The sequence below is a fragment of the Ovis canadensis genome, chromosome 12, assembly GCF_042477335.2.
Source record: "Ovis canadensis isolate MfBH-ARS-UI-01 breed Bighorn chromosome 12, ARS-UI_OviCan_v2, whole genome shotgun sequence".
NCBI classification, from domain to species: domain Eukaryota; kingdom Metazoa; phylum Chordata; class Mammalia; order Artiodactyla; family Bovidae; genus Ovis; species Ovis canadensis.
In genome coordinates this window covers 11,215,938-11,287,094 of record NC_091256.1, presented here as the reverse complement: position 1 = coordinate 11,287,094, position 71,157 = coordinate 11,215,938, and the positions used below count along the sequence as shown (strand labels likewise).

Sequence of the window (71,157 nt, the reverse complement as noted above, 5' to 3'; positions counted from 1 at the left end):
AGGCTTCCTTTCGAGTTGACATAGGGATATGTGGCTTTCTCTCGAGATGCCACAGCACTGTCACACCTTCCATTGTGTTTTGAGTCGATCCTCGGGGTGACAGTCGAGTCAGTGGAGGGGAATACGGTGTATCTGGAGTAGATTTGGACATTGGGGTCTTTGCGAATGGTGGCACGACACCTGGAGTTCCTCTCGACTTTCAAGTTGAGACCGCCTCCTTTTGAGGTGCAACGGGAATGCCGGGATTCCTTTCCAAGCGAAGCAGGGAAAGGGACCCTCATCTCGAGATGAGAAAGGAAAAACGAGGCTCTTCTTGAGTTTTGGTGGGACTCTCAATGTTCCTCTCGAGTGGAGACGGGCATGTCGGGGAACTTCTTGAGTTGCATCTAGGGTGTCAAGGACCCTTTCAAGGTTCAAGAGGGAAGGAGGGATTTCTCTCAAGACGCCACAGTGGAAAAGGGCCTCATTTCACGTTGAGGGGAGAATTTCCTGTTTTTTCTCGAGTTGCGGCAGGAATCTTGGGGTTCCTCTAGAATTAGGATTGGGACCTCAGGGACCCGATCGTGTGGCTTCAGGAAAGTCCAGTCTCCATGCGAGTTGCGAGGGGCCTCTCGGTATTCCTCTCCAGTCTTTGCCAGGGCCTATGTCCTCATTGGAGATGAGGCTGGAACGTCAGGGTTCCTCTCAAAGGCTGACATGTATTTCGAGGTTCCTATGGAGTTTCAACAGGGTATTCAGGCATCGTCTCGTGTGGAGACATGCTAGTCCGCTTTCCTATCAAGTTGTCAAAATAGTGTCAGGCTTCCTGTCGAGGTGACATGCAGATCTGTGACTTTCTCTCGAGGTGCCACAGGGCTGTCACACCTGCCATCGTGTTTGCAGTCGATACGCGGGGTGACAGTTGAGTCAGAGCAGGGGAATCAGGTGTATCTGGATTGGATTGGGACATCAGGTTCTGTTGGAATTGTGGCAGGACCCCTGGAGTTCCTCTCGAGTTTCAAGTTGAGACCGCCTCCTCTTGAGGTGTGAAAGGAATGCCGGGATTCCTTTCCCGAAGAAGCAGGGAAATGGACCCTCATCTCTAGATGAGGAGGGAGAAACGGGGCTCTTCTTGAATTGTGGCGGGACCCTCGGTGTTCCTCTCGAGTGGAGACGTGTATGTCGGGGAACTTCTTGAGTTGCATTAAGGGTGTCAAGGACCCTTGCGAGGCTAAACACGGAAGGTGGGATTTCTCTTGAGACGGCGCAGCGGAAAAGAGCCTCATCTCAAGTTGAGGGGAGAAACTCCTGTTTTTTCTCCAGTTGTGAAATTATCCTCGGTGTTCCTCTAGAGTTACATCAGGGAAGTCAGGGACCCGTTCGTGTTGCCCCAGGAAAGTCCAGTCTCCATGCGAGTTTCGAGGGGCCTTTCGGGATTCCTCTCCAGTTGATGCCGGGTGCTAGGTCCTCATCTGGAGCTGAGGCCGCAACCTCAGTTTTCCTCTCCAGGACTGAAATGGATCTCGGGGTTCCTAAGGAGTTTCAATAGGAGAGTCAGGCCTTGTCTCGTCATGCAAGTCTGCTCTCCTCTCGAGCTGTCAAAGAAGTGTCAGGCTTCCTGTCGAGTTGACAAAGTAATCTGTGGCTTTCTATCAAGGAGCCACAGGGCTGTCACTCCTGCCATCGTGTTTTGACTCAATACTCCAGGTGGCAGTCGAGTCAGTGCAGGGAATCTGGTTGATCTGGAGTGGATTGGGGCATCGGGTTCTTTTTGATTTGTGGCATGACCCCTGGAGTTCATCTCGAGTTTCAAGTAGAGATCGCCTTCTCTTGAGTTGCAAGGGGAACACTGGGATTCCTTTCTCGACGAAGCAAGGAAATGGACCTGTGTCTCAAGAAAAGGAGGGAAAAATGTGGTTCTTCTTAACTTGTGGCAGAACCCTCGGTGTTCCTCTTGAGTGTAGATGGATGTGTTGGGGAAGTTCTTGGGTTGCCTCAAAGCTGTCAAGGACCCTCTCGAGGCTCAAGAGAGAAGATGGGATTTCTCTTCTATGCCCAGCAGGAAAGGGCCTCATCTCGTGTTGAGGGGAGAATCTCCTGGTTTTTCTCGAGTTGCACCAGAAACCTTGGGGTTCCTCTCGAGTTACTACTTGGACTTCAGGGACCCGCTCGTGTTGCCTCAGGAAGGTCAAGTCTCCAGGCAAGTTGCGAGGGGCCTCTTGGGATTCCTCTCCAGTCAGTGCCGGGTCCTAGGTCCTCATCTGGAGCTGAGGCCACAACCTCAGGTTTCCTCTCTAGTGATGGCATGGATCTCGGGGTTCCTATCGAGTTTTAAAAGGGGAGTCAGGCCTTGTCTCTGAGATTCGACTTCAACTCGAGATAAGGACCTAGGACCGGGCACCAACTGGAGAGTACCCTAAGAGGCCCCTCACAACTCGCATGAAGAAGTGACTTTCCTGAGGCAACACCAGAGGGTCCCTGAAGTCCCTGTCATAACTTGAGAGGAACACCATTTTTCCTGCGGCAACTACAGAAAAAGCAGGAGATTCTCCCCTCATTGCGAGATGAGGCCCTTTCCCCCTGTGGTGTCTGGAGAGGAATCCCACCTTCCCTCTTGAGCCTCGAAATGGTCCTTGATAGCCTGGATTCAACTCAAGAATTTCCCCGAAATACCCTCCCCCACTCGAGAGTAACACTTCAGATCCCGCCTCAACTCCAGAAGAGCCCCATTTTTCACTCTTCATCTCGAGATGAGGGTCCTTTCCCAGCTTCATAGGGAAAGGAATCCCCGCATTCCTGTGGCACTTCAAGAGAAGGCAGTCTCGACTTGAAACTCGAGAGGAACTCCAGCGATTTTCCCACAATTCAAAAAGAGCCTGATGTCCCAATCCACTCCAGATAAACCTGATTCCCCTGCACTGACTCGACTGTCACGCCGAAAATCAACTCAAAACACCTTGGCACGTGTGACAGCCCTGTGGCCCCTCAAGAGAGAGCCACAGATCCCTATGTCAACTCAGCCGGGACCCTGACACTACTTTTACAGCTCAAGAGGAAAGCGGACTTGCATGTCTCCATACAAGACGAGGCCTGACTCCCCTGTGGAAACTCCATAGGAATCCTGAGATCCATGTCAGTACTGGAGAGAAATCTTACGTTCTGACCTCAAAAGTAACAGAGACCATTGGCCCCTGCGCTGACTGGAGAGGAATCCCGAGAGGCCCCTCACAACTCACATGGAGACTTGACTTTCCTGAGGAAACATGATCGGGTACCTGACATCTCTGTCGTAACTCAAGAGGAACCCCAAGTTTCCTGCCGCAACTCGAGAAAAACCAGGAGATTCTCCCATCTATGCGAGATGAGGCCCTTTTCGGCTGCAGCATCTTGAGAGAAATCCCACATTCTCTATTGAGCCTTGAAAGTGTCTTTGACACCCTTGATGCAACTCAAGCAGTTTTCCTACATCCCCTTCTCCAATCGTGAGTAACACCAAGAGTGTCCTGGCACAACTCAAGAAGAGCCCTGTTTTTCCCTCCTCATCTCGACATGAGGGTCTGCCTTGAGCCAGCAGAGGAGATCCCAACCATGACAAAGGTCATGAGGACGAGTCCTTACAGGTAAAGACGACTCAGTACTTGAGGGATCCTCTGGATTTGCTCGAGCATCTACCCCCAAACCAGAATCTGCCTATCTTGCTATTTTTCACTAACTCCTCTGTTACCAACAGGGGACTCTCCCCGACCATCTTTCTCTGAAGAAAATTAACTTATAGCTCTAGTTTATAAGTCTCCTGGGCATTTAATTGGAGTGTTTCCATTCAAACCCCTCTGATAGATTTCTAACTTGCCTGACAGGTTTATCTGTACTTTTTCAACTAAGCATGTTATTGTTTACAGCCTCAAAACCACAAGAGGCACAGGAAGCTTAAAACATTGTAGGAATGTAGAACCTTTTCAGGAGTTAGAAATCATTAGAATAGAACTGGTTAAGGGTTTCATTGTTGAGCCAATGCTTACTGCCAAGTTTTCATATCTTTTATTTGTTGATATAGTTGGTATACTGAAAAAAAAAAAAAAAAACACCAGTTAGTAACCCCGGCATCAGCAACATTAGATCTGTGGGTTAACTACATTGTTGTAACCAACTGCACCTTTGTTCTATAGGAATGTAACTTAACTTTATTTAGTGCTTTGAGGGTGAAGCAGATTAAAGAAAAAAAAATTTCAAGGGAAAATGAGTTTTTTGGCTGATTAACATTTATCAAAGGAAAGAGCCATAAAATGTTAACAAGCCTCTTGGCCAGAAGATAATGTAAATAACCTGAGACCTTTTGAATATGGAAAAGTATACAGAAAGAAAGCCTAGTATCGATAAGGGTCAGGACTGCTGACCCTGCATGACTCTGCATCTTCCATTATGTAAAACTTAGGCTATACAAGCTCCTTTTGCAAATTAAACTACGGGTCTTGCACAAGCTTGGCCTCCCTGTGTCATACATTCTTTCTATCTTAGCTTTCTTTTCAGGCTGATCCCTTGGGGTGCAGGTTTCCTCCGTGTTCACTTCTCTGCCAGGGCTTCTAAGACCCATGAGAGATGGAGCACAAAGCGGGGCACCATCCACTATTCAAGCTCCGGCCGGTGGCCTACGTGAATCGTGTAAGTCCCTTGTCTTGGGAATTTATTGACTTTCCGTGCAAACCAAGGAATATCAGCCTATGTTCTCTCCTCTATTCTCTAAACTGCAAATTATTTCCTTAACTCTCTTTATATCTATACATCTCTGTTTCCTCGCTGTCCACATTTCGGATACTCTGGAATCAACTGGGGCTGGACCCCAATAAGGGTCCATTTCCCTGCTTCATCAGGAAAGGAATCCCGGCATTCCTGTCACAACTCAAGAGAAGGCAGTCTCAACATGAAACACGAGAGGAACTCCAGGGCTTGTATCACAATTAAAAAAGACCCCGAAGTCCCAATCCACTCCAGAAACACTTGATTCCCGTTCACTGACTCGACTGTCACCCCAAGGATTGATTCACAACACGAGGGCTGGTGTGACAGCACTGTAGCACTCGAGAGAAGCCATGGATCCCTATGTCAACAAGATAAGAAGTCTGACACTGCTTTGAGAGCTCGAGAGGAAAGCGAACTTGCATGACTCCTCACGAGATAAGGCCTGCGTCCCCTGTAGAAACTCAATAGGAACCTCAAGATCCATGTCAGCACTGGAGAGGCACCCTGAGGTTCCGGCCTCAACTCCAGGTAAGTACCTAGGACCCGGCATCTATTGGAGAGGAATTACAGGAGGCCCTTCACAACTCGCATGGAGACTGGACTTTCCTTAGGCAACACAAGCAGGTCCCTGAGGTCCCTGTCATAAGACGAGAGGAACCCCAAGTTTCCTGCTGCAACTCAAGAAAAACCAGGAGATTCTTGCCTCAACGAGAGATGAGGTTCCTTTCTGCTGTGGCATCTCAAAAGAAATCCCACGTTCCCTCTTGAGCCTCTCAAGGGTCCTTGACACCCTTGATGCAACTCAAGAAACTCCCTGACATACCTGTCTCCACTCGAGAGGAACACCGAGTGTCCCGCCACAACTCAGGAAGATCCCCGTTTTCCCTCCTCATCTTGAGATGAGGGGTCACTTCCATGCTTCGTCGGGAAAGGAATCCCTTTGTTCCCATCGCACCTCAAGAGGAGGCGGTCTCAACTTGAAAGTCGAGAGGAATTACAGGGATTGTGCCACCATTCCAAAAGATCCTGATGTCCCAATCCACTCCAGAAACAGCTGATTCCCCTTCACTGACTCGACTGTCACCCCACGTAACGACTCAAAACACGATGGCATAGGTGACAGCCCTGGTGGCACCTCGAGAGAAAGCCGCAGATCCCTATGTCAACTCGACAGGAAACCTGACACTATTTTTACAGCTCTAGAGGAAACCGGACTAGCATGTCTCCAAACGAGACGAGGCCTGACTCCCCTGTGGAAACTTCATAGGAACCCCGAGATCCATGTCAGCACTGGAGAGGAAACCTAAGGTTCCGGCCGCAACTCCAGATGAGGACCTAGGACCCAGCACCCACAGGAGAGGAATCCTGAGAAGCCCCTCGCAACTCATATGGAGACTGGAATTTCTTGAGGCCACACGAGTGGGTTCCTCAGGTTCCAGTCGCAACTCAAGAGGTACGCCAAGTTTCCAACCGCAACTCGAGAAAATCCAAGAGATTCTCCCCTCAACGCGAGATGAGGCCCTTTTCTACTGCAGCATCTCAAGAGAAATCCCACTTTCCCTCTTCACCCTCGAAATGATCCTTGACACCATTGATGCCACTCAAGATGTTCCCCGACATAATCGTCTCCACTCGAGAGGAACACTGAGGGTCCTGCCACAACTCAAGAAGAGCCCCATTTTTCCCTCCTCATCTCGAGATGATTGTCTATTTCCCTAATTCGTTTGGAAAGATATCCCTGCGTTCCGTCGCACCTCAAAACGAGCGGGTCTCAACTTGAAACTCGAGAGCAACTCAGGTGTCGTGCTACCGGGGTCAGGCCCGGTTGATTCCAGGGTATCTGAAGCATGGACGGCTAGGCCAGAGAGGTATATAGATATAGACTTATAGACTTAGAATTATAGAGGGAGGTAAGACAGCCGTTAAGAAATTAGAGGAAAGAATGAGGCTGATATTCCTTGGTTTACACAAACAGCTAATAAAGTCTCAAGACAAGACACTTGCTCTGTTCTTGTAGGCCATAGGCGCCTGCTTGAATAGTGGCGTTTACCCCACCTTGGACTCCCTCTCGCGTGGGTCTTAGAAGCCCTGGCATAACAGTGAACGCGTAGAACCTCTGTCGTCCAAAGATCAGCCTGAAAATGAGAGGGAGTGAGAGGGAGAAAGAGAGAAAGAATTGACATGAGGGAGGTCAAGCTTATGCAGAAACCCCATAACTTTATTTTCAAAAGGTGCTTATATACCCTAAGTTTTACATAACGGAAGATGCAGAGACATGAAGGGTCAGCAGTCCTGACCTTATAGATATCAGGCTTTCTTACTGCATACCTTTCCGAAAACAAAAAGGTCCCAGGTGATTTACATTATCTTCTGGCCAGGAGGCATGTTAACATTTTATTGTATTTTTCCTTGATAGATGTTAATCAACCAAAAAACTCATTTTCCCTTGAAATGTTTTTCTTTAATCTGCATCACCCTCAAAGTACTAAATAAAGTTACATCCTTATAGAACAAATGTGCAGCAGGTTACAACAAACAAAGTACTTAACTCAAAGATCTAATGTTGCTACTTATTTTTTCTATATACCAACTATATTAATTAATGCACTCCTGGGTACACAACAACTAAAGCATATGAAAACTTGGCAGCAAGTAATGGTTCAAATAGGAAACCCTTAACCTTAAAAAATCTAATGATTTTTTAACTCCTCAAAAGGCTCAAGATGAGGAGGGGAAAAACAGGGCTCTTCTTGAGTTGTGGAGGGATATTTGGTATTCCTCTCCAGTGGAGATGAGTATTTAGGGGAACTTCTTGAGTTGCATCCAGGGTGTCAAGGACCCTATCGAGGCTAAAGAGGGAAGGTGGGAGTTCTCTCGAGACACTGCAGCGGAAAAGGGCCTCATCTCGCGTTGAGGGGAGAATCTCCTGGTTTTTCTCGAGTTGCAGCAGGAAACTTCGGCTTTCTCTCGAGTTACGACGGGGACCTCAGGGACCTGCTCTTGTGGCCTCAGGAAAGTCCAGTCTCCATGTGAGTTGAGAGGGGCCTCTCGGGATTCCTCTCCAGTCAGTGCCAGATCCTAGGTCCTCATCTGGAGCTGAGGCCGCAGCCTCAGATTTCCTCTTCAGGGCTGCCATGGTTCTCGGGGTTCCTATGGAGTTTCCACAGGGAGTCATGCCTTGTCCTGGGTGGAGACATACAAGTCCGCTTTCCTCCCGAGCTGTAACAGTAGTGTCAGGCTTCTGTCGAGTTGACATAGGGATCTTTGGCTTTCTCTCAAGGTGCAACAGGGCTGTTACACCTGCCATCGTGTTGTGAGTCGATACTCGAGGTGACAGTCGAGTCAGTGCAGGGGTATCAGGTGTATCTGGAGTGGACTGGGACATAGGGGTCTTTTGGAATGGTGGCACGACCCCTGGAGTTCCTCTTGACGTTCAAGTTGAGACTTCCTCATCTTGAGGTGCGACGGCAACGCTGGGATTTCTTTCCCGACGAAGCAGGGAAAGGGACTCTCATCTCAAGATGAAGAGCGATAAAAGGGACTCTTCTTGAATTGTGGCGGGACCCTTGGTGTTCCTCTCGAGTGGAGACAGGTATGTTGGGGAACTTCCTGAGTTGCATCAGGTGTGTCAAGAACCCTTTCGAGGCCCAAGAGGGAAGGTGGGATTTCACTAGAGACGTTGCAGTGAAAAAAATCCTCATCTCTCATTGAGGGGAGAATCTCATGGTTATTCTCGAGTTGTAGCAAGAAACTTGGGGTTCCTCTCCAGTTACGATGGGGACCTCAAGGACCCGCTCTTGTTTCTCAGGAAAGTCCAGTCTGCATGCGAGTTACGAGGGGTCTCTAGGGATTCCTCTCCCGTCAGAGCCGGGGCCTAGGTCCTCATCGAACTGAGGCCACTACCTCAGGCTTCCTCTCCAGGTCTGACATGGATCTCGGGGTTCCTATGGAGTTTCCACAGGGGAGTCTGTCCTCGTCTTGTGTGGAGACATGCAAGTACACTTTCCTCCTGAGCTGTAACAATGGTGTCAAGCTTCCTGTCTTGTTGACATAGGGATCTGTGGTCTTCTCTTGAGGTGCCACAGGGCTGTTGCTGGGGTCCATTCTGGGTGGTTCCAGGGAATTGGAAACGGGGAAAGAGTTGGAGTCTTGGAAAGGACTATTTAGTTAGAAATATAAGAGAGATTAGGAAAAAATTGTGTAGTAGGAAAATTTAATGGAGAAAAAAGGCTGAGTAACTTGGTTTACGCGGAAAACTAATAAAACCTTGAAACAAGAGATTTCCACCATCTTCATTAGGCCACGTGCGTCCAGTTGAATAGGGGAAGGTGCCCCACCTTGGGCTTGCTCTTGCGTGGGTCTTAGAAGCCTGGCAAGTAAGTAGACGTGGTGAGACATCACGCTCCAGATGGGAATTCTGCCTGAGAAGGAGAGGGACAGAGAGGAAGAAAGAGAGAGAGAGGAAGTCGATACAGGGGCAGCCAGATTTCCAAGAAACCAGTTCCAGAAGCTGGTCTGAGAAACTGGTCCATCATTTACTGCCCGAAAAATCTTTTTAAACCTTTGGTTGTACATAGAGTTCAATGGATAATACAAAATTATGCAGCATCAGCAGCCCTGACTCTTATCATGATCAGGCTTTCTCTCTGTATACCTAGCTGTATACACAAGTCTTAGGTGATTTACAACATCTTCTAGCCAGAGGGCCAATTAACATTTTACGGTCCTTTTCTGATAAGGGTCTGTCAACTAGAAAACCTTAAAAGTGTTGTTCTTCCCAAAGTCTGGTGCCACTCTCAGAAAGCATTAAATAAAATAACATTCTTACATAGCAAGGACACAACAATTTGTAACAAAAAAGAGGAGTGCAGTGATTTATAACAAAGAGAAAATAAACTCAAAATTCTAGTGTTGCTGACAACAAAACTACTATATTCCTTTTTCTATATGCCAATTACATGGATTAATATCCTTCAGGTGCCTAAAAGATAAAGAATATGGAGGCCTGGCAGCAGTCATTGACTCAACAGTGAAACCCATCACCAAATATAATTTTTAGCATTTTAGAAAAGGCTCTGTATCTTTCAGATGCCTTAAACTTTGTTCCTCTCGCAGTAGGGGAGCTGTAACAGTCACAAATTGTAAAAGTGTGGGGAACCCGTCAGGCAAGTTAGAGAGCCATCAGAGGGATTTGAGCTGAAACCTTCCTTTCATATGCAGGAGATGTGTTGGAGCTCTAAGTTAACATTTTCCAGAAAAAGGTGGTACAGGACAGCCCCTGTTAATGTCAGAAGAGTGGAAAGCAGAGTACAATAAGGCAGGCCAACTCTAGTTTTGGGGGGTAGATGCTCAGGAAATTCCAGGAGAAACTCCTGAAGCCATATCTGCCTTTGTGTATGTTAGGCTCCTTCCTCGTGACCTTTGAAATGGGCAGGATTACTCACGCTGGCTCCCGGGAGGCTGTCACACGTGACATTGTGTTGTGAGTCGATACTCGGGGTGACAGTCGAGTCAGTGCAGGGGTATCAGGTGTCCCTGGAGTGTACTGGGACATCGGGGTCTTTTGGAATAGTGGCACGACTCCTGGAATTCCTCTCGACTTTCGAGTTGAGACCACCTCCACTTGAGGTGCAAAGGGAACGCCGGGATTCCTTTACCAACGAAGCAGGGAAAGGGACCCTCATCTCGAGATGAGGAGGGAAAAATGGGGCTCTTCTTGAGTTGTGGCAGGACCTGCGGTGTTCCACTTGAGTGGAGACGGGTATGTTGGGGAACTTCTTGAGTTGCATCAAGGGTTCCACGGACCCTTTCGAGGTACAAGAGGGAAGGTGAGATTTTTTTCGAGAAGCTGCAGTGGAAAAGGGCCGCATGTCGCATTGAGATGAGAATCTCCTGGTTTTTTTCGAGTTGTGGCAGGAAACTTGGGGTTCTTCTCTAGTTACGATGGCGACCTCAGGGACCCGCTCTTATTTCCTCAGGAGAGTCCAGTCTCCATAAGAGTTGCGAGGGGCCTCCCGATATTCCTCTCCAGTCGGTGCTGGGTCCTAGGTCCTCATCTGGAGCTGAGGCAGAAACCTCAGGGATCCTCTCCAGTGCTGACGTGGATCTCGAGGTTCCTATGGAGCTTCCACAGGGGAGTCAGGCCTCATCTCGTGTGGAGACATGCAAGTCTGCTTTCATCTTGAGCTGTAACAGTAGTTTCAGGATTCCTGTCGAGTTGCCATAGGGATCTGTGGCTTTCTCTCGAGATGCCACAAGGCTGTCACACGTGCCATCGTGTTTGAGTCAATACTGGTGGTGACAGTCGAGTCAGGGCGGGGAATCCTGTGTACCTGCAGAGGATTGGGACATCCGGGTATGCTGGAATGGTGGAACGACCACTGGAGTTCCTTTAGCCTTTCAATTTGAGACCGCCTCCTCTTGAGGTGCGACTGGAACGCCGGGATTCCTTTCCCAACGAAGCAGTGAAAGGGACCCTCATCTCGAGATGAGGAGGGAAAAACGGAACTCTTCTTGAATTGTGGCAGGACCCTCGGTGTTCCTCTCGACTGGAAACGAGTATGTTGGGAACGTCTTGGGTTGTGTCAAGGGTGTGAAGGACCCTTTCGAGGCTCAAGAGGGAAGGTGCAATTTCTCTCGAGATGTCACTGTGGAATAGGCCTCATTTCGCGTTAAGGGGAGAATCTCCTGGTTTTTCTCGAGTTGTGGCAGGAAACTTGGGGTTCCTCTCGAGTTACGATGGGGACCTCAGGGACCCGCTCGTATTGCCTTAGGACAGTCCAGTCTCCATGCGTCTTATGAGGAGACTCGGGACTTCTCTCCAGTCGGTGCTGGATCCTAGGTCCTCACCTGGAGATGAGGACAGAACGTCAGGCTTCCACTCCAGTGCTGACATGGATCTCAGTGTTCCTATGGAGTTTCAACAGGGTAGTCAGGCCTCGTCTCCTGTGGAGACATGCAAGTCCACATTCCTCTCGAGCTGTAACAGTAGTGTCAGGCTTCCTGTCGAGTTGGCATAGAGATCTGTGGCTTTTTCACTAGGTGCCAGAGGGCTGTCATAAGTGCCATCCCGTTGTGAGTCAATACTCGGGGTGACAGCCGACTCAGTGCACGGGAATCAGGAGGGTCTGGAGTGGATTGGAACCTAGGGGTGTTTTGGAATGGTGGCATGACCCCTGGAGTTCCTCTCGACTTACACTTTGAGACCGCCTCCCCTTGAGTTTCGAAGGGAATGCTGGGATTCCTTTCCCCCTAAGCAGGAAAATGGACCTTACTCTTGAAATGAGGAGGGAAAAACAGGGTTCTACTTGAGTTGCGGCGGGACCCTCGGTGTTCTTCTCGAGTGGAGACGTGTATGTCGGGGAACTTCTTAAGTTCCATCAAGGATGTCAAGGACCCTTTCAAGGCTCAAGAGGGAAGGTTGGATTCCTCTCGAGATGCCACAGCGGAAAAAGGCCTCATCACTCATTGAGGAGAGAATCTCCTGGTTTTTCTCGAGTTGCAGCAGAAATCTTGGGGTTCCTCTAGAGTTACGACGGGGACCTCCGGGACCCACTTGTGTTGCCTCAGGAAAGTGAATTCTCCACGCGAGTAGCAAGGGGCCTCTTGGGATTCCTCTCCATTCGGTGCCCGGTCCTAGGTCCTCATGTGGAGCTGAGGCCGGAACCTCAGGTTTCTTCTCCAGTGCTGACATGGATCTCGGGGTTCCTATGGGGAGTCAGGCCTCGTCTCGTGTGGAGATATGCAAGTCCCCATTCCTCTCGAGCTTTAACAGTAGTGTCAGGCTTCCTGTCGAGTTGACATAGGGATCTATGTCTTTCTCTCAAGGTGCCACAGGGGTGTCACACCAGCAATGGTGTTTTGAATCTATCCTCCGGGTGACAGTTGAGTCAGTGCAGTGGAATCAGTTTTATCAGGGGTGGACTGGGACATGGGGTTCTTTTGAAATGGTGAAACGACCCTTGGAGTTCCTCTCGACTTTCAAGTGGAGACCGCTTCCTCTTGAGTTGCCACAAAAACGTCGGGATTCTTTTCCCAACGAAGCAGGGAATAGGACTCTCATCACGAGATGAGGAGGGAAAAATTGAGCTCTTTTTGAGTCGTGGCGGGACACTTGGTGTTCCCCTCAAGTGGAGACGGGTATGTCGGGGAACTTCTTGAGTTGCATCAAGGGTGTCAAGGACCCTTTCGAGGCTCAAGAGTAAGGTGAGATCTCTCTCGATGCCACAGCAGAAAAGGGACTCATCTCGCGTTGAGGGGAGAATCTCCTGATTTTTCACGAGTTGTGGCAGGAAATTTGGGGTTCCTATCGAGTTACTTTGGGGGTCTAAGGGACCTGCTCGTGTAGCCTCAGGAGAGTCCAGTCTCCATGAGATTTTTGAGGGGCCTCTCAGGATTCCTCTCCAGTCGGTGCTGGGTCCTATGTCCTCATCTGGGCTGAGGTCAGAACCTGAGGGTTCCTATCCAGTGCTGACATGGATCTCAGGGTTCCTATGGAGTTTCAACAGGGGAGTCAGGCCTCGTCTCATGTGGAGACATGCAAGGCCGCTTTCATCTCGAGCTGTAACACTAGTGTTAGGCATCCTGTTGAGTTGACATAGGGATCTGTGGCTTTCTCTCGAGGTGCCACTGGGATATCACACGTGCCATCGTGTTGTGAGTCGATACGCGGGGTGACTGTTGCGTCAGTGCAGGGGAATCAGGTGTACCTGAAGTGGATTGAGACATTGGGGTGTTATGGAATGGTGGCACGACCCCTGGATTTCCTCTCAAGGTTGAAGTTGAGACCACCTTCTCTTGAGGTGTGACGGGAACACCTAGAATCCTTTCCCGACTAATCAGGGAAAAGGATCCTAATTTTGAAATGAGGAGGAAAAAGCGAGTTCTTCTTGAGTTGCTGTGGGACACTCCGTGTTCCTCTCGAGTGTAGAGGAGTATGTCGGGGAACTTCTTGAGTTGCTTCAAAGGTATCAAGGACCCTTTCGAGGCTCAAGAGGGAAAGTGGGACTTTTCTCGAGACCCTGCAGTGGAAAAGAGCCTCATCTCGCATTGCGGGGAGAATCTCCTAGTTTTTCTCAAGTTGCATCAGGAAAGTTGGGTTCCTCTCGAGTTACGATGGTGAACTCAGGGAACCACTCGTTTTGCCTCAGGAAAGTCAGGTCTCCATGCGAGTTGCCAGGGGCCTCTCAGGATTCCTCTCCAGTCGGTGCTGGGTCCTAAGTCCTCATCTGCAGCTGAGGAAGCAAACCTCAGTGTTCCTCTTCATGCTAACATGGATCTTGGGTTCCTATGGAGTTTCAGGAGGGGAGTTAGGCTTCATCTCGTGTGGAGACACGCAAATCCTCTTTCCTCTCGAGCTCTAACAGTAGTGTCAGGCTTCTTGTCGAGTTGACATAGGGATCTGTGGTTTTCTCTCGAGGTGCCACAAGGCTGTCCCAAGTGCCATCCTGTTTTGTGTCGATACGCTGACAGTCGAGTCAGTGCAGGGGAATCAGATTTATCTGGAGTGGATTTGGACATCGGGGTGGATTTTGTCCCAATTTGGATAGTGGCAGGACCCCTGGTGTTCCTCTCGACTTTCCAGTTGAGACCGCCTCCTCTTGAGGTGCAACGGGAACGCTGGTATTTGCTGGGAGCCAGCATGGGAATACCACCTGTGGCAAAGGTCTTGAAGATATGGGGCCCTACAGGCAAAGGTGAGTCAGGCCTTAAGGGAGCCTCACTGAATTTCCTCGAACATCTACCCCAAAACCAGCCTGCCTTACTTCATTATGCTTTCCACCTCTTCTTCTGACATTACAGGGTAGCTATCCCCAACCACCTTTCTCTGGAAAAAGTTAACTTAGAGCTCCAGTTAACAGTCTCCTGCATAAAGAAGGTGTGTTTCAGCTCAAACTCTCTGATGGCTCTCTCACTTGCCTTACCCGGACATTTACAACTATGCATGTGATTGTTTACAGCCCCCATCTATGAGAGGCACAGGAAGCTTAAAACATAGAGCCTTTCGAAGAGTTAAAAGTTATTAGAGTAGTGCAGGTGTAGGATTTCATTATTGGGCCAATGATTGTTGCTAAGTTCCCATATATCTTAGACACTGAGCACCTAGAAGTACATTTGCTAACATAGTTAGAATGTAAGAAAAAACAAAAGTAGCCTTGAAACTAACCACATCAGACCTTTGAGTTAATTGGTTCTTTCTTTGCTGTGACTCGCTGGATCATTGCTTCATGAAAATGGAATTTTGTTTGATACTTTCTGAGGCTGACATAGATTAGAAATATAAAGAAAAAACACTTCAAGGGAAAATAAGTTTTCTCGTTGAGCAGTCTTTATCAAAAGAGGGCCTTAAAATGTTCACAGGCCCCCAAGGCCAGAAGATAATGTACACATCATTTGTGGAAAACGTATAAAAGTCCTTTTGAAAATAAAGTTATTGGGCCTCGCTCATCGAAGCAGCTTGGTCTCCCAGTGTCAATCATTCTTTCTTTCTCCATCCCACTCTCTTTTTCAGGCTGATACCTTGGAGCATAGGGGCTCCCTGCGTTCACTTACCTGCCTGGTTTTCTAAGAACTGAACAGGAAGACGTTCTGTGTCTTCACTACCTGGGGAGACTGGGAAGGCATCTGTGGCTTCTGTGAACAGGGGAAATTTCTAGTCTCAAGGTTTTATTGGTTCTCTATGTAAATCAAGGAATATCAGCCTCTTTCGCTCCTCTATTTTCTTATCTACAACATTCTTTCCTTATCGCTGTCTAAATAAATCGCCTAATCCATCCCCACTTCGAATTATGGACCCAGCAGGGATTCCTTTCCCAAGGGTGCAGGGAAATGGACCCTCAGCTCGAGATGAGGAGGCAAAAATGGGGCTCTTTTTGAGTTGTGGTGGGACCCTCGGTGTTCCTCTCGAGTGCAGACGGGGATGTCGGGGAACTTCTTGAGTTGCATCAAGGGTGTCAAGGACCCTATCAAGGCTCAAAAGGGAAGGTAGGATTTCTCTCGAGACGCGACAGCGGAAAAGGGCCTCCTCTCGCATAGATGGGAGAATCTCCTGGTTTTTCTCGAGTTGCGGCAGGGAACTTGGGGTTCCTCTCGAGTTACGACAGGGGCCTAAGGAACCCGCTCGTGTGGCCTCAGGAAAGTCCAGTCTCCATGAGAGTTGCGAGGGCCCTCTCAGGATTCCTTTCCAGTTGGTACCGGGTCCTAAGTCCTCATCTGGAGCTGAGTCTGGATCCTCAGGTTTCCTCTCTAGTGCTGACATGGCTCTCGGGGTTCCTATGGAGTTTCCACAGGAGAGTCAGGCCTCATCTCGTGTGGAGACATGCAAGTCCGCTTTCCTCTTGAACTGTAACAGTAGTGTCAGGCTTCCTGTTGAGTTGATATAGGCATCTGTGGCTTTCTCTCAAGGGGCCACAGAGCTGTCACACGTGCCATCGTGTTCTGAGTCGATACTAAGGGTGACAATCGAGTCAGTACAGGGGAATCAGGTGTTTCTGGAGAGGACTGGGACGTTTTGGTCTTTTGGAATGTTGGCACGACCCCTGGAGTTCCTCTCGTCATTCAAGTTGAGACCCCCCCCCTTATTGAGGTGCAACAGGAATGCCTGGATTCCGTTCCCAACGAAGCAGAAAAATAGACCCTCATCTCGAGATGAGGAGGCAAAAACGGGACTCTTCTTGAGTTGTGGCGAGACCCTCGGTTTTCCTCTCAAGTGGAGACGGGTATGTCGGGGAACTTCTTGAGTTGCCTCAAGGGTGTCAAGGACCCTTTCGAGGCTCAGGAGGGAAGGTGGTATTTCTCTCGTGATGCCACAGCAGAAAAATGCCTCATCTCGCATTGAGGGGAGAATCTCCTGGTTTTTCTCGAGTTGCAGCAGGAATATTGGGGTTCCTCTCGAGTTATGATGAGGACTTCAGGGAGCTTCTCTTGTTGCCTAGGGAAATTCCAGTCTCCATGCAAGTTGTGAGGTGCTTCTCGGGACTCCTCTCCACTTGGTGCCGGGTCCTAGGTCCTCATCTGGAGGTGAGACCAGAACACAGGGTTCCTCTTCAGTGCTTTCATGGATCTTGGGGTTCCTATGGAGTTTCCACAAGGGAGTCAGGCCATGTCTCGTGTGGAGACATGAGAGTCTGCTTTTCTCTTTAGCTGTAATAGTAGTGTCAGGCTTTCTGTCGAGTTGACATAGGGATCTGTGGCTTTCTCTTGAGGTGCCACAGGGTTTGTTGCCGGGGACCAGTGCCAGTGGATCCAGGGACTTCGTAGCGGGGATGGAGTTGATGTCTGGGAAGGGACTATTTAATCAGAAATATAAGAGAGATTAGAAAAAATAGTGTAGTAGGAAAATTTAATGGAGAATTGAGGCTGAATAACTTGGTTTGTGCAGAAAACTAATAAAACCTCGAGACAAGAGGTTTCCACCATTTACATTTGGCCACCGGTACCTGCTTGAATAGCAGAGGATTCCCTGCCTTGGGCTCCCTCTCACGTGGGTCTTAAAAGACACTGCAAATAAATAGACGTGGTGAGCCACCACGCTCCAGATGGGAATTCTGCCTGAGAAGGAGAGTGAGGGAGAGGGAGAAAGAGAGAGAGAGGAAGTCAATACGGGGGAGCCAGATTTCCAAGAAACCAGTTTGAGAAGCTGCTCTGAGAAACTGGTCCATCCATTATTTTCTGGAAAATCTTTTTAAACCTTTGGTTGTACATAGAGATCAATGGATAATACAAAATTGTGCAGCGTCAGCAGCCCTGACTCTTATCGAGACCAGGCTTTCTCTCTGCATACTTAGCTGTATGCACAAGTCTTAGGTGATTTACATAATCTTTTGGTCAGAGGGCCAATTAAAATTTTATGGCCATTTTCTGATAAGGGTCTGTCAACAAGAAAACCTTATAAGTATTGTTCTTCCCACAGCCTGGTGCCACTGTCAGAAAGCACTAAATAAAGTTACATTCTTACAGAGAAAGGACACAACAATTTATAACAAAGAAAGAAGAGTACAGTGACTTATAGCAAAGATATAATTAATTAACTCAAAACTCTAGTGATGCTAACATCAAAACTGCTATATTCCTTTTTCTATATCCGAATTACATTGATTAATATACTTCAGGTGCCTAAAAGATAAAGAATATGGATGCCTGGCAGCAGTCAGGGACTCAAGAGTGAAACCCATCACCAATATAATTTTTAGCTTTTTGGAAAAGGCTCTGTATCTTTAAGATGCTTAAGGTTCGTGCCTCTCGCGGTTGGAGGTCTGTAAACAATCACAAGTTGTAAAAGTCCGGTGGAACCTGTCAATCAAGTTAGAGAACGATCAGAGGGATTTGAACTGAAACATTCCTTTCATATGCAGGAGACCGGCTGGAGCTCTAAGTTAACATTTTCCAGAGAAAGGTACTGGGGGGACAGCCCCTGTTAATGTCAGAAGAGTGTAAAGCAGAGTACAATAAGGCAGGCAGACTATGGTTTCTGGAGGTAGATGCTCGGGAAAATCCAAGGGGAACCCCTGAAGCCAGATCACGTCTTTAGGTATGTCAGACTTCCTTTCTCATGACCTTTGTCACAGGCAGAATTCCTCACGCTGGCTCCTGGCAGGCTTTCACACGTGCTGTCCTGTTGTGAGTCGATTCTCAGGCTGACCATTGAGTCAGTGCAGAGGAAGCAGGTGTATCTCAGTGGATTGGGACATCGGGGTCTTTTGGAATGCTGGCAGGACCCCTGGAGTTCCTCTCGACTTTCAAGTTGAGACCGTCTGCTCTTGAGATGTGATGGGAAAGCCATCATTCCTTTCCCGACGAAGCAGGGAAATGGACCCTCAACTCAAGATGAGAAGGCAAAAACAGGACTCTTCTTGAGTTGTGGCGGGACCCTCGATGTTCCTCTTGAGTAGAGACGGTAATGTTGGGGAACTTCTTGAGTTGCATCAAGGATGTCAAGGACCCTTTCAAGCCGCAAGAGGGAAGGTGGGATTTCTCTCGAGACACTGCAGCAGAAAAGGGCCTCATCTTGCGTTGAGGGGAGAATCTCCTGGTTTTTCTCGAGTTGCCGCAGGAAACTCGGGGTTACACTTGAGTTAAGACGGGGACCTCAGGGACCCGCTTGTGTTGCCTAAGGAAAGTCCACTCTCCATGCCAATTCCTCAGGGCCTATCGGGGCACCTCTCCAGTCGGTGCTGGGTCCTAGGTCCTCATCTGGATCTCAGGCCATAACATAAGGGTTCCTCTCCAGTGCTGACATGGATCTCGCAGTTCTTAGGGAGTTTCCACAGGGGAGTCAGGCCTGGTCTTCTGTGGAGACATGCAAGTCCTCTTTCCTCTCGAGCTGTAACAGTAGTGTCAAGCTTCCTGTCGAGTTGACATAGGAATCTGTGGCTGTCTCTTGAGGGGCCACAGGGCTGTCACACGTGCCATCGTGTTTTGAGTCATATCTCGAGGTGAAAGTCGAGTCTGTGCAGGGGAATCAGGTATATCTGGAGTGGATTGGGACATCGGGGTCTTTTGGAATTGTGGCACAACCCTTGGTGTTCCGCTCGACTTTCTATTGGAGATCGCCTCATCTTGAGGTGGGACAGGAATGCTGGGATTCCTTTCCCTGCGAAGCAGGGAAATGGACCCTCCTCTCGAGATGAGGAGGGAAAAACGGGGCTCTTCTTGAGTTGTGGTGGGACCCTCGGTGTTCCTCTCGAGTGGAGACTGTTATGTTGGGGACTTCTTGACTTACATCAAGGGTTTCAAGGACCCTTTCAAGGCTTAAGAGAGAAGGTGGATTTCTCTCAAGATGCTGCAGCCGAAAAGGGCCTCATCTCACGTTGAGGGAAAAATCACCTAGCTTTTTTCTAGTTGTGGCAGGAAACTTAGGGTTTTTCTCGAGTTACTACAGGGACTTCAGGAACCCGCTCGTGTTGCTTCAGGAAAGCCCAGTCTCCATGTGAGTTGCAAGGGGCCTCTCTGGATTCCTCTCCAGTCAGTACAGGTTCTAGGTCCTCACCTGGAGTTGAGGCCAGAACCTCAGGATTCCTCTCCTGTGCTGCCAGGGATCTTGGTGTTCCTATGGAGTTTCAACAAGGGACTCAGGCCTCGTCTTGTGTGGAGACAATGCAAGTCCGCTTTCCTCTCTAGTTGTAATAGTAGTGTCAGGCTTCTTGACGAGTTGACATATGGATCTGTGGCTTTCTTTCAAGGTGCCACAGGGCTATCACACCTGCCATCATGTTCTGAGTCAATCCTCGGGATGACCGTCGAGTCAGTGCAGGGGAGTCAGGTGTATCTGGAGCAGATTGAGACATCGGGGTCTTTTGGAATTGTGGCACGACCCCTGGATGCCCCTCAAGGTTCAAGTTGAGACCGCCTCCTCTTGAGTTGCAACAGGAACGCCGGGATTCCTTTCCCGACGAAGCAGGGAAATGGACCCACATCTCAAGATGAGGAGGAAAAACCGGGGCTCTTCTTGAGTTGTGGCAGGACCTTCGGTGTTCCTCTCGAGTGGAGACGGGTATGTTGGGGAACTTCTTGTGTTGCCTCAAGGGTGTCAAGAACCCTTTAAAGGCTCAAGAGGGAAGGTGGAATTTCTCTCGAGACACCGCAGGGGAAAGAGGCCTCATCTCGCATTGAGGGGAGAATCTCCTGGTTTTACTCAAGTTGGAACAAGGAAATAGGGGTCCCATTCGAGTTACAACGGGGACCTCTTGGGACCCACTCGTGTTGCCTCAGAAAGGCCAGTCTCCATGTAAACTGTGAGGGTCCTCATACCACGCTCTCTGGAATCAACGTACAGTTAAGGCACGGCCCCTCTGCAGAAGGCACTGCTCCAGCCCCACGCCATCCAAGCTCGACGAGCCTCCTAGACGACCTCTTGGTGGCCACGGGTATGCTGGCCTTACTGGGCCCTTCCCCGGGGGCCAATGCCTTCCAAGGGGTGGACCCTGCCCTCCCAGGCGCACCCAGCCTCCTCGACGAGCTCTTGGCCGCTTCGGGCATCCCAGACACGAAGGTGCCTTCCCCAGGAGCCGCTGCCGACCAAGGGGTGGACCCTCCCTTCCCAAGCGCACCCAGCCTCCCAGAAGAGCTCTTGGCGGCCACGGGTGTCCCAGACACGAAGGCGCTTTCCCAGGAGCCGCTGCCGTCCACAGGTTGGACCCTGCCCTCCCAGGTGCACCCAGCTTCCTAGATGAGCTCATCGCCGACACGGGCATCACGGACATGAAGGTGCCTTCCCCGGGAGCCGCTGCTGACCAAGGGGTGGACCCTGCCCTCCCAAGCACATCGAGCCTCCTACACGAGCTCTTGGCAGCCAGGGGTGTGCCAGCCTCGTCAGAGCTTTCCCTGGAGGCCTTGACAGTTGTAGCGCAACAACCAGCTCTCGCTGGCACACCCAGCCTCTTAGAGGAAATCTTGGCTGCCACTGGCATCCACGCCACCCCGGGGCCTTTCCTGGGGCCCTGTGCCGATGAACAGGCACACCTCGCCCTCCCAGGCTCACCAAGACTCCAAGACGCGCTCCTGGCTGCCCCGGGCATCCCAGGTTCACCGGGTCCTTTTCCGGGGTCCTCTCCTGTCGTCACAGGGGCCCACCCAGCCTTCCCCGGGTCACCCAGCCTCCTAGAGGAAATCTTGGCTGCCATGGCCACGCGGGACACGCCCTGGTCTCCTCTGGGGGCCCCTGTGGGGGACGAGGGAGTTGAGGCCATCCTGGAAGCACCCCTCAGTCAGAAGGACTACGAGGCCCTCCTCAACATGCTGCCAGGCTCCCCAGGTCCTCGGGCTTAGAGGGAGAGGAAGGGAGGGGCACCTTCTCCCCCTGTCCACGTTCAGGTCTCCTTGCCTGGGATGCTCGGGGAAGGGGGGGGGGCGGTTTTGTGTGTGGGAAGAGGAGAGAATACCGACAGGATGTCTACCAACAACTCTGGGGACAAACCCGAGAGCTGGACCTTTGGGAAGCTGGGCCCCACCCCGAAACAGGGACACCCTACTTGAAGCCTCAAGTAATTCCTGCATGGCAATGACCAAGAGGGTGCCAAAGAGGGAACATTCCATGGACACAAGACAGAAACCCCGTGCCCCACACAGGTGCTTTGGGTCTGGCTCTTCTGACTTCTGGTCCCATCCTTCCAGCAGTCCACCCAGGAGAACTCCTTCCCTACACCAGGAGCAGCAGAGGGAGGGGGAGCAGGAGACAATGGAGTGAAAAGGTGGAAAGGTTGGGAGATGCAAGGTGGGAGTGGGTGGGGGTGAAGGGAGAGAGTGGGGGTGAAGGGAGAGAGGGAGAGAGAGGGTGGGAGGCAGGGAGAGTTGGGTACAGTGGGAGGGAGAGGCGGTAGGGGAGAGGAGGGGGGCGCATCCCGAGCCTGGGACTCAGCGTCAAGCACCTGGCAAACCCTGCAGGTATCACTAAAATGCTGCGTCAGGGACACGTTGCCCTCAGTTTGAGGGTGCCTGCTGTGGCCGGGTGTTCGGAAGTCAGAGCCTCCGAGCCAGCAGTAGGGACCTACTACCCACACAACCGCTGTCTCGACCAGACTCAACCATGTCCATGTGTACACCGATGCCAGGCATATCAGGAAAGGCCAGTCATCTCCTTGTCTCTCTCTGACCCTCCCAGTATGGAATGACTGAGCTCGCCCTGCCACCAGCATCCTCCCGTCACCTGCAGACATACAGATGGTCTTTACTTGCAAACCCGTTCCTGAATTCATGGACCCAATGGTTTTGAAGTCCGTACAAACCCCTGCCTGTTCCCATGTGAACCCCCGTGGTGGGTTTAGAAACCTGGGTGTCCAAAGAATACACTACCCAAGACGGTTGGGGTGTGTGCTGTTGTGGTTTGTCCATTTCTCTTCAACTCACTCTTTTCACCTTGTTCACAGTGAAAAAAGAAGTGTCTCTCATCGTCCATCCCCCATGTTGTTTCAGGCAGCCTTCCTCCTTCTTTGTCTGCTCTGGCCTCCTGATTCCTTCCTCGTCCTCCTCCTTCTCCTCCTCCTCCTGCTCGCTTCGCTCTGTCTCTCTGAGAAAGCACACACTCTTTCATGTCCCGTTGTTGGAACAGGTCAGGGCTTTGCTCTGTCCAGAACGTCCATGCTGCCTTCCTTGGCTTAGGGGAACCTCCTTCACAACAGTAGGGGGTACACTGTCCCCTTGGGCGGGTATCTCCAGGGCACTTATGCTGGGGGGTTGCCTGGGGAGGCGTGGGCCTCAGGGTCCACATGAGAAAAGCCCCAAATGGTGAGAGCTGCCGTTCCAGATACTGGCCCTTCAGGTCTCTGGCCAGAGCCTTGAGCTCCAGGCAACTCAAAGCCTTCGGGGGTGGTGGTCTGGGACTGCTGTAGGGAAAGGACGCCAAGAGGGCAAGGAAGAGTTTGGGAGGGGCATGGGGAACGGAGGCAAGGACAGCAAAGAATCTAGGTGGAGGCACTGGAGAGAGAAAGTCCAGTGTCCCAGAATGCCTCCGAGGAGCTGGCAGGGGGCAATCGAGGCCAAAGGACTTGTGGAATGTGAAAAGGCAGGAAACCCCAGAGCGGTTTTGAAGGCAAGGCAGGCTGGGAAAGGGGGTGTGGGCGGCCACTTCACAGGGCCCTAGGGGCGTTCCCGGGCAGTTAGCTCTCTTGGTACTGCTGAGAGTCCCTGAGCCCGGGGTTGATCCCACTCCCTGCTGCGCGGGAGGACCACAAACCAAAGACCCCGAACTGCCCGCCCACCCAGACCGGGACCTTGGCGGTCTGAGGCACAGGCCGTGCCTGCCCAGGAAAGCCCACTCTCTCCACCAGACTCCGTCCAGGGTCTCTGCTTGGAAAGAGGCCAGGGTCGTCCCCTTCATCTACGCACCGAAACCCTATTTACATCAATGTGGGCGGAGCCTCCTCCCGCTCTCCAAAGTCCTGAGCTGCTGGGTCCCGGCCCACTAGGCCAGCAGTCTTCAGCGTCTGTGTGGCTCTCCCACCATGGCTTCCTGCAGGTCCTCCAGCACCTCAAGCGTAACGTTTGCCCTTCGTCCCTGGGATCGGATCACATCTCAGGGAACTTGCAGGTCACCCAGCCAAGGGTTCTCAGCAACCTTGTCCACCCACCACCAAGAATGGTGGGGACCGATCGGCCGGGCCCATGTTTCCCAGGTGTCAGATGTGCCCAAGGGGGGTATTGTTCGTTCGTCTTACTGCTTTGGCACACATATGGCTTTTCTGTTCTCTTTTCTGGGAAGATGGTGTAGTGTCGGGGGCGGGGTGCAGGGTGCGGGGTGCGGGATGTGGGGCCTGGAGGTGTTCGGGAGGGGGTGCTGTGCTGGGATGAGGCCCTTTATCCTCACATCTTCCTGTGGGAATGGCTTTCTGGGAGCTTTGTGGCTTTGCCGCCTTCAGTGGCTTCCTCTCCCCAGTGGCCTAGTGCCTTCTGCCTTCCCTCGGGCATTGCGGGTTTGGGCTTCGCTTTGGCTTCCTTCCCTTTCCTTTTCCACTAGTAACGGCAAACATGGCCCTTGCTCATGTCAGCCCCGGAAGGCCAGGTTCCCTCCCACTAGCAACGTGATGGAGGGAAATCTGGGAGCAGCCCCATCGAGAAGTCTCCCCGGCATCTCCCCCAGTCGGGTGGAAACATATGGCGGGATACTGTGGTGGTCTTCGGTGGGTGGGATTTCTTGCTGCCTTTGTTTTGGGGCTGGGTTTGGTTTCCTGCCTGCCTGCTGGTGTTTCTTGCATTCCGGCATGGGGTGGGGGTGGTGGATGTCCCCACCGCCCTTGCCTCTCAGCCTGGCTGTATGGGTGTAGCCAAGTGACTTCCAAAGGCACACCCGCCCCCAGGCTCCCAGTTTTGCTCAGGCACAGGGACAAGTCCTCTGGGCAGGGAGCATGCTTGGGCTCCTCCGTCCAGTCGTCCCGCATGTGCTCTGAGACTTTGCCCTTCCTGCTCTTCTTCCACAGGGCCCGTCACCACAGGATCTCAAAGGAGGAAGCTCCTTCTGAAGCTGAGCCAGAAGACGCCCTGCAAGCGCTCTTTCAAGCGAAACCCTACCCTCGGATCGCGACCAGAGAACGGCTGCCCTGGGAGCTTGGCATTGCCCAAAGCAGAGTTCAGGTAGGCCCCCGTCTCTGCCCCCGTTCTCCCTTTCAGGCTCTCCATGCCGATCCGAGTCAGCTGAAAGCACCTGGCAGCCTTTCTCCTGAGAAGGAATTCTCTCTGTTTGCCCCTAAGTCTGGTTTCAAAATCAACGCAGAAGACAGTTAAAGCAGAGCCGATCGCCGTCTGAATATGTGCACCAAGAAGGGGAAGCGGGGCCAACGTCCACGCCCATGCCACTGACACCCTCTCCTCGACCTCAGTCTTCCTCTCCAGGTAACTTAGCTAGAGTTCTCCAAAAGCAAGTCCCCTAGAGGGGGTCCCGAAACCTCCCCATCTTGCCAGAGAGTTCTCTCTGCTGGTGGATGGCCACGGGAGGCCCAGGAAAACCAAGGGGGTTGGGGGTGGCTGGGGGTGTGGCATGGGTAAGAGGAGGAAACAGGGCTATCTGGTTGCTGCCGCCCCCATCAGTGTCCCAGATAGGGGGCAGGACGCACCCAGTTGGCGAGGGCGGGCAGCACTGGGTCTCCCTTTGCACACCCTCCCCAGCCCCCATTGGGAAATTTAGGCTCCCGTTGCCCAACCAACCTTGGCGGAGGGGCATGCTTCAGGGCACTCGGCGGCAAGACCGGAGGAGGAAAGAGACACACAGGGACACGCACGTGTGTGGAGTGTGTGCACGCGCATAGGCATCCATGATGGATGCCGGCACCTGATCCACCTGTGGCTGTATTCCTTAGAGCCCTGCCCTGGCTGCAGAGCCACCTGTGGTGATTCAGGTGTGCGGAACTCTCCCTCCCCTGCACACTGTCTAGGGTGTCTGTGCTGTGACCTTTCCATCGGCCATAACGTCCTCTCCTCTCGGTGTGTTCTTTCTTTGGTAGGAGACTCGGCCAGAGAGGCCCGGAGAAAGAGGGCAGTAATCTCTCTTTCTCAAACAAGGATCCATGTGCAAGCCTTCACAGGAGATCTCTTCCTGGGGATTGCCGCCAGGGAAGAACTGGCTCTTCAGATGGGAATCCCAGAACCTCGAATCCAGGTAAGTTCTCCAGCCCAGGAGTCAGGAGGATTGAGCCCTGCAGAGCGTTTGGAGCTGGATACAAGTAGGCTTGGGCTGGGGATGGGGCTGGGGTTTGAGGGGAGGGGGCCAAAAGTCGGTGGGCTGAGTGAAGGGTTTGGGGCCGCTTGTGGCCATGCGGGCACCCCCTCGTTTCCCAGGGCCAAGGGATTCGTTAGCAGAAAACGGCCCTGCAGGAGCTGCCCTGGGCCTGATAGACAAGAGACCGTGCGGCCAGGCTGGCTTTCGAATTGGCACTGCGGAGGGGCCAGCACTTTTATCTGGACGGTCACGACTTCTGATGTGCCTGTCTGCCTTTTTGCTCCCCTAGATATGGTTTCAAAACCGAAGAGCTCAGCACCCCCAGCAGGGCCCGAGCGGGCCCGGCATGGCCAGGCCCAAGGGCCAGGCAGTGCAGCAGCCATGACTCCTCCTGCTGCAGAGGACCGAAGGGCCCACCCGCTGTCCAGAGCATCTCTCCTCCCCTTCGCCCCTCCCCGCCACAGGAGAGCATACCACCCTTGGCGGCCGAAGCTGCTCCTTTTGGGGCCCCCACATTCTGTGTGCACGGGACTGCCTCTGGGGTCTCTGTGGGCCATCCGTTGATGATCTTCATAGTCCAGCCCAGCCCAGTGGCTCTCCCGCCATGCGGGAAGCCACCACCTCTTGCCCAGGTAGCAGTTCCCTGGGCTGCATGCTCCCCTGCCATCTTGGCCCCCCGGAAGCCTGGACAAGGGGCCATCATGCCTCCTGGACAGCTGGAGGCACACATCCCGCGCTGGCCAGAGTCATCCTACAGTAAAGGCACGGCCCCTCAGCTAGAGCCACAGACCCAGCCCCGCAGCCTTCCAAGCCCGACAAGCCTCCTAGACGAGCTCATGGCCGACACGCGCGTTCCGACTTTGCCAGGACCTTTCCCTAGGGCCGCTGCTGACCATGGGGTGGACCCTGCCCTCCCAGGCGCACCCAGCCTCCTAGACAAGCTCTTGGCGGCAACGAGCATCCCCGCATCGCTGGGGCCTTCCCCGGGGGCCTCTGCAGTCACAGGGCAACAACCAGCTCTCGCTGGCACACCCAGCCTCTTAGAGCACTGTGGCTTTGCCGCCTTCAGTGGCTTCCTCTCCCCAGGGGCCTAGTGCCTTCTGCCACCAGTATCCAAGCCACCCCAGGGCCTTCCCTCGGGCCCTGTGCTGATGAACGGGTACAACTCGCCCTCCCAGGCTCACCGAGACTCCACACGAGTTCCTGGCTTCCCCGGGCATCCCGGGCACACTGGGTGCTTTTCTGGGGTCCTTTTCAGTCATCACAGGGGCCCACCCAGCCTTCCCTGGATCACCCAGCTTCCTAGAGGAAAGCTTGGCTGCCACGGCCACGCGGGACACACCCTGGTCTTCTCCTGGGGCCCCTGCAGGGGACGAGGGAGTTGAGGCCATCCTAGAAGCATGCCTCAGTCAGGAGGATTACCGGGCCCTCCTTGACATGCTGCCAGGCTCCCCAGGTCCTCGGGCTTAGAGGGAGAGGAAGGGAGGGGCACCTTCTTCCCCTGTCCACGTTCAGATCTCCTTGCCTGCGATGCTTGGGGAAGGGGAGGGGGGCGGCTTTATGTGTGGGAAGAGGAGAGAATACCGACAGGATGTCTACCAACAATTCTGGGGACAAACCCGAGAGCTGGATCTTTGGGAAGCTGGGCCGCACCCCCAAACAGGAACATCCTACTTGAAGCCTCAAGTAATCCCTGCATGGCAGTGACTGAGAGGGTGCCACAGAGGGAACATTCCATGGACACAAGACAGAAACCCCGTGCCCCGCACAGGTGCTTTGGGTCTGGCTCTTCTGACTTCTGGTCCCGTCCTTCCAGCAGTCCACCCAGGAGAACTCCTTCCCTATGCCAGGAGCAGCAGAGGGAGGGGGAGCGGGAGAGAGGGGAGTGAATAGGTGGAAAGGTTGGGAGATGCAAGTTGGGAGGGGCCTAGTGGGTGGTGGGAGTAGGTGGGGGTGAAGGGAGAGAGGGAGAGAGAAAGAGGGTAGGAGGCAGGGAGAGTTGGGTACAGTGGGAGGGAGAGGGGGTCGGGGGAGGGGAGGGGGGCGGAGCCCGCGCCTGGGACTCAGCGTCAAGCCCCTGGGAAACCCTGCAGATATCCCTAAAATGCTGCGTCACGGACACGTTGCCCTCGGTTTCAAGGTGCCTGCTCTGGGCGGGTGTCCGGAGGTCAGAGTCTCTGAGCCAGCAAGAGGGACCTAGCCTCACAACCGCTTTCTCTACCAGACTCGACCATGTCCACGTGTACACACATGCCCGGCATACCAGCAAAGGCCAGTCCCTTCCACGTCTCTCTCTGACCCCTCCTCCCAGTATGGGGTGACTGAGCTCGCCCTGCCATCAGCATCCTCCTGTCACCCGCAGACATACAGACGTTGTTTACCTGCAAACCCGTTCCTGAATTCATTGACCCAATGGTTTCGAAGTCCATACGGACCCCTGCCTGTTCCCATGTGAACCCCCGTGGTGGGTTTAGAAACCTGGGTGTCCAAAGAATACACTGCCCAAGACGCTTGGGGGTGTGCTGATGTGGCTCATCCGTTTCTCTTCAACTCACTCTTTTCGCCCTGTTCACAGGGAAAAGAGAAGTGTCTCTCATCGTCCATCCCCCATGTTGCTTCGTTGGATTAGTGGAACCTACTTCCCAACAGTAGGGGGTACACTGTCCCCTTTGGCAGGTATCTCCAGGACACTTGGGCTGGGGGGTTGCCTGGGGAGGTGCGAGCCTCAGGCTCCACACTAGAAAAGTCCCAAATGGCATGAGCTGCCGGTCCAGATGTTGGCCCTTCAGTTCTCTGGTCTGAGCCTTGGGCTCCAGGTAACTCAAAGCCCTCGGGGGTGGTGCTCTGGGATTTCTGCAGTGAAAGGACACCAAGAGAGCATAGAGGAGTTGGGGAGGGGCGGTGGGAAATGGAGGTGAGGACAGGGAGGGATCTAGGTGGAGGCACTGGAGAGAGTTTCCAGTGTCCAGGAATGCCTTGGAGGAGCCAGCAGGGGGCAATTGAGACCCAGGGACCTGTGGAATGTGAAAAGTTGGGAAACCCCAGAGCGGTTTGGAAGGCAAGGCAGGCTGGGAAAGGGGGCGTGGGCGGCCACTTCAAAGGGACCTAGGGGCGTTCCCGGGCAGTTAGCTCTCTTGGCACTGCTGAGGGCCCCTGATTGATCCACCCGGGGTTGATCCAACCCCCCCCCCCCCGCTGCGTGGGAGGGCCACAAACCAAAGCCCCCGAACTGCCTGTCCACCCCGACGGGGACTTTGGCGGTCTGGGGCACGGAAGCCCACTCGCTCCACGGGACTCTGTCCAGGGTGTCTGCCTGCAACGAGGCCAGGGGCATCCCCTCCGTCTGTGCACCCAAACCCTGTTTACTTAAATAGGGGCGGAGCCGCCTCCCACTCTCCAAAGTCCTGAGCTGCTGGGTCCCCGCCCACCAGGCCAGCAGTCTGCAGCGTCCATGTGGCTCTCCCACCATGGCTTCGTGCAGCTCCTCCAGCACCTCAAGCGATATGTTTGTGCTCGGTCCCTGGGATCGGATCACATCTCTGGGGATTTGCAGATGACACGGCCCAGGGTGCTCAGAAAACGTGTCCACCCACCACCAAGAATGGCGGGAACAGATCGGCCGGGCCCATGGTTCCCAGGCGTCAGCTGTGCCCAAAAGAGGCATCGTTCGTTCATCTTGCTCCTTTGGCACACATATGGCTTCTCCGTTCTCTTTTCTGGGAAGATGGTGTTGTGTCAGGGGGCAGGGTGCGGGGTGCGGGGGGCTGGGGTTGGGGGTCGGGCGGGGTTGCTGTGCTGGGATGAGGCCCTTTATCCTCACATCTTCCTTTGGGAGTGGGAGTCGGGGAGCGCTGTGGCTTTGCTGCCTTCAGTGGCTTCCTCTCCCCAGGGGCCTAGTGCCTTCTGCCTTCAGTCAGGCGTTGCGGGTTTAGGCTTCACTTCGGCTTCCTTCCCTTTCCTTTCCTTTTCCACTAGTGACGTCAAACATGGCCCTGGCTCCTGTCAGCCCCAGGAAGCCAGGCTCCCTCCCACTGGCATCATCATGGAGGGAAATCTGGGAGCAGCCACATTAAGACATCTCCCTGGCATTTCCCTCAGACGGGTGGAAACATGTGGCGGGATAGTGTGGTGGTCTTCGGTGGGTGGGATTTCTTGTTGCCTTTGTTTTGAGGCTGGGTTTGGTTTCCGTTCTGCCTGCTGGTGTTTCTTGCATTCCGGCATGGGGTGGGGGTGGGGGATGTCCCCACCTCCCTTGCCTGTCAGCCGGAATGTCAGGGTGTAGCCAAGTGACTTCCAAATGCACACCTGTCCCCAGGCTCCTGTGCTTGCTCAGGCACACTGGCAAGTCCCCTGGGCAGGGAGCACGCTTGGGCTCCTCCATCCAGTCCTCCACCATATGCTCTGAGAAGTTTCCTTTCCTGTTCTTTTTCCACAGGCCCTGTCACCACAGGATCTCCAAGGAGGAGGCTCATTCTGAAGCTCAGCCAGAAGGACACCCTGCAAGCGATGTTTCAACAGAACCCCTCCTCTGGGATAGCGAGCAGAGAACGCCTGGCCTGAGACCTTGGCATTGCCAAAAGCAGAGTTCAGGTAGGCCCCCATCTCTACCTCCGTTCTCTCTTTCAGTCTCTCCATGCTGATCCAAGTAAGCTGAAAGCACCTGGTGGCCTTTCTCCTGAGAAGGAATTCTCTCTGTTTGCCCCTAGGTCTGGTTCCAAAACCAGCGTAGAAGACAGTTAAAGCAGAGCCAATCGCCGTCTGAATATGTGAACCAAGAAGGGGAAGGGGGGGCCAACGTCCACAACCACGCCACCGACGGCCCCTCCTCGACCTCGGTCTTCCTCTCCAGGTAACTTAGCCAGCGTTCTCGAAAGCAAGTCCGCCAGTGGGGGTGCCAAACCGTCCCCCTCCTATAAGAGAATTCTCTCTGCTGGTGGATGGCCACAGGAAGCCCAGAAAAACCAAGGGTTAGGGGGGTTTGGGGGTGGTCAGTGGAGGGAAGAGGAGGAAACAGGGCTAACTGGTGCTGCCTCCCCCATCAGTGTCCCAGTCGGGGCATGACGACCCCAGTCTGCATGGGCGGGCAGCACTGGGTCCCGCTTTGCACACCCTCCCCAGCCCAGGCAACCTTGGCCGAGGGGCATGCTTCAGGGCACTTGGGGGCAAGACACAGGGACATGCATGTGTATGGAGTGTGTGTGTTTGCTTGCACATGGAAGCATTCATGATGGATCCAGGGACCCGATCCCTCTGTGGCTATATTCCTTAGAGCCCTGCCCTGGCTGCAGAGCTACCTGTGGTGTTTCAGTTGTGTGGGACTCTCCCTTCCCTCCACACCGTCTAGGGTATCTGTGTTGTGACCATTCCTCGGGCCGGAACGTCCTCTCCTCTCGGTGTGTTCTTTCTTTTGTAGGAAACTCAGCAAGAGAGGCCTGGAGAAAGTGGACAGTCATTCTCTCCTTCTCAAACAAGGTACCTTGTGCAAACCTTCACGAGGGATCTCTTCCAGGGGATTACCAACCGGAAAGAACTGGCTCGTCATATGGGAATCCCAGAAACTCGAATCCAGGTAAGTTCTCCAGTCAGCCCATGGGCACAGGACGTGGCCCAGGAGTCAGGAGGGTTCAGCCCAGCAGAGCGTTTGGAGCTGGATGCACGTAGGCGTGGGCTCGGGCTGGAGCTGGGGCTTGGGGTGAGGGGCCAAAAGTCGGTGGGCCGAGTGGAGGGTTTGAGGCCGCTTGTGGCCATGCGGGCACCCCTCATTTCCCAGGGTCAAGGGATTCATTTGCAGAAAACGGCCCTGCAGGAGCCTCACTGGGCCTAACAGACCAGAGGCTGGGCGGCAAGGCAGGCTTTAGAATGGGCACCACGGAGGCGCCAGCACCTGAACTGGACAATCACGAATTCTAATGTGCCTGTCTGCCTTTTGCTCCCCTAGATATGGTTTCAAAACTGAAGAGCTTGGAACCCACAGCAGAGACAAAGCGGGCCCGGCAATGGCTGGGCCCAAGGGCCAAGCAGCACAGCAGCCACGACTACTCCTGCTCCAGAGGACCGAAGGGCCCCACCCGCTGTTCAGAGCTCCTCTTCCCACTATTAACCCTTCCCGCCAGAGGAGAGCATTCCACAATTGGAAGAGGCAAAATTGAGACCCAGGGATCCAGTGGTGAGGTATTAAGTAAATTGGTAGTGGGGGAGGGGGGCAAATGCAGTGGGCGGTGGGCGGGGATTGAGAGGCAAAAGAGGTGGCGCCTAGGCCCACGCCTCCGCCCACGCCTGAACCAATGCACTCTTCTGGCCACTGACCAGAGGAGGAGGCACAAATTGTCCGCCGCCAGATGCAGGGGAATTCCGGAAAACCAGGATGGTTAATAGCCTAGGATGCGTGCAATGACCTTTTCCCCCAGCGCGTGTGGGCCGGAGCAGTCCCTCCAGAGAGAGGCTACTCCAGTTTGCCTGGGGATATATAGCAAGCACTTCCTTCAAACTTCAACCGCACCATGCCCCACCAACCCCCTCTCCTCGTCCCGCTTACTAAGCTGGGTAAAAGCGCCCTATGGCCATGGGCATCGTTTTCAAAAAGGAAAACCTCGTCTCCCCTTCTCATCCCTCGCCACCCCACCCCACCATGCACCCAGGAGGTGCAGCATTCTTGGGTCCGGAGGGCTGGGTTGAAGAGGGCGGCTGGAGCCAAGGAGAGCTTGGCTGTGAGGGGTGGTCCTGCCAGGCGCAGTTGGCGATGCCGCCCTGGACCTGCAGTGGCAGCAGTGGAGTGGAAGGCCCTGCCGGGGGATCAAGCAGCTCGGGTCAGGCTCACTGCACTTCCCCTCCCGCCCTAAGCGAGAAGAAGTGAAATGGGGTAAGGCCCCTGGCAGAGATGGGAGCTGCGCCCTGGTCTTTGGCACCAGGCTTCCTCAGCATGAAGACTTTTGTCAAGCACCCAAACTGTCCAGGGAAAAAGAAAGGTGTGTGGTCAGCAGACGAGCTGCTGTGTCTGCCCCAAGGCGTTTTCTCCTCACATCCCCACTCTGGAGAAGAAGACGCTTTTCTGCACGGGGCGAACCAGTCGGCTGATCCTGGAGGACAGCGAGGCCAGGGGAAAGAAGCCAGTCCCTGGAGGACTGTGCCTCCCCTGGGGCTCGTTCCTCTGATGTGTGCCTCCTCATTCAGGCCGGGACGGGCCCTTTGCTGGGACGTGGGGCGGGGGAGTGGGGGCGGCCGGCGGGTGGCAGAAGGATGAGGCCGAGCCTGGTGTCTCCTGGGGGCATGGCCTTGAACTTGGCCTGGCGGTGCTTGGGGCTTCCCTGATAGCTCAGTTGGTAAAGGGTCCACCTGCAATGCAGGAGACCACGGTTCGATGCCTGCGTTGGGAAGATCCGCTGCCCAAGGGAGTAAGCTACCATCTGGCCTGCAGAACTCGTCCACGGGGTCGCAAAGCGTCGGACAGAACTGTGTGCGCGTGCGTGCATGTGTGCGTGCCTGGCCAGGCGTGTGCGAAGCGGGGCAGGGAATAGAACTTTTGCCCTGGCAGGATCAATGGGGCGGGATGCCATGTCACGAGGGTGGGTGGCTCGAATGCTGTCTTTCCTCCTCTTGGGATCAGTTACCAGCCCACTGGAGGGGCAGGGGCGGCAGGCGGGGAGGGGGCGGAAAAGAATCCCGTGGAGCGAGTGGGCTTTCACGGGCACAGCATGTGCCACAGAACCCCAAGGTCCACGTTGGGCTGGGTGGGCTGCTCGAGGCTTTGGTCTGAGGCCCTGCCACGCAGCAGAGAGGATCAGCCCCGGGCTCTGGCCTTCATCAGTGCACAGAGGCCTCACTGCCAGGGAATTCCCCTAGGCCCCTTTGAAGTAGCCGCCCACACCCCCTTTCCCAGCCTGCCTTACCTCAGGAAACTCTCTGGGCTTTCCCGCCTTTCCACATTCCACACATACCTTGGCCTCAATTGCCTCGGCTGGCTCCTCCCAGGCATTCCCGGGCACTGGAGGCTGTCTCTAGTGCCTCCGACTGGATCCCTGGATTCCCTCGCCTGCATTTCCCATGTCCCTCCTCAACTCCTCTGGGCCCTCATGGTGTCCTTTCCCTACAGCAGTCCCAGTCCACCGCCCCCAGGCCTTTGAGTTGCCGGGAGCTCAAGTCTACTGCCAGAGACCTGATGGGCCAGCGTCTCCAATGGCAGCTCACACCATTTAGGGCTTTTCCAGGTGGAGCCAGATGCCCACACGGCCCCAGCCCAGCCCACACCCCAAGTGTCCTAGAGAGCCCAGGGAAAGGAGACAGTGTACGCCCTCCTCTCAGGAAGGAGGGTCCACTAAACCAAGGAAGGCAGCAAGCACGTTCTGGACAAAACAAAGCCCTGACCTGTGCCAGCAACGGGACATGGAAAGAGTGTGTGCTTTCCTAAAGAGATGGAAGGCAGAGAGGAGAAGGTGGAGGAAATCAGGAGGCAGGAGCAGACAAAGAAGGAAGAGGCTGCGTGAAGCAACGTGGGGGACGGACAATGAGAGGCACTTGTTCTTTCACTCTGAACAGGTCCCAGGGAATCGCAAAGAAACCAAGGAACCACAGCGCCACCTACACAGCCATCCATAGCAATGGATTCTTTGGCCAGCCAGGTTTCTAACCCCAACCACGGGGTTTCACGGGAGAAAAGTCAGGGGTCTGTATGTACTTCAAAACGGCCGGGTTGACGAATTCCAGATCGGGTTTGCAAGTTGATGATGTCTGTATTCTTAGCTCTTGGTGGATGCCTAGATGTCTCCCGGTTGGTTGAGGGCCCCAGTGTCCCAGCGCCACCCACCAGCAGCACCGTGGTCATTCTGCGGCGACCCAAGGGTCGGTGAATGAGTGGGTGCCCCCGCTAGGCTGCACCCATGCGCCCTCCTTCTCTTTCTGCTAAGACACATGGTTCCTCTGAGCTCGACCAGGCTGGCTTGAGATGCTGAGAGGCGACGGGAGGGAGGAAGGGCCGGACTGCCGGCTGAGGGCTTCAGCAGGGAGGGGGTGCTGGCAACAAAGAGCCCTCCTCTCCCTGCCCCCACTGGATGTGCTCGAGAAGCTAGGGGGCTGACGTGAGGCCAGCAGCGATGTGGAGCCTGTGCGCCTGGCAAGCCCGCCCGGGGCTCCTTCTTCCTGGGGCCCGGGCGCGCCAGGACCCCTTGGTCTGGCAGAATGGCGCAGGGCTGCTGACATCTGGTGAGACAGGGTTCCCCTCCTGCACGCCAGGGCGAGACAGTAGCAAGCGGAAGGGCAAGGGTGTGAGCAGCCAGGCCGCGTCGTGGGAGGGCCGCTGTGGCGGGGAGGTGTTCCACACTGACAGGCACCCTGGCGAGACCGGCAAGACCCAGGCTCCGGTGGGCCGGACCCTTGGCCAGGGCGTGGCAGGAAGAAACCTTCAGCGGGAGAGGCGGGCACACCCTGGCTACATCCCAGTGGGAAGTTAAATGAGCATGGGAGCCCGGGACAAGAGGCCAGAGTCCTTGCTGGGGAAAGAGCAAAGGGAAGGGAGTCAAGCCATGTCTGTGCCAGAACGGGCCTTTCCAGCCTGGACCCGGGCCACTGCGGCGGACGTGTGGGGGTGGTGGGCGACGAGCCGGGAGCCACGGGAGAGCCCCAGCCCACTGCTGCAGGAGAGCCCAGAGGAGACTCCCCGCAAGAGGCGCGGGAGGTCTGCCAGGGCCCCGGCCGTGGGCTGGGCTCTGCCTCCAGCCGGCGCCTCGGAGGAGTGCAGGGGGCCCCGTGGGTCTCCCAGGTGCCTGTGCCCCAGCTCTGGGGAGACCCTGCCAAAGAGACGGAGAAGGTGTGCCAGAGGCCCATCGGCAGCAGCGAGCGAGGCGGCAGCGGTGGCGGGCTGGGCCCCTCCTCCCACCGGCCCTTCGGAGAGGGGCGAGGAGACCAGGAGCTGGGGGCGTCGGGGGGGGGGGGGGCTCGCTAGGTTCAGGTCCCCAGTCCAGGGAACCTTCTCCCAAAGAGACGGAGGAAGTCTCCCAGGGCCACGGGGCACCGGGCGGGCTGCCCTCTGCATCCCGCCCTCCCCTCGTTGGGCTGGGTGGCGGCCAGGAGCTGGCAGCCTCGGGGGGCTCCGCAGGGTCAGGGCCCCAGCTAAAAGGAGATTCCGCTGACAAGACGGGGGAGGTCTGTCAAGGATCCAGGGAGCTGCCATCTGTGACCCACCAGGGTCTCGGCTGGATGCACAGCGGCCAGGAGCTGAGGCCCACGTGAGGCTCACTAGGTTCAGGGCCCCAGTCCAGGGACCATTCTGCCGAAGAGATGGAGGACGTCTCCCAGGGCCACGGGGCACCTGGCGGGCTGCCCTCTGTGTCCTGCCGTCCCCTCACAGGGCTGCGGGGTGGCCAGGAGCTGGAGGCCTCGGGGGGCTCCACAGGGTCAGGACCCCATCCCAAAGGAGATTCCGCCGACGAGACGGGGGTGGTCTGCCAGGGATCCGGGGAGCTGGGGTCTGCCACCTGCGGGGGTCTCGGCAGGATGCAGGGCGGCCAGGAACTGCGGGCATCGGGGGGCTCCGCGGGATCTGGGTCCCAGCCCCTGGGAGACTCCTTGGAAGAGACCGGAGAGGTCTGCCAGGGCCCCGGCGGGCTGGCCTCTGCGTCCCGCTGGTGCCTCTGGCTGCTGCACGGATCCCTGCCCCAGCTCAGGGGAGACCCAGAGGAAGAGGAAGACACAGGGGGAGGTCTGCCAGGGCCCCGGGGAGTCCGCTGGGCTGCCCTCTGCATCGCGCTGGCCCTTCCCAGCGCTGCAGGGCTGCCAGGAGCTGGCGGTCTTGGGGGGCTTGCCTGGTTTGGGGCCCCAGCTCAGGGGAGACCCCGTCAAAGACAGCGGGCAGGTCTGCCAGGGACCCGCAAAGCTGCCATCTGGGAACAGACGGTGGCACGGTGGGCTGCAAGGCTGGCAGGAGGTGGGGGCGTCGGGGGGCTCCCCAGGCTCTGCGTCCCAGCCCGTGGAAGACTCCCCGGAAGAGACCGGGGACGTCAGCCAGGGCCCCGGTGGGCTGGCCTCTGCGTCCCGCTGGTGCCTCTGGCTGCTGCACGGGTCCCCGCAGGGTTCCCAGGGGTCTGCGCCCCAGCTCAGGTGAGACCCAGAGGAAGAGGAAGACACCGGGGAGATCTGCCGGGGAATGGGAATACTAGACCACCTGACCTGCCTCTTGAGAAACAAGTATGCAGGTCAGGAAGCAACAGTTAGAACTGGATATGGAACAACACACTGGTTCCAAATAGGAAAAGGAGTATGTCAAGGTTGTATGTTGTTATCCTGCTTATTTAACTTATATGCAGTGTACATCATGAGAAACGCTGCACTAGAGGAAGCACAAGCTGGAATCAAGATTGCTGGGGAAAATATCAATAACCTCAGATATGCAAATGACACCACCCTTATGGTAGAAAGTGAAGAGGAACTAAAAATCCTCTTGATGAAAGTGAAAGAGGAGTGAAAAAGTTGGCCTAAAGCTCAACATTCAAAACACTAAGATCATGGCATCTGGTCCAATCACTTCATGGGAAATAGATGGGGAAACAGTGGGAACAGTGTCTGACTATTTTGGGAGGCTCCAAAATCACTGTAGATGGTGATTGCAGCCATGAAATTTAAAGACGCTTACTCCTTGGAAAGAAAGGTATGACCAACCTAGGTAGCATATTAAATAGCATATTAGATAGCAAAGTAATATCTAACAAAGGTCCATCTCATCAAGGCTATGGTTTTTCCAGTAATCATGTATGGATGTGAGAGTTGGACTGTGAAGAAAGCTGGGTGCTGAAGAATTGATGCTTTTGATCTGTGGTGTTGAAGAACACTCTTGAGAATCTCTTGTACTACAAGGAGATCCAACCAATCCATCCTAAAGGAGATTAGTCCTGAGTGTTCATTTGAGGGACTGACATTGCAGCTTAAACTCCAATCCTTTGGCCACCTAACACAAAGACTCATTTGAAAAGACCCTGATGCTGGGAAAGATTGAGGGAAGGAGGAGAGGGGGATGACAGATGAGATGGTTGGATGGCATGACTGATTCAATGGAAATGAGTTTGGGTAAACCCTCAGAGTTGGTGATGGACAGGGAGGCCTGGCGTGCTGAGGTTCATGGGATCACAGAGAGTTGGACACGACTCAGCAACTGAGCTGAACTGAACTGAATATTTTGGCATATGGTAGTCATCATCTCATGGGCTAAAATAAATAAAGTAAATATGCTAAACCTAAATAATCACCAGGAAGATCTGAAAACCTGACATTAATGGCATCTCTCTGTATGAAGTCATAGTAAATACATTGTTCACAGTCAAATCAAAATATTTATATAATAATATACTCAATGTTAATATAAATGATTCTAATTTTTAAACTATAACACTAAATGTCTATATTTAACATTATTCCTAGCTAAATTCTTCCAAGAACCTTTAAATACTTCTTTTTTCCCTTTTTAATATATAAATTTATTTTAATTGGAGACTAATTGCTTTACATTATTGTAGTGGTTTTGCCGGAGAAGGCAATGGCTCCCCACTGCAGTACTCTTGCCTGGAAAATCCCATGGGTGAAGGAGCCTGGTAGGCTGCAGTCCATGGGGTCTCAACAGTTCATGGGATCACAGAGAGTTGGACACGACTGAGCAACTTCACTTTCACTTTTCACTTTCATGCATTGGAGAAGGAAGTGTCAACCCACTCCAGTGTTCTTGCCTGGAGAATCCCAGGGACGGGGGATCCTGGTCGCTGCCGTCTATGGGGTCACACAGAGTCGGACACGACTGAAGCGATGCAGCAGCAGGAGCAGCAGCAGCAGCAGTGGTTTTTGCCATACATTGACATGGATCAAATATTTCTCTTTTTAAGCCAATCAACAACTAAGATCAAAGTGGTAGAAACAGTTACTGTTCCTTTTATTATTCTAAAGATTTGCAAACTTCTCAAGAAGTTTAATTACCAGAATTACACAAAAGGGCAGAGTTGAACTGGGCAAAAATTCATGTTGCTATTCCTATTAAGGTTTGATGTTCACAATATCACTTTTTTAAGTGCACTAAATATGTATGGAATTTCACTGTGATAAATTTTCAATACAATGTACTTGATTGCCTATAATAAAATGTCTTTGACAGGTTGAAAATATTTTGAAGTACTTGACTTTGTTCAAAGTAATATTAATTTGTCTTATGAATAGCAATCAGTTCAGTTTAATCACTCAGTCATGACTCTTTATGACCCTATGGACTGTAGCATGCTAGGCTTCCCTGTCCACCACCAACTCCCGGAGTTTACTCAAACTCATGTCCATTGAGTCAGTGATGTCATCCAACCATCTCATCCTCTGTCATCCCCTTCTCTTCCTGCCTTCAATCTTTCCTGCCTTCAATCTTTTCAAATGAGTCAGTTCTTCGCATACCAGTTTACTAAACACCAACCTTGAACTAGCACAGATTTAGTTCTTACATATATTACTCAAAAATACTCAACAATGAGTTAGCAATTATTATAGTGAGTGCCTCTTAGTGATTAAAGGCAAGGACTGTGGAACCAGACAGGCTCAATTCAAATCCTGGCCTCATTATGTGCTACCTGAGTAGCCCTGGGGAAGTTATTTAATTTCCATTTGTAATAGTTTTCTTATCTGTAAAAGTAGTAAGTACTATAATACTAAAATATGAAGAAGTTAACATATACAAATGTAGTATAGCACAGTGATAATCAACTGATGTATATTGTTATTTCATCTCGCAAGGACCCATTTTACAGATGAAGAAACTGAGATTCAAAGAGAATAAGGAGAAATGAATAGTTACAGATGAATTTGAGGTTGGTCAATTCTAAAGCTCCAAATCCTCATCAAAACACAATACAGTACTGCCAACAAAGGAAAATCAGGCCTAGGTAATTTCATTTACAAAATCAACCAAACATTTAGAGAGTAAATGTCAGTCATGCTCAAGCTCTACTGGAAAACAGAAGAGGAGAGAACACTTTCCAGCTCAGTTATGAAATCAGTATTACCAGGAACCAGGTCCAAACAAAGATATAAGAAAAGAAAACCTCAGGACATTTCCCATGAGAATAGATGTTAAAATTATCCATAAAATATAAGTAAATTCAATCTAAAGGTATATTTAAAAGGATAACACATAATAACCAAGTGGAGTTTATGCTAGAAATACAAGGCTGATCCAACATTTAAAAATGAATCAATATTGTTTCCCAGATCAGAACACTAGAGAAGGAAATCATATGATCATCTCAATTGTTGTGTAAGAAGAATTTGACAAAATTCAGCATCTATTATTTTCAGCAAAATGGGAAATATAATTTCCTTAACACAATAAAGGGCATCTGTGAAAAACCTGCAGCTACCTCTCTACTTAATGTTAAAAGTCTGAATGTCCTTCCCTTAAGATCAAAAACACGGCTGGATGTTATCTCAACTTATGATGATCATTTCAAAATATATAACAAATATCAAATCATTATGTTATATACTTGAAACAAATATGATTTTGTATGTCAATTAGATCTCAATTAAAGGGTAAAGAAAAGATTTAGTTGTCTTGTTAATATACTGAGGGATATTATGAAGAGATTGTCATATAAGCACAATTTTGCTGTGCCTTGATAACCAAATTTTAAAAATAAATCAGAAATATTATTTTCTCTTTCCTTTCAAAAAAAGAAGACATGCTGATTATACAGTAGCATAGAAGCTAATACCTAGCAGAACATGACAAAAGATATGAAAGATCTATGCAGGGGAAATTATAAAATTTTGTTACAGAGTCAATAAAGGCTAGAATTATTGGAGAGAAAGTCCAAATTTATGTATTGGAATTTGCAATATTATATAAATTTCATTCTTACTAAGTTAATTTATGTAATTCCAGTTATGATTCTTCATATTTTGGGTAGAACTTCACAAATTGAGTATAAAATTAATATAGAAATAGAAAGAGCCAAATGGAGCCATGGATTGTGACAGAAAAGAAAACATAGCTTTTTACAGCATATTAAGAATTACAAGGGTATAGTAATTAAGACAAGGTTGTGTAAAGTCAAGACTACAAACAAAAAGGCAAGACTATCCACTCTCACCATTCCTATTAACGTTTATATTACAAACCCAAGTAAGCACAATTATTGCACACAAATTTTTCTGCAAAGAGTAATTTTTATTTCTCTTTCATTCCTTGGAGTGACATTACTAAATACTATGATAAGTATACGTTTAATTTCATTAAAATGTTACCAAGACAAAATATTTTCCAGTGTGTTCCCGCCAGACATGCATTAGAGTTCTAGTTGTTTCTGCCTCTTTATCAGCATTTGGAGTTGTCAGGATTTTTTAATTAGCCATTTTAATTATTATGTAGTGATAGTTCAGTGTAGCTTTAATTTTCATTTTCCTAATGATTAATGGTGTTCAACAATTTTTATGTACTTATTTGCCATCAGTGCATCTTCTTTTTAAATTATTTTTTAAAATGTATTTATTTTAAATGGATGCTAATTATTTTACAATATTGTAGTGGGTTTTGCCACACATTGACATGAATCAACAACGGGTGTACATGTGTTTCCCATCATGAACCCCCCTCCCACCTCCTTCCGCATCCCATCCCTCAGGGTCATCCCAGTGCACCAGCCCTGAGCACCCTGGCTCATTCTTCAAACCAGGACTGGCGATCTGTTTCACATATAATATACGTATTGCAATGCTATTGTCTCAAATCACCCCACCCTCGCCCTCTCCCACAGAGTCCAAAAGACTGTTCTATACATCTGTGTCTCTTTTGCTGTCTCACATATAAAATCGCCATAACCATCTTTCTAAATTCTGTATATATGCATTAGTATACTGTATTGGTATTTTTTGTTCTGATTCACTTCACTCTGTATAATAGGCTCCAGTTTCATCCACCTCATTATAACTAATTCAAATGTATTCTTTTTAATGGCTGAGTAATAATGCACTGGGTATATGTACCACAGCTTTCTTATCCATTCGTCTGCTGACGGACATCTAGGTTGCTTCCATGTCCTGGCTGTTATAAACAGTGCTGTGATGAGCATTGTGGTACATGTATCTCTTTCAATTCTAGTTTCCTTGGTGTGTATGCACAGCAGTGGGATTTCTGGGTCATATAGAAGTTCTATTTAAAGTTTTTTAAGGAATCTCAACACTGTTCTCCATAGTGGCTGTACTAGTTTGCATTCCCACCAACAGTGTAAGAAGATTCCCTTTTCTCCACACCCTCCCCAGCATTTATTGCTTGTAGACTTTTGGATAGCAGCCATTCTGACTGGCATGAGATGGTACCTCATTGTGGTTTTGATTTGCATTTCTCTGATAATGAGTGATGTTGAGCATCTTTTCATGTGTTTGTTAGCCATGTGTATGTCGTCTTTGGAGAAATGTCTATTAGTTCTTTGGCCCATTTTTTGATTTGGTCATTTATTTTTCTGGAATTAAGCTGCAGGAGTTGCTTGTATATTTTTGAGATTAATTCTCTGTCAGTTGCTTTGTTTGCTATTATTTTCTCCCATTCTGAAGGCTATATTTTCACCTTGATTATAGTTTCCTTCACTGTGAAAAAGCTTTAATTTTAATTAGGTCCCATTTGTTTATTTTTGCTTTTATTTCCATTACTCTGGGAAGTGGGTCATAGAGGATTCTGCTGTGATTTATGTCAGAGAGGGTTTTGCCTATGTTCTCCTCTAGACGTTTTATAGTTTCTGGTCTTACGTTTAGGTCTTTAATCCATTTTGAGTTTATTTTTTTGTATGGTGTTAGGAAGGGTTCTACTTTCATTCTTTTACAAGTGATTGACCAGTTTTCCCAGCACCACTTGTTGAAGAGATTGTCTTTTCTCCATTGTATATTCTTGCCTCCTTTGTCAAAGATAAGGTGTCCATAGATGCGTGGATTTATCTCTGGGCTTTCTATTATGTTCCATTGATCTATATTTCTGTCTTTGTGCCAGTACCATACTGTCTTGATGACTGTGGCTTTGTAGTATAGCCTGAAGCCAGGCAGGTTGATTCCTCCAGTTCCATTCTCCTTTCTCAAGATTGCTTTGGCTATTTGAATTTTGTTTTTGTGTGTTTTTTTTTTCCTCTCTCTTCTTTTTTTTTTTTTTTTTTTGTATTTCCATACAAATTGTGAAATTATTTGTTCTAGTTTTCTGAAAAATACCATTGGTAGCTTGATAGGGATTGCATTGAATCTATAGATTGCTTTCAGTAGTATACTCATTTTCATTATATTGATTCTTCCAGTCCATGAACATGGTATTTTTCTCCATCTATTTCTGTCCTCTTTTATTTGTTCATCACTGTTTTATAGTTTTGTATATACAGGGCTTTTGTTTCCTTAGGTATATTTATTCTTAAGTATCTTATTCTTGTCATTGCAATGGTGAATGGCATTGTTCCCTTAATTTCTCTATTTTCTCATTGTTAGTGTATAGGAATACAAGAGATTTGTGTCTGTTGATTTTATATCCTGAAACTTTACTGTATTCATTGATTAGCTCTAGCAATTTTCTGGTGGAGACTTTAGGGTTTTCTATATAGAGAATCATGTCATCTACAGTGAGAGTTTTAATTCTTCTTTTCTAATCTGGATTCCTTTTATTTCTTTTCCTGCTCTGATTGCTGTGGCCAAAACTTCCAAAACTATATTGAATAGTAGCAGTGAGAGTAGGCACCCTTGCATGTACCTGACTTTAGAGGAAATGCTTTCAATTTTTCATCATTGAGGATAATGTTTACTGTGGATTTGTCATATGTAGCTTTTATGATGTTGAGGTATGTTCCTTCTATTCCTGCTTTCTGGAGGGTTTTTATCATAAATGGACATTGAGTTTTGTCAAAGGCTTTCTCTGCATCTATTGAGATAATCATGTAGTTTTCATCTTTCAATTTGTTAATGTTGTGTATTACATGGATTGATTTGTGGATATTAAAGAATCCTTGCATCCCTGGTATAAAGCCCACTTGGTCATGATGTATTATATTTTTAATATGTTGTTGGATCTGTTTACTAGGATTTTGTTAAGGATTTTTGCGTGTATGATCAACAGTGATATTGGCTTATAGTTTTCTTTCCTTTTTTTTTTTGTGGCATCTTTGTCAGGTTTTGGTATTAGGGTGATGGTGGCCTCATAGAGTGAGTTTGGAAGTTTATCTTCCTCTGCAATTTTCTGGAAGAGTTTGAGTAGGATAGGTGTTAGCTCTTCTCCAAATTTTTGGTATAATTCAGCTGTGAAGCCATCTGGTACTGAGCTTTTGTTTGCTAGAAAATTTCTGATTAGTTTTGATTTCTCTGCTTGTGATGGGTCTGTTAAGATTTTCTATTTCTCCCTGGTTCAGTTTTGGAAAGTTGTACTTTTGTAAGAATTTGTCTATTTCTTCCAAGTTGTCCGTTTTGTTGGCATATAGTTGCTTATAGTAGTCTCTTATGATCCTTTGTATTTCTTGGTTGTCTGTTGTGACTTTTTGATTTTCATTTCTATTTTTGTTAATTTGATTTTAATTCCTTTGTTTCCTGATGAGTCTGGTTTGTCAATTTTATTTATTTTTTTCAAAGAACCAGCTTCTAGTTTTGGTGATTTTTGCTAAGGTCTCTTTTGTTTCTTTTGCATTTATTTCTATCCTAATTTTAAAAATTACTTTCCTTCTACTTATCCCTGGGGTTCTTCATTTCCTTTTCTAGTTATTTTAGGTGTAGAGTTAGGTTTTTTGTTTGAATTTTTTCTTATTTCTTGAGGTAAGCCTGTATTGCTATGAACCTTCCCCTTAGCACTGCTTTTATAGTGTCCCACGGGTTTTGGGTTGTTGTGTTTCCATTTTCATTCCTTTCTATGCATATTTTGATTTCTTTTTTGATTTCATCTCTGACTTGTTGGTTATTCAGAAGTATGTTGTTTAGCCTCTATATGTTGTAAATTTTAATATTTTTTCCTCTAATTTATATCTAATCTTACTGCATTGTGATCAGAAAAGATACTTGCAATGATTTCAATTTTTTTTTTTTTTAATTTAGCAAGGCTAGATTTATGACCCAGGATGTGACCAATCCTGGAGAAGGTTCCGTGTGTGCTTGAACAAAAGGTGAAATTCATTGTTTTGGGGTGAAATGTCCTAAAAATATCAATTAGTTCTAACTGGTCCATTTTATCATTTAAAGCTTGTGTTCCTTGTTAATTTTCTGTTTAGTTGATCTATCCATAGGTGTGAGTGGGGTATTAAAGTTTCCTACTATTATTGTGTTATTGCTAATTTCCCCTTTCATACTTGTCAGCATTTGCCATATTGTGGTGCTCCTATGTTGGGGTGTGTGTGTGTGTGTGTGTGTGTGTGTGTGTGTGTGTGTGTGTGTGTGTATTTATTTATTTATAATTGTTATATTATCTTCTTGGATAGATGTTTTGATTATTATGTAGTGTCCTTATTTGTCTCTTTTCATAGCCTTTATTTCAAAGTCTATTTTATCTGATATGAGTATTGCTACTCTTGCTTTCCTTTAGTCTCCATTTGTGTGAAATATCTTTTTCCAGCCCTAATTTTCAGTCTGTGTGTCTCTTGTTTTGAGGTGGGTCTCTTGTAGACAGAATGTATAGGGGTCTTGTTTTTGTATCCTTTCAGCCAGTCTTTGTCTTTTGGTTGGGGCATCCAACCCATTTACATTTAAGATAATTATTGATAAGTATGATCCCATTGCTATTTCCTTTATTGTTTTTGGTTTCAAGTTTATACACCTTTTCTATGTTTCCTGTCCAGAGAAGATCCTTTAGCATTTGTTGAAGAGCTGGTTTGGTGGTGCAGAATTCTGTTATTTTTGCTTGTCTGTAAAGCTTTTGATTTCTTCTTCATATTTGAATGAAATCCTTGCTGAGTACAGTAATCTTGGTTGTAGGTTTTTCTCTTTCTTCACTTTAAGTATGTCCTACCAATCCCTTCTGGCCTGAGGAGTTTCTATTGAAAGATCAGCTGTTATCCTTATGGGAATCCCCTTGTGTGCTATTTGTTGTTTTTCCCTTCCTGCTGTTAATATTTGTTCTTTATATTTGATTTTTGTTATTTTGATTATTATTTGTCTTATGGTGTTTTGCCTTGGGTTTATCCTATTTGGGACTGTCTGGGTTTCTTGAACTTGGGTGACTATTTCCTTTCTCATTTTAGGGAAGTTTTCAACTATTATCTCCTCAAGTATTTTCTCATGGCCTTTCTTTTTGTCTTCTTCTGGGAATCCTATGGTTCGAATGTTGGGGTGTTTGACATTGTCCCAGAGGTCCCTGAGGTTTTCCTCATTTCTTTTAATTCTTTTTTTTTTCCTTTCTGCTTCATTTATTTTCAACATTATATCTTATACCTCACTTATCCTATCCTCTGCCTCCGTTATTCTACTGTTGGTTCCCTCCAGAGTGTTTTTGATCACATTTATTGCATTATTCATGATATATTGACTCTTTCTTACTTCTTCTAGATCCTTGTTAAACATTTCTTGCATCTTCTCAATCCTTGTCTCCAGGCTATTTATCTGTAACTCCATTTTGTTTTCAAGATTTTCAATCATTTTATTATCATTATTCTGAATTCCTTTTCAGATGACTCCCTATTTCCTCCTCACCCTCTCGGGGGGCCCATGCTTCCCAAAGTTCCAGCTCTTTTGTTTGTCCCCAAAGTTATTGGTAGACATCCCATCTGTATTCTCTCTTCCCCGCAACCAAAATCGCCCCCTTCCCCAACCTCCATGGTTCCACATCCCAGGAAAGGAGACCTGAAAGTGGCTCGGGGAGAAGGTGCCCCTTCCTTCCTCTCCCTCTAAGCCTGAGGGCCTGGGAAGCCTGGCAGCACGTTAAGGAGGGCCTGGTACTCATCCTCACTGAGGGGTACTTCCAGGAATGCCTCAACTCCTTCCTCCACAGCAGCCCCCGAGTAAGACCGGGGTATGTCCTTGATGGACTTGGCAGCCACGACTTCCTCTAGGAGGCTGGGTGACCCGGAGAGGGCTGGATGGCCCCCTGTGAGGACAGTAAAGGACTCCAGGAAAGGATCCAGCAAGCCCGGGATGCTCGGTAGCCGGGAGCTCGTCTTGGAGGCTGAGTGAGTCTGAGAGGGCGAGGTGTGCTCATGCATCTGCAGAGGGCCCCAGGGAAGGCCCCATCATGTCCAGGATCCCCATTGGCACCAAGAGCTAGTTTAGGAAGCTGGGTGCGCCTGGGAGAACAGGGTGTGCTCTTGCATATCTGCAGTGGCCCCCAGGAAAAGTGCCTGCTTGTCTGGGACACCTGTGGCCGCCAAGAGCTCAACTAAGAGGCTTGTCGAGTTTGGAAATTTGCGGGACTGGGGCTGTGGCTCTAGCAGGGGCACTGTGCTTTCACCATAGGGTCACTCGGGCCACCACGGGATGTGTGTCTCAGGCTGTGCAGGCGGCAGGGTGGCCCCTGACCCAGGCTGCCAAGGGTCCATGACAGCAGGAGAGCACTCGGCTCAGAGAACTCTACCTGGGGAGGAGGTGGTGGAGGACACAGATGCCAAGGGAAAGAAGCCAGTCCCCGGAGGACTGTGCCTTCACTGGGGCTCCTTCCTCTGGCATATGCCTCATTCTCGTCGGGATGCTCCATTGGCTGGGATGGAGGGGGGACTGGGGGGTGGCTGGCAGATGACCTGGAGATCAGCTAGCCTTTCCTCTCCTGGTGGCATGGCCTTGAAATTGGCTTGCCAGTGCTCAGGTCTTCCCTGATAGCTCAGTTGTAAAGGATCCACCTGCAATGCAGGACACCGGTTCAGTTCCTGCATTGGGAAGATCTGCTGCAAAAGGGAGAAAACTACCATCTGGCCTCTAGAACTAGTCCACGGAGTCGCAATGCGTCCGACAGGATGGTGCGCATGTGTTCGTGTGTGTGCAGGTGCATGTGCTTGTGCACAAAGTGAAGCCGGGAATAGACCTTTTGCCCTGGCTGTATCCTGGGGAGGGGGTAGAGAAGGAACGTGGCTTGAACAAACCACAACACCACACCCATAGCCATCGTTAGCAATGTATTCTTTGGCCACCGAAGCTTCTAAACCCAACCATGGGGTTCACATGAGAACAGGCAGGGTTTTGTATGTACTTCAAAACCACTGGGTCTATAAAGTCAGGAATGGGTTTGCAAATACATAACATCTGCATGTCTGTGGGTGACGGGAGGATGTTGGTGGCAGGGTGAGCTCAGTCACTATGCTCCGTGGGTCAGAGAGAGACACGGAGATGATTGGCTTTTGCAGATATACTGGGCATGTGTGTTCACATGGGCATGGATGATGGTCGTGAAAGCGGTTGTGTGGGTAGGTCCCTACTGCTGGCTCAGAGGATCTGACCATGAAAAACCTGCCCTGAACAGGCATCTTGAAACCAGGGAAAATGTGTCCTTGATTCAGCATTTTAAGGATACCTGCAGGGTTTGCAGGTGGCTTGAAGCTGAGTCCCAGATGCAGGCTCAGCCCCCACTCCCCCAACAACCCTCTCCCTCCCCCTGTCCCAAAATCTTCCTGCTTCCCTTTCCTCTCTCCCTCCCTCCTTCTCCCACTCAGCCTTCCCAAACTCTCTCCCTTCACTCCCACTCTCTCCCTTCACTCCCACCCTCTCCCTCCACCCACTGGGCCCCTCCCAGCTGCATCTCCCAAACTTCCACCTCCCCACTCCCCTGTCTCCCTCTCCCTCTCCCCCTCCCTCTGCTGCCCCTGGCATAGGGAAGGAGTTCTCCTGTGTGGATTGGACCAGAAGACAGAGGAGCCAGACCAAAAGAACCTGTGTGGGGCAGGGGGTTTCTTTATTGGCTCCATGGCATGTCCCCTCTTAGGCACCCTCTTGATCACTGCAATACTTGGGTTCCTTGAGGCTTCAGGTGGGATGTCCCTCTTGGGGTGGGGGGGATGAGGCACAGCTTTCCAAAGATCCAGCTCTCAGGTTTGTCCCCAAAGTTGTTGTTAGACATCCTGTCTGTATTCTCTCCTACCCTCACCCCAAACCGCCCCCCACCATGAGCTTCGTGGCTCTGCATCCCAGGAAAAGAGAACTGAAAGGGGTTCAGGGAGAAGGTGCCCCTTCCTACCTCTCCGTCTAAGCCCGAGGGCCTGGGGAGCCTGGCAGCATGTCGAGGAGGGCCTGGTAATCCTCCTCACTGAAGGGTGCTTCCAGGATTTCTTCTACTCCTTCCTCCTCCACAGCGGCTCCTGGGGAAGATGAAGGCATGTCCTAGATGGCCATGACAGCCAAGATTTCCTCTAGGAGGCTGAGTGTCCCAGGGAGTGCTGGGTGGTCCCCTGTGATGACAGTAGCGGACTCCACAGAAGGCGCCTGTGTGTCCAGGATGCCTGTGGCCACCAGGAGCTCGTCTTGGAGGCTGGGTGAGCCTGGGAGTGCAAGGTGTGCTCCTTCATTGGCACAGGATCCTAGGGAAGGCCCAGTCCTGTTGTGGATGCCTGTGTCAGCCAAGATTTCCTCTAAGAGGCTGAGTGTGCAGGAGAGACCTGGCTGTTGTGCTGTGAATACAGAGGCTCCCGTTGAAGGCCTCTATGCATCACGGGCCAGCCGTGCTGAGGTCCACGCGCGTGGCTGCGGGCAGGGATGCAGTAGCTGGTGGTGGAAGTTGGGGCTGTGGTCCGTGGGGCACGCTGTGCCCCTTGCCCACCTCCTCCTTTCCAGTTACCTAGTGCGTCCTGGCGAGGAGGTTTAAAGACCCCTGGGGGGGCTTCACTGCCTTGGGGTCAGGATGGCCGGGCCCGCGGGAAGCCGGGAGGTGCCTCCAGTCTCCCCCGGACTCAGCCATCCCCTGAAGGGCCGGGACGGTGTGGCGCGTCATGGTCACTGCCGCCATGGCTGTTGGGAGGGGGCTACCCTGCAGTCCTCGCGTGGGCCGAGACTGTGTGAGGTGCATGAGTGGCTCCTCCACGTCCCTGGGGGAGGGTTGGAACCCCCCCCACCCGGGGGCCTGTTGGGTGTCCAAGCACACCCTGCTCCATTGCGTGAAACCTTTCCTGTCCCCTCCAGTCTGCTGTTTTCTGTCTGACTTGGCTGGCCAGAGGCAACCCCTGCCCAACTCTGGGGAGGGAGGGAAAAAAGGTGGGATGTGCCATGCCAGGGGTGGGTCTCCTGTGGAAACAAAACACTTGAAAACCTCCTACAACTCTTAGTGCTGGATCACTCAGCTCTTGTGTCAATGAAGAACGCAGCTAGCTATGAAAATTAATGTGAATTGCAGGACACATTGATCATGGACACTTTGAACGCACCTGCGGCCCTGGGTTCCTCCTGGGACTACGCCTGTCTGAGCATTGCTTGACGATCAACCACCCCTCTGGGGTGCTCATGTCGTGTGCTCGCCTTCCTGGAAGTCCCGTGGCTGGGGGTTGTCCTTGAAGGGTCTCTGGTCCTTCTGTCCCCTTAAGTGCAGACACGGTGTCCCCTGCCTCTGTGGCCAGGTGGACGCTGCCCACAAGAGGGGAGAAGGGGACATGAGGTCGCACTGAGTCCCCTGGCCTGCCAGGCCTCTGTGGTTGATCTCCCCTTTGAGAGCTTCCTCGAGCCGCAAGCGGCCTTTGGGTGTTGTTGCCCTTGGGGTGTCGGGGTTTGGGGATGGTCTTGCGCCACGCAGCAGGGGCCCACGGGTGTGGTGGGGTGGGGTCACATCTTCAGTTCTTCGTTCGCCGTCCTGCCCTTGGCAGCGGTATTTCCCAGCACCCGGCTGCCACCCCCTGCGGTGCCTTCCCAGCCTTACATCCGTGGCCCATGCCCGCTTCCCACCCCCCGCGGCTCTCACCCTAGTGCGACGGGCGGCTCAATCCTGAGGCCCAGTCTGCGTGCATGTCCTGGCCCCAGGGACACGTGCCCCAGCCGCGTCTGCCCGCTGCTGCACACTCTCCCCCCGGGCTTCGGCCTTGCGGCTGTTCGCGCCCCAGAGCCCCCGCCACGAGGGTGAAGTCTGTTGGGGGGAGAAAGGGGGAGTACTGTGGGTCCTTCGCCCATTTGGGCTTTGGCTCCAGAGAGTGCACCCACCCTCCAGCCCCCCTCCCCGTCCACCTCTCCGCCATCCCCGCCTCGTGCATCCCATGATCACTGGCTTGTGCTCCCATCCCGCCCCCGCCTTGGCGTCTCCCTCTCTGCCCACCACCTGCTGCCGCCGCCGCCGCCTCCCTGAGGGATGACACGTAAGTGGTGGGTGGTAGGGTGCTGTGTGTGCATGGGGAGGGGGCCCGGGGCAGTCGGCTGCAGGTCTCTCCATTCCCTTCTTGGATTATCCTCACGGTGCCCTCTGAGACTCGACCTCAGATCAGATGTGGCCACCCGCTGAATTTAAGCATATTTGTCAGTGGAGGAAAAGAAACTAACCAGGATTCCCTCAGTAATGGCGAGTGAACAAGGAAGAGCCCAATGCTGAATCCCTGCCCCGCGGTGGGGTGCGGTACATGTGGTGGGTGGAAGACCCACTCCCCATCGCTGCTTATGGGGGGCCCAAGTCCTTCTGATTGAGGCTCAGCCCATGAATGGTGTGAGGCCAACATCGGCCTCAGGAGCGCTGGGTCTTCCCGGAATTGGGTTGCTTGGGAATGCAGCCCAAAGTGGGTGGTAAACTCTATCTAGGGCTAAATACAAGCACAAGACTGATAGTCAACAAGTACTGTAAGGGAAAGTTGAAAAGAACTTTGAAGAATGGGTTCAAGAGGGCATGAAACCGTTAAGAGGTAAACGGGTGGGGTCTGCACAGTCCGCCTGAAGGATTCAACCCGGTGGCGACGGGTCCAGCCATGCCGGCGGCCCGGTGGAGCTTTCCCACTCCCCGTTCCTCCCAAGCCCTCCACTCTCCCTCCCTCCGCCCCTCGCCGCTCTTCCCTCCGTCTCCAGGTGGAGGTGGGAGGTTGGGGGATGGTGGGGGTGGGACGGCGGGGCCAGGGTGGGGTCGGCGGGGGACCGCCCCCTGGCCAGCTGTCACCGGCTCTGGGATGGCTGGAAAGGACAGCGGGGAAGGTGGCTCTGGGGTTCCCTCCGTCATGGCGGCGGGTCCATCACCGCCAAGTGTTACAGCCCCCCTCCCCGAGTCCCCCCCCCCACCGCCGCAGCAGCGCTTGCCGAATCTCCAGGCCAAGGGAGCCAGACCTGTCACTGTGCTCTCTCCCCTCCCGACACTCCCCACTGCGGGTCACGCCGGTGTTTTTTGGGGGGCCGCCCCTCCAAGGGTGCGACCACTTTCCCACCCCGGCCCCGGGGCGGACTGTCCCCAGTGCGCCCTGGGGAGGTCATACCATCGAGCCAGAGGGTTGTTTTTCGGTCACGCCGGTCGGGGAAGTGAGCACACGGGGTTAGCAGCGATGTCAGCCACCCACCCGACCTGTCTAGAAACAAGGACAAAGGAGTCTAACACGTGCATGAGTCAGGAGCTCGCACGAAAGCCGCCGTGGTGCAATGAAGGTGAAGGCCGCCTTAGTCAGCAGCCAAGGTAGGATCCCGAGGCCTCTCCAGTCTGCCAAGGGTCAACTACTGGCCTCTCTCGCCCGCCGCGCTGGGGAGGTGGAGCATGGTCACACGTGTTAGGACCTGAAAGATGGTGAACTATGCCTGGGCAGGATGAAGGCAGAGGAAACTCTGGTGGAGGATCATAGCAATCCTGACGTGCAAATCGGTTGTCTGACCTGGGTATAGGGGCGAAAGACCAATCAAACCATAGAGTTGCTTGTTCCCTCCTAAGTTTCCCTCAGGATAGCTGGCGCTCTCTCAATGAACCCATGCACTTTTATCCAGTAAAGTGAATGATTAGAGGTCTTGGAGCAGAAACGATCCCAACTTATTCTCAAACTTTAAATGGGTAAGAAACCTGGCTCCCTGGTGTGGAGCCAGGTGTAGAATGCGAGTGCATACTGGGCCATTTTTGGTACGCAGAACTGGTGCTGTGGGATGAACGGGATGCTGGGTTAAGGAGCCTGATACTGACACTCATCAGATCCCAGAAAAGGTGTTGGTTGATATAGACAGCAGGACGGTGGCCATGGAAGTCAGAATCCACTAAGGAGTGTGTAACAACTCACCTGCCCAATCAACTAGCCCTGAAAAATGATGGCGCTGGAGCGTTGGGCCCATACCTGTCCATAGCCAGCAGTCGGAGAGGCTCAAGAGGGATGGGAGCTCGGGAAGGAGGTCACCCCTCCCCCTACCCCACCCCCGTGGATGGTATGCCGCGATGAGTAGGAGGTCCGATGCAGTGAGCCTTGAAGCCTAGGACGTGGGCCCGGGTCGAGCCGCTGCAGGTGCAGATCTTGGTGGTAGTAGCAAATATTCAAATGAGAACTTTGAAGGCAGAAGTGGAAAAGGGTTCCATGTGAATAGCAGTTGAACATGGGTCAGTCTGTCCTGAGATATGGGCAAGCACCATTCCAAAAGGATAGTCGATGGCCTCCGTTGCCCTCAGCCAATCGAAAGGGAGTCGGGTTCAGATCCCCAAATCCGGAGTGGCAGAGATGGACGCCGCGAGGCTTCCAGTGCAATAATGCAACCGACCCCAGGGAAGCCTGTGGGAGCCTCGAGGAGAGTTCTCTTTTCTTTGTGAAGGGCAGGGCCTCCTGGTAGAATTAGTGAGTATAAGGTGTAGAATAAGTGAGAGGCCCCTGGCGGGCCACCCCACCCCCGCGTTTCTTGCGAGGGGGCGGGGCGGGATCCTACAGCCTTGTGGGCAGCCAGTGAAATACCACTACTTTGATCCTTTATTTTCCACTGACACAGTGAGGCGTGGGGAGGGGTTGGGGGTCGGGGGGGCATCCCCGAGGGGTTCTCACTTCTGGAGCCAAGCACCTGCACAACCGGCTCTGGGGACAGTGCCAGGTGGGGAGTTTGACGGGGGCGGTACACCTGTCAAATGGTAACGCAGGTGAGCGTTACCAATCAGGTGAGCTCAGGGAGGACAGAAACCTCGCATGGTGCAGAAGGGCAAAAGCTCGCTTGATCTTGATTTTTAGTACAAATACAGACCATGAAAGCGGGGCCTCACGATCCTTCTGACCTTTGGGGTTTTAAGCAGGAGGTGTCAGAAAAGTTCAGTTCAGTTCAGTTCAGTCGCTCAGTCTTGTTTGACTTTTTTCGACCCCATGAATTGCAGCACACCAGACCTCCCTGTCCATCACCAACTCCTGGAGTTCACTCAGATTCACGTCCATCGAGTCCGTGAAGCCATCCAGCCATCTCATCCTCGGTCGTCCCCTTCTCCTCCTGAGCCCAATCCCTCCCAACATCAGAGTCTTTTCCAATGAGTCAACTCTTTGCATGAGGTGGCCAAAGTACTGGAGTTTCAGCTTTAGCATCATTCCTTCCAAAGGAATCACAGGGCTGATCGCCTTCAGAATGGACTGGTTGGATCTCCTTGCAGTCCAAGGGACTATCAAGAGTCTTCTCCAACACCACAGTTCAAAAGCATCAATTCCTCGGCGCTCAGCCTTCTTCACAGTCCAGCTCTTACATCCATACATGACCACTGGAAAAACCATAGCCTTGACTAGGCGGACATTAGTCAGCAAAGTAATGTCTCTGCTTCTGAATATACTATCTAGGTTGGTCATAAGTTTTCTTCCAAGGAGTAAGTGTCTTTTAATTTCATGGGCAATCACCATCTGCAGTGATTTTGGAGCCAAAAAAAATAAAGTCTGACACTGTTTCCACTGTTTCCCCATCTATTTGCCATGAAGTGATGGGACCGGATGCCATGATCTTCGTTTTCTGAATGTTGAGCTTTAAGCCATCTTTTTTGCTCTCCTCTTTCACTTTCTTCAAGAGGCTTTTTAGCTCCTCTTCACTTTCTGCCATAAGGGTGGTGTCATCTGCATATTTGAGGTTATTGAGATTTCTCCCAGCAATCTTGATTCCAGCTTGTGCTTCTTCCAGTCCAGCGTTTCTCATGATGTACTCTGCATATAAGTTAAATAAGCAGGGTGACAATATACAGCCTTGACGTACTCCTTTTCCTGTTTGGAACCAGTCTATTGTTCCATGTCCAGTTCTAACTATTGCTTCCTGGCCTGCATACAGATTTCTCAAGAGGCAGGTTAGGTGGTCTGGTATTCCCATCTCTTTCAGAATTTTCCACAATTTATTGTGATCCACATAGTCAAAGGCTTTGGCATAGTCAATAAAGTGGAATACAGTGGAAGCGAGAAATAGATTTAAGGGCCTAAATCAGATAGACTGCCTGATGAACTATGGACTGAGGTTCGTGACATTGTACAGGAGACAGGGATCAAGACCATCCCCATGGAAAAGAAATGCAAAAAAGCAAAATGGCTGTCTGGGGAGGCCTTACTAATAGCTGTGAAAAGAAGAGAGGCGAAAAGCAAAGGAGAAAAGGAAAGATATAAGCATCTGAATGCAGAGTTCTAGAGAATAGCAAGAAGAGATAAGAAAGCCTTCTTCAACGATCAATGCAAAGAAATAGAGGAAAACAAGAGAATGGGAAAGACTAGAGATCTCTTCAAGAAAATTAGAGATACCAAGGGAACATTTCATGCAAGGATGGGCTCGATAAAGGACAGAAATGGTATGAACCTAACAGAAGCAGAAGATATTAAGAAGAGGTGGCAAGAATACACAGAAGAACTGTACAAAAATGATCTTCATGACCCAGATAATCATGATAATGTGATCACTAATCTAGAGCCAGACATCTTGGAAAATGAAGTCAAATGGGCCTTAGAAAGCATCACTACGAACAAAGCTAGTGGAGGTGATGGAATTCCAGTTGAACTGTTTCAAATCCTGAAAGATGATGCTGTGAAAGCGCTGCACTCAATATGCCAGCAAATTTGGAAAACTCACCAGTGGCCACAGCACAGGAAAAGGTCAGTTTTCATTCCAATTCCAAAGAAAGGAAATGCAAAAGAATGATCAAACTACTGCACAATTGCACTCATCTTACATGCTAGTAAAGTAATGCTCAAAATTCTCCAAGCCAGGCTTCAGCAATACGTGAACCGTGAACTCCCTGATGTTCAAGCTGGTTTTAGAAAAGGCAGAGGAACCAGAGATCAAATTGCCAACATCCACTGGATCATGGAAAAAGGAAGAGAGTTCCAGAAAAACATCTATTTCTCCTTTATTGACCATGCCAAAGTCAGAAAAGTTACCACAGGGATAACTGGCTTGTGGTGGCCAAGCGTTCATAGCAACGTCACTTTGTGATCCTTCGACGTTGGCTCTTCCTATCATTGTAAAGCAGAATTCACCAAGTGTTGGATTGTTCACCCACTATTAGGGAACGTGAGCTGGGTTTAGACCGTCGTGAGACGGGTTAGTTTTACCCTACTGATGATGTGTTGTTGCCATGGTAATTCTGCTCAGTATGAGAGGAACCGCAGGTTCACACATTTGATGTATGTGCTTGGTTGAGGAGTCAATGGGGCGAAGCTACCATCTGTGAGATTATGACTGAACACCTCTAAGTCAGAATCTCGCCCAGGTGGAACGATACGGCAGCGCTGGAGGAGCCATAGTTGGCCTTGGATAGCCAGTCCCCCACGGTCCCCGCCAGTGGGCCATCACCCGCATCCCACCGCCTCACGCTGGGACTGGAGTCCGGTGCCGAGAACCCTTTCTCCCTGGACATGGGGCGTGGCTGGAAAGGTGGCCTCCCCCTTGCCCGTCATGCACAGCACGTTCGTGGGAACCTCGTGCTAAACCATTCACAGATGACCTGCTTCTGGGTCGGGGTTTCCTACATAGCAGAGCAGCTCCCTCGCTGCGATCTATTGAAAGTCAGCCCTCGACACATACGTTTGTCGCTCCATCTGTGCCACCCTCTCTCTTTTCCCTCCATGAGCTCTGCCTCTCCGTGGGTGGGCGGTGGTGTGTCCTCGGCCCTGGCCCCGGCTTTGGTGGGTCTCTGGGCAGCCGCGGAGCAGGAGGGTCGAGAGGTAGAGGAGGGGTGCTCCTGGCGGCACCTCCCGGCTTCGGAGTGTGCGCCCTCCTCTGCTCCCCCGCTGTGGGCCCTAGCCCGAGGGCTGGGACGGGGGATAAGGGAGAGATGTGGTGCAGACAAGAGTCCATGGACATCGCAGGGCGACCCCGCCATTCTCTTCCTTGGGGGGCAGTGCGTGGGGCCGGAGAGCCGGCAGCGTGCGCTTGTCGCCGCTGTCACACGCGTCCTTTCCCTCTGTCTTCGCTGGAGGGAGAAGGAGGATGGCATATGGGCGTCCACGGGGCCCCTTTCGCCATGGCGGTACAAGTTGATCAGCCAGCCGGGGCCAACTTGGCGCTAGGCGGTAGGAATGTCACCCAGGCCCCTCTTACCGCCAGGTGGCGGGACCGCCGGGTCGACCAGCCACCTCGGCCCCACTTGGCCTCCGGGTCCAGAGACCAGCGGCTCGACCAGCTGGCCGGACCGCACTTGGTCTCCTCTGGTTGGGTTTCTCGTATCGACTTGCTTTCTGAGGTCGAGTGGGTCTCCATGGGCCAAGCCCCCAGATCAACTCGCTCTCTGATGTTTGCATTTTGTTTTTCAGATGCGTCGTTTGTTGGTTGCAGTTATGTGTGTGATGAGTGCGTGTTTTTGCTTTTTGTTTAATCGCCACAATATGAATTCGTATTTCTAACATGAAGGTCCGTTTATTTACTCCATTGTTGAACGTTCAGTTCAGTTCAGTTCAGTCCCTCAGTTCAGTTCAGTCGCTCAGTCTTGTTTGACTCTTTTCGACCCCATGAATTGCAGCACACCAGACCTCCCTGTCCATCACCAACTCCTGGAGTTCACTCAGATTCACGTCCATCGAGTCCGTGAAGCCATCCAGCCATCTCATCCTCGGCCGTCCCCTTCTCCTCCTGAGCCCAATCCCTCCCAACATCAGAGTCTTTTCCAATGAGTCAACTCTGCATGAGGTGGCCAAAGTACTGGAGTTTCAGCTTTAGCATCATTCCTTCCAAAGGAATCACAGGGCTGATCGCCTTCAGAATGGACTGGTTGGATCTCCTTGCAGTCCAAGGGACTATCAAGAGTCTTCTCCAACACCACAGTTCAAAAGCATCAATTCTTTGGCACTCAACCTGCTTTACAGTCCAACTCTCACATCAATACATGACTACTGGAAAAACCATAGCCTTGACTAGGCGGACATTAGTCGGCAAAGTAATGTTTCTGCTTTTGAATATTCTATCTAGGTTGGTCATAACTTTTCTTCCAAGGAGTAAGCATCTTTTAATTTCATGGCTGCAGTCACCATCTGCAATGATTTTGGAGTCCAAAAAAATAAAGTCTGACACTGTTTCCACTGTTTCCCCACCTATTTGCCATGAAGTGATGGGACTGGATGCTATGATTTTCATTTGCTCAATGTTGAGCTTTAAGTCAACTTTTTCACTCTCTTCTTTCATTTTCATCAAGAGGCTTTTTGGTTCCTCTTCACTTTCTGCCATAAGGGTGGTGTCATCTGCATATCTGAGGTTATTGAGATTTCTCCTGGCAATCTTGATTCCAGCTTGTGTTTTTTCCAGTCCAGCGTTTCTCATGATGTACTCTGCATTTAAGTTAAATAAGCAGGGTGACACTATACCGCCTTGATGCACTCCTTTTCCTATTTGGAACCAGTCTGTTGTTCCATGTCCAGTTCTAACTGTTACTTCCTGACCTGCATACAGATTTCTCAAGAGGCAAGTCAGGTGGTCTAGTATTCCCATCTCTTTCAGAGTTTTCCACAGTTTGTTGTGGTCCACACAGTCAAAGGCTTTGGCATAGTCAATAAAGCAAAACTAGATGTTTTTTTCTGGAACTCTCTTGCTTTTTCCATGATTCAGCGGATGCTGGCAATTTTATATCTGGTTCCTCTGCCTTTTCTAAAACCAGCTTGAACATCAGGAAGTTTATGGTTCACGTATTGCTGAAGCCTGGCTTGGAGAATTTTGAGCATTACTTTACAAGCATGTGAGATTAGTGCAATTGTACGGTAGTTTGAGCATTCTATGGCATTGCCTTTCTTTGGGATTGAAATGAAAACTGAACTTTTCCTGTCCTGTGGCCACTGCTGAGTTTTCCAAATTTGCTGGCATATTGAGTGCATCACTTTCACAGCATCCTCTTTCAGGATTTGAAATAGCTCCACTGGAATTCCATCACCTCCACTAGCTTTGCTCATAGTGATGCTTTCTAAGGCCCACTTGACTTCATATTCCAGGATTTCTGGCTCTAGGTGAGTGATCATACCATCTTGATTATCTGGATAGTGAAGATCTTTTTTGTACAGTTCTTCTGTGTATTCTTGCCACCTCTTCTTAATATCTTCTTCTTCTGTTAGGTTCATACCATTTCTGTCCTTTATCGAGTTCATCTTTGCATGGAATGTTCCCTTGGTATCTCTAATTGTCTTGAAGAGATCTCTAGTCTTTCCCATTCTGTTCTTTTCCTCTATTTCTTTGCATTGATCGCTGAGGAAGGCTTTCTTCTCTCCTTGGTAGTCTCTGGAACTCTGCATTCAGATGCTTATATCTTCCCTTTTTGCTTCTCTTCTTTTCTCAGCTATTAGTAAGGCCTCCCCAGACAGCCATTTTGCTTTTTTGCATTTCTTTTCCATGGGGATGGTCTTGATCCCTGTCTCCTGCACAATGTCACGAACCTCCATACATAGTTCATCAGGCACTCAACCATCAGATCTAGTCCCTTAAATCTATTTCTCACTTCCACTGTATAATCATAAGGGATTTGATTTAGGTCATACCTGAATGGTCTAGTGGTTTTCCCTACTTTCTTCAATTTAAGTCTGAATTTAGCAGTAAAGTGCTCATGATCTGAGCCACAGTCAGCTCCCGTCTTGTTTTTGCTGACTGTATAGAGCTTCTCCATCTTTGGCTGCAAAGAATATACTTAGTCTAATTTTGGTGTTGACCATCTGGTGATGTCCATGTGTAGAGTCTTCTCTTGTGTTGTTGGAAGAGGGTGTTTGCTATGACCAGTGTGTTCTCTTGGAAAAACTCTATTTGCCCTGCTTCATTCTGTACTCCACTGCCAAATTTGCCTGTTACTCCAGGTGTTTCTTCACTTCCTACGTGTGCTTTGCTATTGCTGAAAGAACCCTCATCGGGAGTCACAAATGTGTTTTCTCCTGGCATGCCCAAAATGTGGTGACAGGGACAGGAATGATGGTGAGTTATTTCTCCGGGCGGGTGCTCACACCACCTGACGTTGGCCTGCAGTCCCCCTCAAATGCATTCCCCTGCTCCGTGGGTCGGGAGTCAAGAATCCTTCCCTTCCCCTCCTGTCCCTCCGTCTGTTGTACCTCACCTAGGGACGTTCTCGAGAAGTGTTGGCTGGTCCTGTTCTCCTGTCCACGTTGGTGACTGAGCAGAGAAACTGTGCCCTAGGGTGGGCTCTGTCTAGCAACGAGTCTGTGCGGGTCTCCCCGGGAGCTCCTATGCTGCGGCTGGCTCTCTGGACAGCGGATTGGTCCTTGGTCACCACCTGCCTGTTTGCTTTTTAAGATGATCCTGTGGGGGAGTAGGGGTCCACAGATGGAGCAGGCTGGGCCGGCCAACTCTTGAATTCCCCAGTGCTGTGGAAGGAGGCTGTGTGGGAGGGGCACCTTGGGCCCGAGGTCAGTTGAGCGGGGATGGGTAGCCACTGGGCTTTTTGGTTTGGATTGGAAATCTCTCGTCTTGGAAACCTGATTGATTTGAAGAGCAGCTATTTGAACCCAAGAGAGTTGATTTCCTTCCTTTTGGCCTTGTCCCTTGGCATGGAGAAATCTTCCTTCTCCCGCCAAGGATTTCAAACAAACCCATGACAGATGACGCAGATCGACTTGCTCCAGTCAGGCTCAGGGGCAGAACAGGATCAAAGCTGGCCTGGTGACAGCAAGTCGCGCCCCCTCCCCCTCCCCAACTCGGAACACACCCCTGTCTGCCTGCCCAAAGACAAATGCTAGCTGGTGACTGAGGTGAGTGTGGCAGACTCACATTTCATGGGAGTGGTCTTGATCATGGAGGTGATGAATGAGCTCAGAAAACACAAGCAAATTATGCGGAATATCCATCCATGCACTTTGTCCTTTGCCTGACTGTGTCTCTTTGTCTCTGTCGGCGCACCCCACCCTCCCACACACCCATACACCCCACACACTGCACACATGCCCACACACACCACGCGCATACTACACACACACTGCCTTGTCCTTTGCCTAGCTGTGTCTCTCTGCCTCTGTTTCTGCCCGCACCACCCACAGGCACACCCCACACACACCACGCATAACCGCACACATACCCCGCCTGCACACACTACACACACACCCTGACCCGACCCCATACACACACACACACAGCCCATATGCACCCCGTCCCCACACACCACACACCCCGCCCACACCACACACATCCCCTCACACATACCACACACATCCCCTCACACACATGGCCCTACACACCAGCCACACATACACACACACACACACACACACACACGGCGTTGTCCTTTGCCTGGCTGTGTCTCTCTGCCTCTGTCTCTGCCCACACACCACATGCATAGCCACCCACACCCTGCCCCCACAGGCCACACACTGGCCACACACCACCCACCCTGTGTGCACATGTGTACACACACACACACACACACACACACACTGCATTGTCCTTTGCCTGGCTGTTTCTCTCAGCCTGTGTTACTGCCCGCCCCCCTCACACCCGCACCCACAGGCACAACCCACATACACACACCCATGCCGCCCACACGATACACACATGGCCCCACGTGGCACCTGTACAAGCTACACCCACAACACACTCATACCCACACACACCACACACCCCCCCCACACACACAGCCCCACACACCACCCACGCAGCACCTGTGCATGCCACAGACACACCACACACTGCCCCCCACACACACACACACTGTGTATGTTCCTGTCCCTCTTTCTCCTTCCCTTTGTCATCGTCCCTCTACCCCTTCCCTCCCCTCCTTCCACCTTCACAGGACAGGTTGCCTTTAAGATGAGTCTGCCTGTTGTTAATACACCGTTGACATGAAGATTGCTACAGTCTGACCTGTCACGCCTGTAACCTGGGGCAACGAGGTGGTCAAACATCCTTGGTATGCTAGGTATAGCTTTGTCTGTGGAAGGTAGAAGCCTTCCTTCCATCCCTCGCTGCAGACAAGCAAACTGACCACAACTAAAAACAACGGTGTTTGCCACTTGAGGCATACCTTACACAGTCTCTACGGACTGACATGCCACCCACTTCACTGAACAAATCCTAGGAGCCTTCACCCAAAGCTCTTGCAAAATTCTTCAGAACTGTCAGTCTACCAGTCACCCACCATCATCAGGTGAGGTGTAGAGAACTGATGGAAAAACTGGAGGAATGGCTTCTTCCATGGGGTTTATGAACTGAGGAAGAGGATGCTAAAGTGGATGCCTGACTTCTTGAGGAAAAGAGGATTTGGGGAGAGGGGCAGGACTGTCAACTTAGAAGGTTGAGTTGAACACGTACACATAAACTGTACGTCAAAACAACCAAAAAGCACCTACTATGCCAGCACAGGAAAGTAGACTTATGACTTTGCATTAACCCCTAAGGGAAAATAATCTGAAAACCTGAAATGAACGCGACTTTGTAAATCCACCCTATACTTCATTTCTTCCATAAGGATGGTGTCATGTGCATATCTGAGGTGATTGATATTTCTCCCAGCAATCTTAATTCCAGCTTGCGCTTCATCCAGCCCAGCGTGTCTCATGATGTGTACTCAGCATGTAAGTTGAATAAGCAGAGTAATGATACACAGCCTTCATGGACTCCTTTCCCTATTTGGAAGCAGCCTGTTGTGTTCCATGTCTAGTTCTAACTGTTGCTTCCTGACCTGTAGAAATACAGATTTCTCATTTTTTAAAATTATTATTTTTTTAAATTTCCTAACCTGAGTGAAAAGCGAGAGAGACAGAGAGAAGACAGACGGAGGGACAGGCGGACAGGCAGGCAGGAAAAATAAATAAATAAATAAAATAATCAAAGGACCTATGGTTCAATCTGTTGCTTTCCAGATACAAAGAGAAAACAAAGGACTGAAAGGACACAATGTTTAAAATGTGAATTTTGAAAGATGGACATCCACATGGCCACTTCATACAACACCCCTGTCAGCAGAATGGAATCGTTTCTCTTTCTCTCTCAACCTGGTCCTTCCAGACTTCAGAAACTCTCAGTGAGGATTCTTATCTTTTTGGCGATAGTGATTTCCACACATTCCTTAGGGGCCCAGAGGATGTTTCTGTGAAACGGGGATACACACTTCTGGATAGGAGAGTCCTGTGCTATGTGTGTTTGTTCCTTTGCGTGTGGTTCTTCACCCGAAAGGGGGACTGGATCCTGAAGTTTTCCTAGTTGCCTCCACTATCTGAGGACAACCCTCTCTAGGGGGGAACATTTCCCATGTTCTCTTGCCCTTCTGATGGAGGATTTAAAGGGGGACCCCTTGTACCTGAAGCCCTGCGGATGGAGGCTAGAGGATTTGGTGAATCTTTCTGACAGAGCTTCCCTGGTGGCTCATGCTGGGAGCCAGCATGGGGAATCCTGCCCCTGGCAAAGGTCATGAGGAAGAGGCCTGATATGCAAAGGCAGGATCAGGCCTCGTGGGGCCCCCTGGAACTTCTCGAGCATCCACCCCAAAACCAGAATCTGTCTTATTATTTTATGACTATCACCAACTCCTATGACATTAACAGGGGGCTATCCCCAACCAGCTTTCTCTGGAAAAAGTTAACTTAGAGCTCCAGTTAACAGTCTCCTGCATATAAAAGGAGTGTCTCGGCTCAAACCCCTCTGATGGCTCTCTAACTTGCCTGACAGGTTTACCTGGACTTTTACAATGACACATGTGATTGTTTATAGCCCCCCAACCGCGAGAGGCACAAAGCTTAAAACATCTTAAAGATACAGAGCCCTTTTTAAAGAGCTAAGGATTATATTGATGAAGGGTTTCATTGTTGAGTTAATGATTGCAGCCAGGCCTCCGTATCCTTTATATTTTAGGCACCTGGAGGATATTAATCAATATAATTGGGATGTAGAAAAAAGAATATAGTAGTTTTAATGTCAGCAATGCTAGACTTTTGAGTTAATGAATTTTCTCTTTGTTATAAATCACTGTACTCCTCTTTCCTTGTTATAAATTGTTGTGTCCTTGCTATGTAAGAATGTAACCTTAATTAGTGCTTTCTGAGAGTGGCACCAGACTTTAGTAAGAACAACACTTTTAGGGCAAATTAGTTTTCTGGTTGACAGACCCTTATCAGAAAAGGGCCATAAAATGCTAATAGGCCTCCTGGCCAGAAGATGATGTAAATCACCTAAGACCTGTGTATACAGCTAAGTATGCAGAGAGAAAGCCTGGTCTCGATAAGGGTCAGTGCTGCTGACCCTGTATGACTTTGTATTATCCATTGATCTCTATGTACAACTTAAAGTATAGAAGCTTTCCTGGAAAATAGAGACGGACCAATTTCCTGGAAAGACTGGTTTGCGTCTTTTCCTCTTCTCCTTTTTCAGGCTGAATTCCCATCTGGAACACAAAGCCTCGCCTTGTCTACGAATTTTGCCTGGGCTTCTAAGACCCAAACAGGGAGGCGCTTTGCGTCTCCTTTCCTTTGGGAGACTGGGAGGGTGCCTGTGGCCTAAGGTAGATGGTGCAAGTCCCTTGTTTCAGGGCTTTATTGGCTTCTTGTGTAAACCAAGGAACTTCAGCCCCTTTTTCTCTACTACATTATTCTCTTCTAATCTCTCTTTATATCTCTAAATAAATAATTATTTCCTGATCGCTGATGCCATCTCCCCTTGGAATTACCCTGGATTCACCAGGGCTGGACCCCGGCAGGCTCACATGGTCAAGAGTCTTCCTGCGATGGAGGAGACCCGAGTTCCAGGAAGGCCCGCTCCAGGACCCAATCCGACCCCGACGCTTAGAAATCAATCTCCTTGACTGACTCCCCCTCCACCGACTGGTTTCAAATCCGCTCCAGGAAACCTGTATGTTTCCTTGGTTTCCCTAAAAGTGCCTCTGAGGAAGAAATACCTAATTGCTTGCACCGCAGGGCTGCTTTCCCGATCCCGTCCATCGACATCACAAAGATATGATAACTGTTTCACTGAACGGAGGATCTGTGCTCAGAAAATCTTTCCACGACATGGAGGCCCAAACTAACTAACCTATTTGGTCCCTCCCTCCTCCTTCCTTCCTTCCTTTGGGATTTCTTTTTTCTTTCCTTTCTGTCCTTTTTTCTTTGTCTCTCATGTCCATGCACACGCACATGCACATGCACCGTTTCTCACATACACACGTACATGCACACACAGCCACCAGCTCAGCTTTTCATGGGTTCCAGGCAAGTGTCAGAGGAGGGAATTGCTGGGGTCTGGAGTAGGCTGCCATCCCCACCCCACCCAAGCCCACCCCAATGCATGCGAACCTCCGTGCCCTATAGAGTGTTTTGGATTCAAGTGACTTAAGAGCCGGCCAGCGCCAGAGGAAAGCTCTCCCCCTCCCTCCTTTTCTGTCTCTCTGAAGGCAGGCAGGGATGAAAATCTCCTCCTACAGAGGGGAAGACGTCATGTGACGATGGCTGTTTAGACACATGTCCATGATCTTCACATGTTTGAGCAGGGTTTCCTGAGTTACAAAAAGGAGACTCCTTTGGCCTGACACGAGGTGAGTTTGTCCCTCAGCCTCCCTCCCCACCCCTAGTCCCTTTCCTCTGTGGGGTGCCAAAGGGGCAGTCTCAAGGTGGAGAAATGGGATGGGGGGATGGGGGATGGGGGGATGGGGATGGGGATGGGGATGGAGCGGGTGGGGCAGATCACCATTCAATAGAGAGAAACTCCAGGCAAGTCAAAGGCTCTGACTTGACTGGAAAGCTTTCTGCATTTGAATGAGGCTATCCGAGGGGGCCCTGCAGGGGGAGAGTGAGGGTGGGACCCACAGCCCAACCTGCTGGGCTGAAGAGGCCCTCTGGCGGAGGCGGGGGCACACCTGACTCCTGCAACTGGATCCTTTCAAGGAAACTTCTGGGGTGACTCCTGTCCAGGGAATCATCAAAATCGGCCTGTTTCTGAAAAAGGCCCGGGTCACAGCTGTGACAGATTCTCTGGATCTCTTGACACATGGATTCACCTTCACCCTCCCATCTTGTCGTACCCTTTGGACACACTGGAAGAGGTCTTTGGCCTCAGCCAGGAAACAAGCCAAGACAAACAAATACTTTTTTCTTTTTTCTTTCTTTTTTTTTTTTGAACAGGGTGAAAACAATGCATGGCTGTGGATTGGAGAGAAACCTGCTCCTCTCACATGCCTGAAGGCAGGAAGTTATCAGCCGGACAGAACCTGCCTACACGTCTCAGGGGAACCTGGACAGTCCCCTTGCCTCAAGTGCCCCCAACCCCTAGCCCAGTTCCCCACCGCATCCCCCATCTCCCCAACCTCACCCCCTCATCAGGCTCTAGGCTGAGATGCCAGATTGCTGCCCTGCTGCTTGGTGCCCATCTCCATTAGCCATGCCTGAAAGGCATGTGAAATAATGGACAGCAAATAGTGCACCCAGAAAACACAAAATGATTCTCTTGAACACAAAACGGTCATTTTTATGGATCCAAGTAGAGGTCGTTGATATACTCATTTGATGCATGAGTAGGATTCACACAGACTCGATTTATTTTAGCTTTGATTGGTGCCCTATCCAGAGAAATCATGTGGGTCAGAAAGCAAAAACAGAACAGAACAAAATCAAAACCACAGCCAAGTCGAGGGAGTGCTGAACCAGAGGGACTCACCAACCCTGTGGCGTCATTTGCCATACACATCCTTTCTCTATGGCAAAGAGAGATTTTGAATTTATCCCCATGTTGGTTTTTAGTGCCTGAAACCACACAATAGATATTGATCATGTCTAATTCTGATAATCTCTAAAAATATAAACCAGATCTCTGTATAAAATTACTTAATGATATCTTTAAATGCAAGAAGGTATGACATGTGAAAGAAAAATCAAAGTGCAATGAGCATTGTTAAGAGAGCTCATGAAAATAGAGACAGGAGGCCATTGAGGAAGAGGTCTGTGTCTCAATCTGGGTGGAATGTAAACTTTGAGTACTTACTGTGTAACAGAGAACTCCAGATCATCTAAACAGTGTTCCTGAAATTCAAAATACCTATCATACCCTTCCCTTTCCCTAAATAACTTGTTACAGTCTACCCTTTAAGAAGAAATATTTCCTGTTTTGCATGACAGCAAATCATAATTGCTCTCAGATGGCTTTACAAGCTCATGAGTTTCAGCTTTCTAAGCCCCTGACTCTTTCCTGTGGAGCATTCCCTTGGTTTTATTGAAATCTGTGCCCCTGAATGGCAATATCTAAGACCCCCAAATAAAGTTTTCTTTTTTCTTTTTTTGCAGCTAATACTGACTATTAATTGAAAGATAATAAAACTAGGTGATTTTATTTCATTTTTTTAAGTTCCAGGCATATTGAAATATAGTTTCCTTAGTTAAGGACATATAACATCCTTAGTTCTAACGTGAACAGAATGTTGACTTGATGCACTTGTATGTTGCAAAATAATTACCACCAAAGCGGTAGCTAATAGTTTTATCACAACCCACAAATATTATTGCTGTATGTGAAAGAAACTGAACTCACTCAGTCATGTTCGACTCTTTGCGACCTCGTGAACTGTCACCTACCAGGCTCCTCCAACCATGGAATTTTCCAGGCAAGAATACTAGAGTGGGTTGCCATTTCCTTCTTCAATTATATGAGAAGAGAAATATTCATGTCAACTGTCATGGAAACTTTCTAATATTATAATGCTACAATAATAATACTATTCATTATAATCAAAATGCTGTTTGTTACTTACACAGTATATATTTACCTTATACATGACACTTTCTTCCCCTTACATCATCATCTTCCCATTTCTCCCTGCCCCAGCTTCTCTGTTATTGTAGTTTTCATTTCTTTAAATTGCTGACATGTAAGTGACATTAGAAACTATTTTTCTTTCTCTACCTGACTTATTCATGTGGCATCACTCCCTAAGTAACATCCATGCTATCACAATAATGATTTTTTCATTCCTGTTGCTTAATTTTACATCTGTATCTACCTATCAAACTATCTCTATCTGGATCATGTATCTTCTTTATCTATTCTTCCATTGATGGACACTTAGGCTGTTTCCATATCTTGACTATTGTGAACGATGCTGCAATGGACATGAGAATGTAGATATCTCTCTGAGATTCTGTTTTTATTTTCTTTAGATGTACACCCAGAAGTGAGATTGTTGGAAGGATCAATAATTTTTTAACCACTACTATTTTCTAAGTCCTTCTGAGGTTATACAATTAATTATTCATTGTTTTCGAATATACGCCATTTGAATCAAAGCTGTGGCATATGTATTAGGGAATACAGCTAAAACGACAACAAAAACACTCCCATGAACACTACGGTAGCAGAGGGTGTGTCCGCAGTGCCAGCTTTCCATGGCACATAAACTTCCACAAGCCCCCTGCAGTTGGCAAGTCATTCAATAAACACTGAACAACAGTTTTCATGGACCAGGGTTGCCTAGGTGCCAGTCAATCCCCAGATAAATGGAGTGATTACAGACTACTTAAGGAACAAAGTGGAGAAACATATATTATTTCAACAAGACGAGCACTATGAGAAGAGAAGAAAGATGTTAAGTTGTGCCTGGGGAGCTAGAATTATTCAAACAGAAAAGAAAACATGTCAGACAAGGGGTGAGAATGGTTCAAAGTTAATGGAGCAAAATGGTGGAGACAGGCCTAGAAGATGCTAGCAGATGCTAGGGGCACAGCACACCTGGACCGGTGAGCATGCAGTGAGCTGAGAGTGATGGACATACATCATCTGCAGGTCTGCATGGGCCGATCTCCAGAGCCCAAAGTGTGAAGGACTTAATGATAACACGCATGCTCATGGTCCCCACTGGTATGTTTCAACTGTGCTCTCAGCACTGTACAGAGAGCTTCCCACACTTCTGATGGCACAGTGAACTATGATTTCTTTATTTTGTCTACAGAAGATTCAGTAAGCTTCCCAAGAGATACCTAGTACAGGTATTGGCCAATTGCATTCAATCTTAGACTGTATTGCTTTAAAATGATTTTATTTATTTATTTTGGGGTGTGCTGTGTCTTCATTGCTGTGCAAGCTGTTCTCTGTGGAAAGAGGGGGCCGCTTCATGATTGTGTGTCTGGGCTTCTCATTGCTGTGGTTCCTCTTGGGAGCATGGGCACTGGGGCACGTGGGCTTCAGTTGCTGCTGGGTGTGGGCTCAAAACTTGCAGTGGCCAGAATCTAGAGCGCAGACTCAATAACTGAGGCATACAGGCTTAGTTGCTCTGTAACATGTGGGATCTTCCTGGACCAGGGATGAAACCCATGTCTCCTGCATGGGCATGGGATTGTTTACCATGGAGCCACCAGGGAAGCCCCAGTCCCAAACTCAAGACTGATGTGTTTACGTCACCACTTTTTATTGGAGAGTTTTTAAACGATCCAGTCAGGCCTGGAAAAAGAACACAACATGTACGTACTTTCAATGTGATCATTGAGGCCAGGAGGAGTCATGCAGATGCCGATAAGGGAGTAAGGTTCTTTTCCTTACTTAATTTTTCCTTATTTGCCTTTTCATAAGGTGATGATTTGACTCACAGTCCACACTCCTGCTCCCACTGCTCCCCTCCGTGAACTGGAGTGTGAACCTAGGTGGGCCTCTGAGCACACACATTGCTGGGTTCCGTCATGCTGGTTTGACCTTTGGTTCTCACAATCTGGCACTCTTGCTGCTTCTTGAATTGACCTAGAGAAGAAGACATCGAATTCCATATTAGATAAGCTTCTTTAACTAGCGATGGTGGCACAACAGCCACAACAAGTGGGATGGATAAACACAAAAGCTGGTTCCTTTTGGACTATGAGCCCACCTCTGTTCTTGTGTGTGTGTGTGTGTGTGTGTGTGTGTGTGTGTGTGTGAGAGAGAGAGAGAGAGAGGCCTTTGTGGTCCTAAAGCAAGAAGCACTGAGGAGATAAGACTTTCTTTAACTAACATATTTTCCTTCATTTCAGTCTTGATGGTCCAACGATTTGGAGGATGACATTCAATGTTTCAGGGTAGATGATTTAAGAAGCTGTGAAGGGACTGCCCTGCCTGGTTGTCTAGTGGTTCATAATCCACCTGCTGATGAGGCAGGGGACAGGGTGTTTTCAATCGATCCCTGATCTGGGAAGATGCCACTGGGCTCTGGGTAGGTTCTATATAAACCTACAGAACGGACAGTGCCAGGCGTGAAGTGAGGGCACACAGATGGGGGACTATGGATGAGGGTGACTGATACTGACTGACACTGACATCTCCATGTAGGTGGGTTGTGGCCAGCACACTCCTCTGGGGCAGGATGTTCCTAGGGCTGCTGGGGAGCGCGCGCTAGCCGGAGGAGCAGGGGACCTAAGGGAACTCTCTGTCCTCTCTGCTTGATTTTGCCCCTGGAACCCTAATCTGCTCAAAGAGAGGATTCATCCTATGGAAAGACAAACCCACAAGTGGGTGAACCTCATTTCTGGTTCACTTTAATTCTAAACGTGCAATGGTCGGATTCACTCAACTCTCTGGATTTCTGTTCTCCCTGAGATCCCGACCTACTCACTGGAAGAACACATGGAGCTGGATGAGATCTCCCTCTGCATGGCAGCTCCAGTGGTGTACACATGTCAATGGCTGTGGCTTGTGGACATCGCACTGAAAGCCTGAAACCGCCAGTGTTTCAGACACCTGTTTCCACAATGAGTGAACAGTTCTAGCTGTGGGAAGCCCAAAACTTGCCACAAACTGCTCCTCTTCCTCCTCCTCCTCTCTGTCCCCATCATTCCCCCTACATGCAGGCTCCCCCATCTCGCCTGGCCCCGGACCGTCCGGGTCTCAGCCACCCGTGGAAAAGACCAGGAAAAAATGGTCCCATAATGATGCAACCAAGAAACAACGGAAGTCCACTTAGATGCAGTTAGGAGACACCTGAGCATACCTAGGCCAACATTGCCACCGTGTGGGATGAAAGGCCAGTTTGAGGAGAGCTCAAGACTTCAGAGGAGGAGGAAGAGGAGCAGGAGGGAGGGAGGAAGGGAGGGAGGGAGGAAGGGAGGGAGAGAGGGAGGAAGGGAGGGAGGGAGGGAGGCAGGGGGTGGGGAGGTAGGAGGGGTGGGGAGGGACAGGCTGAAGCT

General features: G+C 50.5%; 1 long non-coding RNA gene and 1 other non-coding gene across 2 annotated transcripts; both read left to right on the top strand.

Annotated features, from left to right (window-relative positions):
- The first annotated feature begins 31,805 nt into the window (after positions 1-31,805).
- On the top strand, positions 31,806-34,576 carry LOC138415800 (uncharacterized). Its single transcript, XR_011247422.1, has 2 exons — positions 31,806-32,029; positions 34,391-34,576. It is a non-coding gene; the product is annotated as an uncharacterized lncRNA (long non-coding RNA).
- Positions 34,577-50,034: 15,458 nt separating this feature from the next.
- On the top strand, positions 50,035-50,187 carry LOC138416714 (5.8S ribosomal RNA). Its single transcript, XR_011247833.1, has one exon. It is a non-coding gene; the product is annotated as a 5.8S ribosomal RNA (ribosomal RNA).
- Positions 50,188-71,157: the final 20,970 nt, after the last annotated feature.